At 40.6% G+C, this 68,527-nt stretch overlaps 2 protein-coding genes and 1 long non-coding RNA gene across 4 annotated transcripts; 2 read left to right on the forward strand and 1 right to left on the reverse strand.

Annotated features, from left to right (window-relative positions):
* The first annotated feature begins 5,712 nt into the window (after window positions 1–5,712).
* Window positions 5,713–21,486, forward strand: TMEM19 (transmembrane protein 19). 2 transcript variants are annotated; one of them, XM_065862686.2, is made up of 7 exons: window positions 5,713–6,076; window positions 6,341–6,491; window positions 13,665–13,778; window positions 14,854–14,991; window positions 15,319–15,573; window positions 16,629–16,838; window positions 19,700–21,486. In XM_065862686.2, the coding sequence occupies exons 1-7, from the start codon at window positions 6,020–6,022 to the stop codon at window positions 19,861–19,863; spliced, it is 1,089 nt and encodes a 362-aa protein (XP_065718758.1). In that variant the 5' UTR covers window positions 5,713–6,019; the 3' UTR covers window positions 19,864–21,486. The 2 variants fall into 2 exon arrangements, with proteins under 2 accessions (XP_065718758.1, XP_065718757.1); XM_065862685.2 differs by lacking the exon at window positions 5,713–6,076 and having other exon boundaries at window positions 6,083–6,491.
* LOC139825636 (uncharacterized) lies at window positions 17,574–32,559 on the reverse strand. Its single transcript, XR_011735832.1, has 4 exons — window positions 32,511–32,559; window positions 31,418–31,491; window positions 28,217–28,323; window positions 17,574–17,857 (listed from the first exon to the last, which is right to left on the reverse strand). It is a non-coding gene; the product is annotated as an uncharacterized lncRNA (long non-coding RNA).
* Window positions 32,560–41,393: 8,834 nt separating this feature from the next.
* On the forward strand, window positions 41,394–56,718 carry RAB21 (RAB21, member RAS oncogene family). The gene is made up of 7 exons (XM_065844408.2): window positions 41,394–41,828; window positions 49,053–49,112; window positions 49,297–49,404; window positions 50,927–50,990; window positions 51,840–51,894; window positions 52,326–52,414; window positions 53,313–56,718. The coding sequence occupies exons 1-7, from the start codon at window positions 41,682–41,684 to the stop codon at window positions 53,450–53,452; spliced, it is 663 nt and encodes a 220-aa protein (XP_065700480.1). The 5' UTR covers window positions 41,394–41,681; the 3' UTR covers window positions 53,453–56,718.
* Window positions 56,719–68,527: the final 11,809 nt, after the last annotated feature.

The following is a 68,527-nucleotide window of genomic DNA, read 5'->3' on the forward strand; positions in this document are numbered from 1 at the left end:
TGCCCACAGTGGACTTGTCTATGCAAAGCTGGTTAGCTACTGGTGAGTAGGAGCTGGGGATTACCAGACTCCACAAGGTAGTGAGTACTCTTTTCAACACAAGTATGGATTCCAAAATTTGTGCAAGAATGGTAAAGGAATGAAGCCAGCTCAGAGACACCTTCAAATGGTGCCCCTCCACATCTGAAAATTTGACACGCATTGTTGATTACCCCATGTGTTATGATTATGCAGTTCCAGAAGCCTGAGGTCACCTCCCATCCCTTTGAACTTCCAGTCAACCATGGACAAAGCAGCTGGAGCAGCAGGGTCTTCAGAAGCACTTTCTTCCACTGCTTCCTCAGTGAAAAAGACATGCTGGAGGACTGGAGGCCACTTTATTCATGGCATCTATCTTCCTAGCGTTGCTGCTGCAGGTGCTGGATGAAGGCTCTTCTTCTTCCCCACATCTTCCTTGCAGTGTGTGTTGCTCAAACCTGGACAGAGGAGGTAGATCAGACAGCACAAGCCCTTGTGTCACTTGGAAATGGTACAAATAATAACACTTAGAGGGCTTTCAAATGCAATTTCTTATACTAATGATAATAATATGGGCACTGGTATGTTAATGCTGCTGTCATGAATTAAATGAAGAGGTTGGTGTTTCCAGAGGGACACACAGAAAGCTTTGTATCTTCCTTTCAGATAATTTTGAGTGCAATAGAGATGTGCAGCACTCAGCCAGATTCTGTCTCATCCAAAATAAACTCCCTGGGCCAAATATACTGGAGGTATCAAAAGCCAGAACACCCACTACCTTCACTATATTGATCCTTTCATATTTCACAGAATTATTTGCTACAGTAGATAAATCCAAAGTAAAGATATAGTTTAAAAGTAGGTTATGTGTAATAAATTATTCCACCACTAGAAAAAGACAAAGCAGTTGGATATTTACTTTACCTTCTAGCATTTGTTGCTTTATAGCCCACAATCCAAATCCTGCTATAAATGGTTTTCCTATAGTGTTGATCACTGACATTTTTGAATGCCTCAAAAATGGTAGGAGTTCACCTGTATAGCAGCTCCCATGGTAAGAACATTAGTTTTTGCAGTTTGGTTAGTATTTTCACAGGTGACTACTAATTTTGGGTGCTCTACTTGAGAAAGGTATTTACCTGCACTGTTACGCTTTTCCTGCTGTTTTCTGTAGACTATCTAATGATACAATCACCATATAATTTTACAGTCTTACTGTTATTTCTACAGGTGTGAATATTATTCAAGGACCTTGCAAGTAGCTATACTTAGAACAATGTTAATGATGTTTCCAGGTTTTTATTCTTGTATATTTAATAGTATTTTTTCTTCAAACAGTTTTTGGTTATTGAAAAGACAAGTTTAACAAGGAAGATGCTTATATTATTATTTGAGTTTCAAGCTACATTATTCATAATGCATTCTATCAAGTACAAAGCCTATGAAGGCAACTGAAAAAGCACCAATATTCCCTTAAGTAAACACATGTATAGATATAAATTCTTGTGGAGTGCAACAAGAAAAGTAGAGCATAAAAGTTTGTGTCCAAGTATGGTATTTTCTCCTGTAATAACTAAGTAAAAGAAAATAAAAATCAAGATCATCATAGGATTTTTCTTCTTTCATTGCCATATTAGGTATAAGAAAAACAAAACTTGTCTCCAAACATAATTTAAATAATGTGATCCATTCAGCTTTTCAAAAACAATGGCCAGCTCCTTTTATCTTTCTTCTTGCCTCTACTGTAAGCAATATTTTTTATCTTGTAAAAAAGACTACTAAGAGAGGTGAAATGGATTATTCCATGGTCAGATCAGCATTTCCTATTAATGTTTTACCGCTAAGAAAAACGAATAGCATAACAAAAACAGATCCCTTACAAAGATAAATGTTTTAAGCAGTGAAGAGAAATGGGGAGTACTACCTCAGAGCAAAATAGAACAGAAAGTCTACTTGTAAGATCTTCATGAAAAATTTGAAATTTTACGCTGCATTATGACAAACCAACTAAAATATAATACATTCCTAGGAAAAGAATAAATGTAAAAGTGATTAGGATGCCGTGTACAGCAACATGCATAATCTTCAGTTTGTCATGCTGCCTTTACATTCTTGTCTCCTATTAAATCATATCTATTTTTACTTCTAGACTCTGCACTGGTTGTGTTTTGCATCCTATAGATCTAGGTGAAAGGTAAGAAGAAACTCTTCTAAATATTGGGCGGAATATAATTCTAACATTTTTTTTTAGATTTAAACTTCTCAGATTTTTATTATTTCAAGTACCTATTTTTATAGGAAAGTACGGAGAAAAACTTTCAGGTCTATTTGTCTTAAGCAACTGTTACTTGCCATTTTTTTTAATTATCAAGCTTATCAATACTATCAATTATAAGTGTGCATAAAGAATGTGTTTCTTTGTAAGCAAAAATTGTTTATGAAATGTATGTATTGAAGGTATTAAATATACATAATATTCTTCTTACTGATTCAAGATGGCATTTTTAGTATGTGAATTCTAATTTCACAATATTGTAAACATCTAGATGGCCATTTAGATTTTTTTTCAAACTTTTGCCCACATTAAAAGTACTTGGTTTTTGTTCGGTTGGTTTTTTATTGCATGACCTAGTAAAAACAAAGAGCAACACTTAGAAAATAAGACTTTAAACATCGTTTTTGGGTCAATGGCAGCAACTGCTGTAGACCCATAACTTTAAAAAATGTGGCTGCTTCTTTTAGTTTCTAAATATAGAAAGAAGACAAACTGCAGGTTCCTTTCTTTTACATGTCCCAATTTGCTTGTAACATTTAATGTCTACCAAGCAACTCCAGGAAAATACATGGGTTTCATATAATCAACAACACTGAAAGCGGAATATACAAAACCACATTTAACGGAAGTCTCAGGCCTGAAAGAGGAGGAAAAGCCAAAATTATCCATGGAGTGGTTGTTAAAGACTTCATGACTAGAAGCACCTGTCTCACACCAGGCGTTGAGAACAGTAGTCTCTTTCTCATGTAAATTGCAACAGCAGCAGCATCTGTTGCTTTAAACCAAGACACAAGATCTGTGACTAAGCCAGTGCAATAGTCTGCCACATCTCTCTAAATCAACCCAAGTGCTACTTAACAGAGGTATGGGATCTGTGAAGGAAGCTGAAGGGTCCTTTAGAGCTCCACAAACCTGCCCCCTCTTCACACCAGCTTGTGTGTTACCATTAATCACAGTCCCACTGTTGTACAGTCCCACAGGTATCAGCCAGGGCTGTATGATTCCTGCAGGAACCTTTGTTTCTCCACCAGAAATTCCAGTATCAGTCCGTTACAGTTGGGGAGGAAGGGAAGTAAGTAATAAATCAAATAAAGCAATTTATTACAGTTAAGCATGTATTTGAATGAATAATTTTATGGTTACAGCTAAGCAAGCAGCTAGTTGTTCAGCCATGAGTCTAAGTACAGCTGATCTTGTTCTGGTTGAAACATTCAGCTACTTAAATTTTGGCAGGAGCATCTAAGCAATGTTGTATTGGTGTTATCCTTCAAAAGGTGTCCTGTTCTTACAAAGCTGCCTATCTACTGAGCGCCTGATTTTTAGATTTCAAATCCAGACCTCAGGTGGAGGTTTAATGAAAATTTGAGAGGTGAGAAGTAAGGCCAGATATATCCAAGTCAGTCCTGCTACATTAATGTTTTGGGGGTCTCTAGTTCAGAGAAAATTTGGGTGTTCCCACTCTTTATTATCAATACATATAGCAGAAAATAAGATAAAGCCTGTCCAACCTTGTATAAGGCACCTGGTCCAAGTTTTTCATCTAACTGCCTTGAGCCAATACATTGTAAACACCCAAGTGTTAACTTTAACCTCTGGAATAGGCCGACTGTCTTCAGCTAAAACCAACTATATGTAATTCTTTGCAGAGTATGTTCCCTAGTTTAGACAACATCTGAAAAAGAAACCCTGAGTGATAAGTGAATATTTCTTTCAGAACAACATGAAAATATAACTAAGTTATTGTTGCAAAAGAATCCACAACCTGGACTGCATACACACCCTGTTAGAAATTTATGCCAGATACAGAATGAAAAACAACAAAACATGCCTCAAAGATGAATCAGGAGCTAATAAGACAAAATGAGTCTTAAATTCAGTAGGGACATCATCAACTCTTACATCAAATTAACTAGAAATTTGAGGCTTAAAACTACTCCTGTTCCTCAAAGTATCACAAGAGCCTATAACTAAATGTGCCACTTGTATGTCAAAGATCTTTTCATTGACTTTTTCCTGTTACTCTGTCTCTCACTGAATACTTAAGATTCTATTCTGCTGCTGCTTCAGGTGCATGTAAACAAGCACCTGAGGTTATTGATGTTCATGAGGCCACTCACCTGTATCAGTGCTTGTAAACTTTAAGGTTCTTGGTTTACCTTCACTGAAGAAATGTTGAGTACATAAATGCTACTTCAAAATTATCTTCTGTGATGCCTGCAGTCTTGTTTATTTCATGGGCAGCTTCCTCAAAATGAAGAGAGGGGTCCTGAGAAGTTGTGGAGCTTCATGTCATTCTGTGCTTTGTTCACAAAGGCTCTGATGCATGGAAGTGGGAATCATGGAGTCCCAGTAACTCGTGTTAGTATCTTTATTTATAGTGGAGTGTTTGGGGAGTAATTCTGGCATGGCCACAGAAAAGCTACCAGGCAGGTGTGGCTCGTTTTCATCCCAGGTTAACTTTGGAAAAATGTTTCAAGTCTCTTTCTTCTTGTGTTAATGAACTTCACAATGTTCCATCACATTTCCATCCAAGTACTCATCAGTATCAAGTGATCTCATCATTTTGACAGTGGTGTCATTCCTGTTTTCATTTCACAAACAGGCAGATTTGATTTATGTTTAACCAGTGTTTATTCCTTTGGCATGTACGTGAATTGCTCCTATCTGAGCCCACCATGTAAAGTACTGAACGCTCTGTCAGACAGGCCAGACATTGGCCCAGCAGTAGGGAGATGTCTGGTTCAGGGATGGCTTCTTATCACAGAGGAGCCACACTTCGGGCTTTGAAGATGATGAGGGGCCTAGAGCACCTTTCTTATGAGGAGAGGCTGAGAGTGCTGGGTCTGTTCAGCCTGGAGAAGTGAAGGCTGAGAGGGGGTCTCATCAATGTTTATAAATATCTCAAGGTTGGGTGTCAAGAGGATGGGACCAGACTCCTTTCAGTGGTGCCCAGTGATAGGGTGAGGGGAAACAGCCACAGACTGAAGCACAGGAGGTTCTATCTGAATAAGAGGAGAAACTTTTTTACTTTGAGGGTGCCAGAGCCCTGGAACAGGCTGCCCAGAGAGGCTGTGGAGTCTCCTCTGAGTTGGACTGTATGATCTCCAGAGGTCCCTTCCAACCCCAACCATTCTGTGATTCTGTGTGATTCTATGGGCCTTTGAGCAGGACAGACCCTGGTCGCGCTGAGCACTATGCCCAGGGAGCCCAGCCGAGGCTGGGAAGAGCTCCGGGCAGGGGAATGCAGCCCGAGCTCTGTACCGGGGCTGTGGAGGGCGATGCGCTTGCACGCCCACCTGTCAGCCCGGCCGGCCCTGCGGCGGGCGGCCTGCGGGGACAGGCCGGGTAAGAGGGCTGGGGGCGCAGGGCCCTGTCTGCCAGGGAGACCGGGTGTCTCCTTTCAGCGGCAGCGGAGCAGCCGCAGAGGCAGAGGACGGGGGACCACGCGCTGTGGCGGCGGACTGCTGCCGGGAAGGCGACAGCGCCTGGCGGAGGGACCCGTGCCAGGACCAGAAGGGGAAGAGTCTCCGCTGAGGGGAAAAATGCGCGGGCAGCGAAAGGGACGGGCTACAGGAGCGTCGCTGGGGAGGGGAGGGCAGGGCACAGCACAGCGCAGATGCGGCCGCAGTGAGACCAAGTCCGGCCCAGAGCACGCTGCGGGCCGCTACCTCTCTTCCCCTCCCGCCAGCAGAGCTGCAGGCCGCAGCAGGCGACGGCTTGGCGAGCATGCGCGGAGCGGCGGCGGGGCGGGATGGTGCCGGCGCTGGTGGGACGGTGGAGCAGGTCGGTGTCGGAGCCCGACGGTGCAAGGGGTGGGAGGCAGGGCAGGCCGGCTCCGAGCGGGCCGGGGGTGGCCGCAGCTGCCTCCCCATGAGCGCCTTGTTCCGGCCTCGCAGCGCCCCGAGGTGCCGGGGACGAGAGACGGCCGCGGAAGCGCTGCGGACCGGGCTGGGCCGCGGCTCGGGCCGGGCGGGAGGAAGAGAAGGAGACGGAGGAGGAGGAGGTAGCGGTGTCGGTGATGCGCTGCGCGTTGTGCTTCCCCGCCAGGTGTTGTCCCTCTGGCTTCCTGTGTTCTATGAGCCGGAGGATTTCTTCAGAGACTACCTCAAGATGATGGCAAATATTGTCGTTCTGAACTTGATCATTTGTATTTCTCTGGCTTTCTGGATCGTGTCCATAACTGCAAGTACGTACTACGGTGAGTCCAAAGGCCGGGGCTGGGGAGAGGTGAGCTGCTCATTGCCTTCCAGCCACGGTGAGCTGGAGATAGAGAACTGGAAGAGGGGTGTACATAGCGCCTACCAACCTCAGAAGAGCTGGAAACCTGACAGCAGCTGAGAATGGTTTAGAAGGTGTTAACAGCTACTGTGCCCTTCTGTGCAGCTCTGCCCAGCAATGCCGTTGAATTTAAAATGTTCTTATCCTTTGTGATTTATCTCCCTAAAAGAAAGCAAATAAGATAAAATGAAAAAGAGCGAGCTGTTAGAGGTCTTCCTCTATTAGGGAAAATAGTGACAGCATGGAGATGTGCACTGGCCTTCAAAACAGTTTTAGGAATGCACATGCAAGCTCTGAACAGAGCATGTGGGAATTCCCTGGTCAAGGTAGAGAGAAATACATGCGTAGAGTCTCTGGCATGAGTGTACGTAGTCAGCTGTGTTTTGTTCAGGCAAGTCAGGCTGTGGGTTAGTTGTGTGTAGTTGCAGGGACACTAGTACTTTCTGTGGTCTGGCATTTCAGATCTAGAACTGTTTTTACAGCAATGTGCACAAGTGGCAGTACTGCCTTCAGCATCAGTTCAAGCCTACAAGCATTTAACCACTTTCCCAGGACAGGTAAAGACCTGTCCTTAAGACCTGAGCCAGCTTCATGTAGGAAGAGCTCTGGCATCATTGCAGTGTTGCTTGAAGTGCCTGGGGATGCATTATGAACACATCCAAGTGCCTAGTGTTACCTTGGATCTAGAATAAATAGTGTAAGCTGACTTTTGCAGTGGGAATTGGATACCTCTGATCAGTGTTTTTCAGTGCTTTAAATTTTATTAGACTTGATACATCATTACACCTGTGTTATCTGGACACTACTAATTTGGTTTGCGGTGAGGTGCCAGACATGTAGAAGGTATGCATAAGCAGGCTTCACAAACAGGTTTTGTTAGTGTCATTTAGAGCTAGCCAGGTTGGATTTAAACACACTTTCATTTGTGCTTGTCTGCTCTCTATAGGTATAGCTCTCTGAGTTTTGCCTCTAATTAGGGTATTCTGGTCCTTGCTTTAGAATGATTTAGAATTGACAGTGTAGAGTGGAGAGGCCCGATACGAGGTCAATCAGGATAGGGACTGAGACAAAGGAGGAGATTGCAGACAAATCCTCCGTTTTTGTGGAAAATTACTATGGAACAAGAAGGACATACAACTTTTGTTTGTTTGCCTGAGACTGCGGACAGACCTTGGCTTGAGAAGGTGAATGAAGCATATAATAGGAGTGGGTTTAATAAAGTGGAAGAGAGAACTTAAATAATTTTAGTCTGTAAAAGCAAGGAAATTCAGTCCTTGACCATAAATATAAAAATACAACAAACATGCCTTTGTGAATTTATAGTTGATAGGTCATAGTAATGCTTAAGCACCAAACAGTGACCAAAATTTTGATAAAATGGAAGTATTAAAGAATCCATAATAAACAACAGTGTGTTCTTAGTCTTAACTACTTATATTTAGTAGTAATTGACTTCTGATACTTCTTTTTTTTACACCCCCAAGAGAATAAAAAAATGTCAGTTTAAAAATGACCTTAAAAAGATGAAAATTCTGTTTGTGGTTAGAAATACCACACTACAGCCCAGGAGATCTCCTCATAAATGGCTGGTGGTCCTTTCCAGTTTTTGAGTCAACCCTTGGCTACAAAACTCACCTGCACACCATTTACAGCAGTGGGGCTTTTCAGTACACAGAAAAGAAGTTTTCATTTTGCGAATCTTTGTGCTTGCAATGGCAAGTGTTTTACTGTGAAATATGTTTGTCCTACTTTGCATCAGGGAGCCTGGATATCTGCAAAGCTTTAGGTACTGCTGACACAAAGGTCTTGTTGGAAACTGGCATGTTTAGCTTTCCAGCAAGAGAAGCTGCTGTGCTTGTGTGAAATCTTTCTTCTGTGAGATAAAGACCCACTTTAATGTCAGACTTGTGGTGTCTTACATTTGTATAGCAGGTGTGATAAATAACTTCTCATGATTTGGGGGTTTTTATTAGCTCAAAAGCTACCTTAATGATGAACTTTAAATTTTAAAAGCTTTTGGGTCTTTTAAACAAAAACTATCACTTGAAATCTTGCTGAGATGATCATCAGCTGAAACTGTATTTTTGGAAGTCATACATCAAGTTTCAATGGATTGAAAGGGCTGATGTTTCAGAAAGTGGTCACACCACTTTCACATGGTCAACTGGCTTTGTTGTTTTTCTGGTAGTGAAATTTTGTCAGAGTAAGTAGTGTAGCTCAGGATATAATCAATAGCTTTCTCCTCTCTCTGATTGCAGAGATGGAAGACACTTAAACTGTAGTATTAAAGAACAGTTTCTTCTCAGACTTTTAAATTCCGGTATTCTTTAAGATGTACTTTTGGCATCTTTTGCGATGAAATTTGTGTCTTCCAATTTAAAGTCAAAATGAGGTAATAGAATATAAAGGTTGTAAGAATCTTATTGTTAAGGCAGTAATTTATCAAGTCAGGTAATAGCATACCTTTTAACTGGACAAAAACAACTCCTTTAGTAACTTCTTTTGTTTTAGTAAATGTTCTGGAATTTTAGAAGGACACAAATATGTTCAGGACAATGTTGATAAATCGTCTCCTTAGAATGAAGTTGCTGTGGACACTAGTGCTTCATGGAATGGTGTGGAATTTTGACAGCTGAGTGACTTATTGTTTTCCTGTTCTGCAAGCTTGTTTGAATCCAGATCATAGTGACTTGAATGACTAAGCAAAGCGAATAAACTGGAAACTCAGGAAAAAGCTTTTTAGAAGGCACTGTAGATATTCTGATGAGGAAATATCTTGATTTTTTTTTGTTTGTAGAAGTAAATCTTTTGTAGTTTTGAAAAACCAGCATTTTTTTGTTTGGGAGTAGTTCAAATGGTCTATCTTGGCAGTTTAAGAATTATCAGTGAAGGATATAATGAAAAGCAATCTTTTTCTCTAAAAAGTTTTGGGTTTGACTAATTTCCAGTTAAATACTTCAAAACATTCTAAGTTGGGTTGATTTTCTGTGTAACAAGGAGGATAACAGATAAGCCATTTTTGCATAGATGTTAATACTAGACCTGAAATGACTTATTTCTCTTTAGTTCCCAAAAAGCAGTATGCTTTCCAAATACAGAAGCTTTGATTATGTAGAATTGGTTTTATATGACAGCAAGAAATTGATAGATTTAAACCATGCAGTGTATTGCAGTTGTTAACTTTGTGAGAAAATGAATAAGCTACAATCAAATATTTGAATAACTGTAACACAGGAAGCTCAGTTTTATTAAAATATGCTAACTAGTAAACAAAATGTAGAGGAAGATCAGAGATATCTTGTTAATTTTGCCACCCCCAAATTCACATATACTGTTCACTTAGGAAATACATAAAGCTAAAATCTATAGTCATGTGAAAACACAAGGCAAGACTTGAGTTTTGGCAATTTTGTTGTAGCTGCTGTCAGAGAACAAAAATCAGTGGAAAGGATTCCCCTACTATGTGGGGCACAGGAACTCATAGAAACAGAAGCGTGTCTCCTAGCTTAAACAGGTCTTCAGTCTATGCTGAATATACCATGCCACAAAGACAGTAATTTCTCAGGCAGACATGTTGTGCAAGTGAGAAGAAATAATCTTGTCACTGAATCTGGTTGCACTTGTTCTAGATAAAGTTGAGAAAAAATAACAGGGAAGACAGTGCAAGGTAGAAGTGGAAAACAATTAGTCTAGAGAATCCTCAGAGAATTAAAGGTTTCTGAGAGTAAATGTGTATTACAAGACATGAAATCATTGGATGCAGCTTGCTTTTCATAGAATTGTGGACTATAATAGTTTGGGTTGGAAGAGACTTTAAAGATCATCTAGTTCCAACCTCCCTCCTATGTGCAGGGACACCTTCCACTAGACCAGGTTGCTGAGAGCCCCATTCAGCCTGGCCTTGAATGCTTCCAGGGATGGGGCATCCACAGATTCTCTGGGCAACCTGTTCCAGTGCCTCACAGCCCTCATGGTGAAGAGTATCTTTCTTGTATCTAATCTAAATCTACTTTCTTTCAGTTACCACTAGTCCTATCACTATGTGTCCTTGTAAAAGTCCCTTTCCAGCTGTCTTGTAGGTCCCTTTTAGGTACTGGAAGGCTGCTATAAGGTCTCCCCAGAGCCTTCTCCAGGCTGAACAGCCCCAGTGTCTCAGCCTGTCTGCACAGGAGAGGTGCTCCAGCCCTTTGATCGTCCTTGTGGCCTCCTCTGGACTCACTCTAGCAGGTCCATGTCCCTCTTATGTTGGAGGCCCCAGAGCTGGATGCAGCGCTGCAGGTGGGGTCTCACCAGAGCAGATGGGCAGGATCACCTCCCTTGACCTGCTGGTCACAATCGTTTTGATCCAGCCTGGGATATAAGTCTCTGGAGTGCTCCAAACCAAAGAGTGTAGTTAGCTGTCTTATAGTGCTGCCAGGTTGGGAAGAGACTGTACATGCGTGCATGTGCAGTGGAGAGAGACTACACAAAACGAAGAATAAGAAGTCTGATGTGATTCTCAGCTAGGCGAGATTTTCTGTAGAAATAGACAGGACAAGGTAAACTGCATTAGGTAATTTCAGGCTTGCTTGTGGATAAATATTCAGGTGGAAACCAGACTATATAACACCTGACTTGTATGTCAGGTAGCTGCTTTTCCTTAAATATAAGATTTATGGTGTGTATTGTTCTTTGTTTAAAATTATGATTCAAGGAGTGAAATGGCTTGCTGAAGTAAGCTCAGTTTTTAAGTGTTCCTAGTTTCCTATGAATGTTTCTAGGACTACACCTTTTGGTGAAAAAATTCAGTATTAATAGTCATAAGAACATCCACTGTAAAGGTAATGGATATGTTGTCAGGTCCTGAGGAATGTAAATTCTGCTTGTTGAGGAGTTATGCTCCTATGGTGGAGAGAGATCCCTTTTTCCATGGATAAAGGGATCAGATAGTAATTCAAGAGGAACAGAGCAACAGGGCAAATATATATGTTTTATACCAGAGCTGTCTATAATTCATGTACTGCGTGGCTGAACAGGTCAGTAGCTTGGTTTGGTAGAGTCAGGTAATCAGGGGAGGAGAGTTACATCATCCAGTGCACTTAATATATTCACATCTCTTTTGGAAATCAGATGCCTTTCACTCTGTCAAAAATCAATAGACTGATAGAAGTTGTAAAATCCTGGTGTCTCTTTGCTATGAGTACTGCATGTACTTGCAGTCATCCCATTTTAAAATGCCCATAGCAGAATTAGAAAGGAACAGTGAAGACAGCAAGGATGATCAGAGCAGGTCACAGCATCCATTTGAAGAGGACTTAAATAGGTAAAAATATTTCACCATAAAAAGGGGAGGTCTATATAGGTCACGAATGGCAGGAAGAATGTGAATAGGAAATCACTATTCAGTCATAAAAATCTAGCAGTTGTCCGATGAAACTTGGGGCAGCAGGATCTTTGTTGTTCAGTTTTTTGAAAGACCTTTTCCAGTGTGTCTAAAACTAAAATTGAGTTCTGTGGGTGGCTGTGGAGATGAAAATTGTAACTGTTTTTAAAAATAGATTGGACAAATACATGGGGCATTTTAGAAAAGCCAACAAAAAAGTTCCCAATAAAGCAGGGAAGATCTGTCTGTAGCTGTTCCTTATACTCCTTCCTTGCACATGTGCAGCTCGCCACTGCCAGGTGGGATTCTGAGTTGGGCATGTGTTTGGCTTGAGCCAGTTTGGAAGTTCTCGTATTTTCAACCAAGTGTAGTGTGGAAACAACCAGAACATACTGGATACCAACAAAAGAGGAATATTTCTTTTTTAAAACTGTAAAGGAAGGCCAAGCATCTAAATTTCCTTTCTTGTATCAGTGTAAATTATCAGTGATACTGTGATTAAACTGATGATTTGTTCACAGACCAGCCGACAGACAGGATCAGTGTACGAAATAAATGTGCATATGAACTGCAAGACTTCCTGCTAGTTTTATTAGATGACATCAAGCACCACTGTAGCTCAACTAAGCACTTAAATATATTACAGAATATACAAGTTTTCCAAACTAGAGTAAAAAGGATATGGTAGTAATGTTAAAGGTTTAGAAATATAGCCATAAGCTAACTTACATGCTTGCTGGTGTCTTCTCTCCATATAGACATGAAACTATTTCTAATGTATTCTGTCAGACAAGGATCAGCAGTCTTTCTGTTAGCATAGTGTAAAATTCTAATTGGTGGCATAGACAAGTAAGTGACAACATTAGGCACATCCTAGAAATAATTCAGAATACACAGATCATGAAAAATGTAGCCTGGTTTTCACAGTCAAAATATACCAAGCTAAAAAATTACTTTTCCTAAAAACACTGGTATTTGGAAAGTCTTGAAAAACAAGGTAAAGCTTCCAATATGTTGTTACAATTTTCCTTCCATTACAATGCTAAAAAGCGTTAGTGACCATAGACAGTGGTGTTCATTCTCTTTATTGCTGCCATATTTTCCGATACTTCATGAAAGAATCATAATAATTATTAAAAAAATCAAATTATTTGTTGTAGTTACCAGATAATCAGTCATAACATGATCTACCAGGGAAGCTGTTGCACTAATTTATTTACTTAAAGTTGCTTTGCCACCTCTGTACATGTTTTGTTAACTGAAATTTTAGTTTGAATCTTATTCAGGTATGAAACTGAATTGTACATAGCCCACTGTGGATGTATGGGCTGGGGTTTTTTCCCAAAATCTGAACTATCTTTTATATCCAAATCAGGTTTCAGCTGCTTTTAACATTTTGAATATTAATCTTTGAAGTTTATAAATCACTTTTAGAATGGAAAATATCACAATGTTTATTTCTTGACACATTTGCTATTTCTTTGTAATTAATTTTAGTTCATTTAATGTATTTTCTTTATTCTTTGAAAGGCTGAATAGAAAAATTTAGTAGATAATTGCAGATATTTTGGTCTTCCATTCATAAGAATATATTTATTCGAAAGGGTAAAACGTTTAATCTGTATTAAGATCAGATTTTAAATATATACTAGAAGATAATTGCTTTTAAGATATAAAGGCATTAAAAAGACTGATAAGGATCACCTGTAACCATTTTATTTGATTTATCAGGTACTTCACAACCCGTTTCTCCATGGCGCTTGCTTTTTTCAGTCTTGGTTCCACTAGTGATTGCTACACAGGGTTTTAAGAAGAAGAGTCTAGATCACAGTGGTGCACTGGGAGGTATGTTTTTTTCTGAGACTATTCATTTAATAAACTAAGGTCCTTTTTATGGTACGTAATATTATTTTAAGACTTTCCTGCCTCGTTCTATTGTAGTAAAAGTATAAGTGGAAGCATATATACCTTGAATTAATAGATTTTTTGTTCTCATGCCTGAGTCAAGTTAATTTTTGCTGCTGTTTGTAATTAATTTGATTAATATTGTCAATAGATTTATATAAATCTATAAGAACATTTTAAACTTCAGAACAGCATGCAGTTAAATCGCATGTTTTTGTTTAGCATGTAGGTGGATTCACAGAGACGTAATTAAGTGGTAGAGTTAGTTGTAAAGAAATACCATAAAACTGAGCCATGTCAGCAGCCTACCTGCCCAGTAGCAGACCAGTAAAGATAACACGGTTCTCCTTTCTGTAATATGTGCAGCTTCAGGCATTTTTTTGCCTCCCCAAAATAAGAAGAAAATTAAATTTGTGCAAGTCACTATTTCAACAGAGTTTTTCTTGACCACATGAGAAAAACTCCAACATAGTGTACACAGTCTTTGTTGGAATCTGATGCAAGATTTCCACATGAGGAAACTTACCCTTGTCTGAATTGATGGTCAATGGAAAGAAATGGGACCTCAAATCCTTTTCTTCTATGTCACCCATTTTGCAAATCTTGTAAAAATTGTAAATCATATTCTTCAGGTAGGGCACTTAAATTTCAATTAGATATCCTTTGGCTTTTTTTTTTTTTTTTGCTTAGTCTTCTATTTTTGCAGAGTATTACTGGTTTGTGGCAGGAGAAGGGCTTAAAAATCACAGACTTTAGCAGCAGCAGCAGTAAAATTAGCAATTTAACAATAAAATTTAAGAGAAAATTATAAAGGTAACTGATTTTTTTTTCAATCAAGATGTCACTGGAATTCTCATACAGGTACTAGGTGCTTCAGTAATTCTTTTATTGCCTGGTTGTCTTAGGTTTAGCATGAAGACACTCTTCATATTCAAGAGATTCAAAATACTTAACTACTTTGCAAAGCAGACATTGTTATATGAAGGAACTTCATATGCTTTTTTTTTCTTCATAGGATTGGTAGTTGGATTTATCCTTACAGTTGCAAATTACAGTTTCTTCACTTCTTTGCTTGTATTTTTTGTTACTTCTTCAAAACTTACTAAATGGAAAAAAGATATAAAGAAGCAAATAGATTCAGAATACAAAGAAGGTAAGCAATAACTTTTTAATTCTTTCAGATCCCTTGTGGAGAACAAAAGCTGCATGTTCCTCTTGCTTTCAAAGGGTCAGATGAGATACAACATCCAGAGTAGGGAACACTCTTGTCATGTCTCCCCCTCACCCTTATCCCTATGAACTTTAGCAAGAGGCTTTACTTTTGCTTCTGTTCTATTGAATAAATTGCTATCTAGTTTCAGATTTGAAAGTGTCTTTTGAAATTTAGCTTTATATTTGTGTATTTTCCTTTTGTCTCATGCTGTTGCCTGTCAAATTGTTTTGCTTGAAAATACTAAAATTTAGTTCTTTGTCATTTCAGGTGGACAGAGGAACTGGGTGCAAGTAATCTCTAATGGTGGTGTTCCTACTGAGCTGGCTCTCTTATATATGATAGAAAATGGACCTGGTGAAATTCCAATAGACTTTTCAAAGGAGTACACGGCATCGTGGATGTGCTTATCCCTTTTGGGAGCTTTGGCGTGCTCTGCTGGTGACACATGGGCTTCAGAGATTGGTAGTGTTATGAGTAAAAGCAAGCCAAGGTTGATAACAACCTGGAAAAAGGTTCCAGTAGGTGAGGTGTTACCTGTTCTGCAGGTTCTTGTCTTAATGTTTTGCTGATCTGTTTTGAATTACTCATCCAACGTGAGAAGCTAAAAATAATCCCAGAAAAACATCAGAAATCTGGGATTCAAAAATACTAGCATTTTGAAATGGAATTTACTCAGTTGTGTTCCTGGTGCATCTTGTTGGTGAAATGCACCAATGTAGCATCCAGGGAGCTAAAATCTTCCATAGTGAGTGCTGTCACTTGTCATCTCTGGTACTGTTTAAAGTGTTTATATTGTCAATAATATAAAGAATACAAGTTATCATCTGAAGTTTTCAGACATTAAGATTTTAATCAGTAGAAGAATATACATATGTTCAATACAGACACTACAGAAAATTCACTTCTTAACCAAATCTCTCATTTCCTTTACTATCTTACCAAGGGTGGGTAAAGCGAACCTTCAATCTGTGGAACCTTGTCTGCACAGTGGATGATACTGCTACCTTAAAGCAGCATGTCTTTTTTGAGTTTTGCTGACATCTGAGTTTTAGGTCTTGTGGGATAGGATTTAAATGCATGGGCATTTTTTTTCTATACATATTCTTTAGATTTTTAGTCAGTGAGTTGTCAAACATCTTCCTTTCTATGGATTTTGTCACTTTCTAAAAATTTGCTCGTGAAATGTATCTTGATGTACTTTTTTTCTGAAAGGGCATTATTTTAAATAACATGCATATCTGAAGCTTTATCTTTTTAAAGCAAATATATTTTTCTCCCCTCCGTCCCCTCCACACCAAACACAAATAACGAGTGACATTTCGAGGTGCGCTGCCTGGGTGTCTAGGTAACTCGCCTTAGAGAAATGAAAAGTAATAGTAATAGGCTGTAATAGTACAGCTTCAGCTTCTCAGCAGCATAATGGGAATTGTAAATAAAAGCTGTAGTAACAGAGCCTTGTGGATAGAAGAGGATCTTCCGATCACTATAAACAGTTTTAATTTCATATAAAATGATTGAGCAAATATAAGTCTTTAAGAAAAAAAAAAGTAAAATCAGCTTGGTTTTGTTTGTTTTAGGTACTAATGGAGCAATTACGTTAGTGGGCCTGGTCTCAAGTTTGCTTGGGGGCATGGCTGTAGGTATAGCCTACTTCATAACACAGCTCATTTTCGTGACTGATCTGGAAATATCTGCTCCACAATGGCCCGTTATTGTGTTTGGTGCAGCAGCTGGCTTACTGGGATCGATTGTTGATTCATATTTGGGAGCTACAATGCAATACAGCGGTAAGATTCTGCTCTTTATTTTTTTTTTTCCCCATTCTCCTAATGGAACCTAAAAATGGACTTGAATTTCAAGAAGGGTTGAGGACGTGACTTTTAAATGGAAAAATACAGAATTAGCAACACAAAGATCAAGCGGAGCCAAAGTGATGGACGTGATAATGAAAACAAGAGCGAGGGCAGTTGGTCCTTTTCCATATTTTGATTTGTTTATCTTATGTTACTGTCTTACTGATGACTGAAAGACACCAGAGATCTCCAACATGTTACCTTGGAAAAAGCAATTGCTGCCCTCTCCTTTTCTATATATCTAATTATGGTAACATCTTATAAGAGAAAATGTCAGCTTAATTTTATCCATTTACTCAGATTAAGTTTTAACTGTGGAAGCTCCATTTCTAACTCTGAAGACTTAACAATAGTCTCAGCTTTAAGAATTAAATAAAAAGAGCTCCAGGAAAGTGTGCACAGTACTTTATGTTCTGTTTTTTTCACTACTTAATAGAATACTGTTTCCTATAAATTAAACTTAGCACAAACTACCTGTGACTTAATAAATAAATGAATACAATCATGTCCATTTTTTAAAAAAGATTGTTGGCTGGCTGCTTCTAAACAATTTTATTATTTATTTACTTGTTGTCTTTAAAGATCATTGTCTGCTAATAAACACTACAGACAACCTTTAGGCTAAACTGTAAACTTACCCTATATTTAAAAATTGCTTAAGGACCATAACTGACACTATTCTGTTTAACAGCTGGTTTAGAGAGAGAACTCGAGTTTTCACGTGATGTTGTCAGTACACTTACTTGTTGGAAGTCAAGGTTTCAATGTGCAGATGAACTGCCTGAAAGGTAGAAGTCCTTTACAGCTACCATCACAGTGAAAACTGCAAACTGTTGTTGATGCTGTAGGTTTGGCTTTCCAGCAGTTTTTACGTACTATTCCTTATAGTTCCAGGCAAGTCCAAAATATAATGGAGTGTTTAACCATTTGAGGAATTTTTAGAAACAATATTTCTGTAGAAAAAAAGGAAACACTTACGCACTCAGAAAATGTTTCATTCTCCTAATGAGGGAGATGCATTAAGAGAATGTGGTAAACCTCACTAATGCATGCCTGCATTTATCAGCATCTATTTCTTCACTTCAGGTATTTTTCCATGCTCAGCAACTTACCTTGCTGGCTGCAGCAGGGCCAAGTATTCAAGTTCCACAATTTCTTTTACAATTTCATAAGCACTGCTGAAGTATGTATACTATATACACATATCTGCTATGGTATATGTATGCTGTGATATAGATGAATTAGTGCTGCTCGTTTGGGGCACACTGTTAGGTTTTGTGTCCCTCCTTACTTGAACCCACTTTTCCAATCCACTCCATGTGGTCTCATAAGAAATACTCCAATCTCCCTGCAGCGTATTGAAAACCAATAAATATGGCAGCAGCAATAAAGAATTGTCTTTTTTTGTAAACGTTATGCTACCACTGCTAATCCCTTCTACCAGTGCTTTTTCCAATTGGTAATGTTCCCAGATTGGGTTTGTGTAATAGTCTGTGGTACCTGCTATTTCTAAGAGAAGGTCCTTCCCTGCCCACATATTTATTAAGTAAAACTTTGTCTGAATAGCTGCACAGAATTAGGTTAAAATTTCCCTGTGTTATCAGTCTGAAGATTCTGTATTCTATTCTGTAAATAACAAAGCTAATGGAAGAACTTGCTGTTACTTTCCCACTTCTTTATTCTCTGAATCTATGCTTTATGTGCATATGTGTATATGCTTATAAAAATTTATTCTTAGTTTTTCTCTTAAGAAACTTAGGATTTTCTGAATCATGGCAAGTGTTAAGAGTTAAACTATCAAACTTTGAAGTTTGATTTTTCGGTAGCTCTTTTGCATTATGCAAAGCTAGGTTTAAATGTATGATTCAAAGATAACACTAATACTAGCTATATACCTGTCAAGCAGGTTTGTGGTGTGGGGTTTTGTTTGAGTTGTGTCTGAAGTGCTGAAAATTTTTTGTAATAAAGCAGCAGCTCAAAGTGAAATTTCCATGTTGTAGGTATTAGCAGATATTCAAATTTACAGAGAAAAAATAATGTTAATATAAAATGTACTGATTTGTTTTGGAACCTTTCTTCATGTCAACATTAAATGCGTGCATATGCATGTAGCATTATTCTTCGCCATAGTGTGAGTTGGCATTAAAATCAAGTGTTCTAAAATTCTATTATTTCATCAGCATATAAAATAATGCAGCTGGACAAAACATGGGATAATGGTGTTGTGTGCAGTAATACCTAATGATACACAGTGCTAAAGTATCAATAATAAAGAGGTAGAGCAATAAATGGCTTATGCACTAGGACAAAAATCCAGCTGCTGGTAGTATAAAACTGCTGTGTAAACAGAAGTAATAAATTCAGCCTCTGTGAGGAGCTTGTTTTCAGTCAGATCAAGTAATTATGTTATTTCCATAATTTTCTTTTGAAAACAAAAAGATCTTGACAGGAAATACATGTTCCTAATCAGTTGTTTCTGTTCTGTTCAAAATAGTGTCCTTTCCTTGAATGGCTCTCAGAATAGCTTTTTTCTCTTTTGGCTTAGCTTGTTTTGTTCCTTTCTTTGCTATCAAACTACATAAAGAGAGAGGCAGGCCTGATGGAAGTGTAACTTTTCAAAAGAAGTATCCCATTCTTTGAAGCTATCAGATTAAACTAACTGTGATTGAGTTTGGTCTGTTTGAGGTTTAACATCATAATGGTAAATGGAATTTAGGAAGTTCCCTACACTTAATTGCTAAGTTTCTTTTGAGCTTGGTTGGCTTTGTAAAAATGAAGTCTTTGTCTTTTCCCAGGTTTCGACGAGAATATTGGCATGGTTGTCAACCACCAAACGGAAGACTCCAAGCACATATCTGGAAAACCCATATTAGACAACAACGCAGTAAATCTTTTTTCTTCTATAATCGTAGCTTTGGTACTTCCGTGTACGGCGTTGTATTTCTGGCCCAGGCGTTGAAGTGGTTTAAGGTTTTCTGCATGTGATTCATTTATGTTCTGTCTTACTCAAAGACTCCAAAGAGTTGTCTTCAAACTCTCTTGAAGAGACGAATGTGGAACTTTCAGAGAGCCAAAGGACTTTCCATCTCAACTTAATAAGGCTGTAAGCTTCATACAGTGGTTGGCATCTCTCAGGGCAAGGAGGGGGTTTTGTCAGTATGCTCTTGTTGCTCTTTTAAATGGACATAGATCATCGCCAAGTGAGGTGGAGCACTTCATTTATCCTCATGGAGTGAAAGGGTTGGCGTCTGTGTTCTCTCCAGTCCCCAGCATCTGGAAGGGCAAGAGGCTGGAAATAGAAGTCTCATCTACATCCATCAGTGTAATGGTGCATTGTGGCTGCTGTCCAAGCCAGATGCAAAGTATACTGCCACTTTCTGTAGACAGTGGTAACATGGGTGAAATAGGTGAATTCTGGTATTTCCCGTAATGTACGGTACATAGGGTTGCATGGAAATATTTTGGGGAAAGAGGGAGAGAAGGGAGAAGCCTTGTTGCCTATTCGGTATCCTGATAGAATCTCCACTTCCTTGAGAACAGGGTTGGCAAAAGTGATGCCACTACATAATGTTTGAAAAAAAAAAAAGACTAAATTTAAAATAAAAACTCAGTAATTTTTCCAGTAAGAATAATAAATTTGGCTGTGCTTTTTCGACTTATTTATTTCCAGGGTAATCATATTTATGAAGATTGTCAATACTGTGGTACTTACTAAATTATCTAAAATTAGAGATTATAGTTGTGAATTCACGTTCATCTCTTTAGAAACAGACTATTTTTTCTGTAGGCATGGAATTGTTCCATCATGTTTAGTGTTCTGACCAAACTATACTCCTTGATTCTTTCTCAGCAATGGAGGTGTTTCCCATCTTGTTCAGGGTAGTTATCCAGAGATGATGGCCTCAGCCAAAGAAGCTACAGAGGTTATCCTCGCAGCGAATGGGAAAATCTCACTTATAAACCATTTCAAAATGGGAATTTAACTTCTTGTGCTCAGGCTCTTATGTTAGGTGATTCCATCTTCCATCATTAATTTATGAAAGAGCTGAAAGTAGTTCAGCCAGCACAGATTGTATTTAAACTTTAGAGATACCCTTATAGTAACCTGTCACTGTCAACAGGTAGGGCCCATACTGTTCACTTACAAAATTATTTTTATCTTTAGAGGTGAGTATTTTGTATTAAGCTTCTGATTTTTTGACAGATGTCTTGTTTGTGTTGCCTGTCTTAATTCACTTGTATTGTGTGTTATGTCATCTTTTATGAGAATATTAAAAAATTTAAGTACCTTCCATGTTGAGTTTACTCTCTTAAAATCTAGTCTATATAAATCTGGAATTTATCACTGGAACTAGTTCACTCTATTATCCAGTTATACAGATGAGATTTTAAACTAGTAAAAGCTTTCTGAAAAGAACAAAAGAACAAATTGTGCAGCTGCTGTATGTCTGTTCCTATGGAAAGGCGCAAAATTATAAAAGTAATATATCCATTTAAACTGTACCAATAAGCACTTGAGATTTTTATATGTTGTTTGGATTTATGCTGCTTCTAAATAAACACTGTACTAGTTGTCTTTTAAGATGTTACTAATATTGTTTTGATTTCTAGAATTAAGAAAGAGACAACTTTTGTAAGATATTTTTTTAAATTCATAGCAGTATGAAATGCCTTGATCTTTTATCATATGAATGAATGTGACCTGAATGAACTCCTGCAAGTCAGAATTTTTTATCTGTCATGTCTTAGTGATGACACTGAACTGCTTTTGAAATTCCCACTCATAAATCTCCAGGGTTTAGAAAGACCTAAATATTCTTGAACTCTAAAAAGGACAGCATTAATGCTGAAGGGGATATACCAGCTTTCTTGGGTATTAAGGACTAGATGATGTTGAGAAGACTGTTTTCTGCCAATGAAGGGCTGAAACATCTCAAAATACTGTTGGTGTTTTACAGATCCTGATTTTGGCACTGCATAAATGTGGGAATAGATAGATATTCCCATTAAAATCTGTTAGGAATTAACATCTTGGATTTGTAAGTAGAATTTGTTTCCCCTAACAGTGCTTTACTCCCCACTCAGCCTTTTTAAAAATTTCATTATCCAGCATCTTGAGTCAGCTGATCGGAGCCAGCGCAGCGAGAGCCAGAGCCGGCGAGGTTCAGTCGACTACGAGGTTTAGCCGAGATTAGAAAGCCCCGAGGGAAACGTACAGGGACAGCGTGACTCCCGGCGGTCCTCATCCCCCCGAAGCCCCGGTAGCCATTGCGAGAGAGCGGCTGACGTGGCGGGGGGCGTTCCCACGGTGACGGCGACCACACCTCCTCCCCTTGCCTTGAAAAAACCTTCGGGAGGGCAGCAACTAGGCTGCCCACCAGGTGCAGAGAGGAGCAACTAGCTAGCGCAGCGGGTGTGGCTGCTAGCGCAGCGGGGTGCAGAGAGCACTTGTTGTTTGTCATTCCCACCGACTTATTGCCAGCGTCCCAGACCGCTGATGACCATGGTCGCCTCCAGAAGGAGAGCATGTCTCAAAAAGACTGTGGCAACGCAGACTGAAGTTCTGTCCCAAACGGTGGCTGTTCAGGTCTCCGGCTGCAAGGAGTGCCAGAGCCTGCTGCTGCCGGAGGAGGGAGGCCAGCACTCTACTTGTGTGAGGTGTGAGCAGGTGCAAGATCTGCTCGACATGGTTGTGAAGCTTAAGGAGGAGGTTGAGACGCTGAGGTCCATCAGGGAGTGCGAAAGGGAGATCGACTGGTGGAGTAACACCCTTACGTGCCGGTCAGAAAGGCCCCAGGGAGGTACCCCCGAAAAGGAGATGGACCTCCTGCCCTCCCGGACAGAGGCGGAGGTCCTGAGACAGCCCCACCCTTGTCGCTGTCGGGCAGAGGTAAATGACCTAAAAGAAGATGAGGGTTGGAAGCTTATTCCAGTTCGGCATCACAGGCAGCCCCCCTCCCTGCCTGATTTGCCTCCCCAGGTGCCCCTCCATAATAGGTTTGAGGCCCTGGATCTTGAAGAAGAGGTAGGTGAGGAGGTGGTGCCAAGCCTGCCTACAAGATCACATAGGAAGAGGCGGTTGACTACACAACTGAAGACTACCTCTGATAAGAAAGATAGAAGGGTGATTGTAATAGGAAATTCCGTTCTGAAAGGAACAGAGGGCCCAATATGCAGGGTTGACCCTCATCTTAGGGAAGTCTGTAGTCTACCTGGAGCCCGGATCAAGGATATTGCTAGAGAGCTCCCCAGACTGGTGCACCCGACAGACTACTACCCGCTGCTGGTCTTCCAGACAGATGGGGAGGAAGTTGCTTCCCATAGTCTGAGGGGAAAGAAGAATGACTTCAAGGTCTTGGGAAGGATGGTGAAAGATTCAGGGCCTCAAGTGATCTTCTCTTCACTCCTTCCCTCTTCAAGTGACGATGTGGGGTGGAATGGGAAAATTCAATCTCTAAATGGTTGGCTCCAAGACTGGTGCTACAGGCAGGGCTTTGGTTTTTTTGATAATGGCTGGTTTTATAAGACTCCAGTCTGGACAGTGTTATGCAGGAAAGGCTTGTCTCGCAGAGGCAAAAGGATGCTGGGGCAGGAATTAGCTGGGCTCATTTGGAGAGCTTTAAACTAGGCTCGAAGGGGGATGGGGTTGTAGTTGGGCTTGCCCCAGTGGGGCAGCATTCTAAAACAGATGAGGACCGGGTGGCCTCCTGTGCCCCTAGGGAGAAATTGGTGTGCTCTGCTCGCTCCCTGAAATGCCTGTGCACCAATGCGCGCAGCATGGGGAATAAGCAGGAGGAGTTATAATCCTATGTTCGGTCGGGAGATTATGATCTGGTGGCAATTACAGAAACGTGGTGGGACAGTTCACATGACTGGAATGTGGTCATGGATGGCTATGCCCTTTTCAGGAAAGACAGGCCAGCCAGGCGTGGTGGTGGAGTTGCTCTCTATGTGAGAGAGCAACTGCAATGTACTAAATTCTGCCCAGGAGCGGATGAGGAACGAGTTGAGAGTGTATGGGTCAGGATCAAGGGGCAGGCTGGCAGGGGTGATACTGTTGTAGGTGTCTATTACAGGCCACCAGATCAGACTGAGGAAGTTGATGAGGCCTTCTATGCGCAGCTGAGAGTGGCCTCACAGTCACAGGCCCTGGTTGTTGTGGGTGATTTTAACTTCCCTGATGTTTGCTGGAAGGACCATTCAGCCAGCCAGCCACAGTCCAGGAGGTTCCTCCAGTGCATTGATGATAACTTCCTCATGCAGATGGTGGAGGAGCCGACTAGGAGAGGTGCACTGCTGGATCTCATCCTCACTAACAAAGAGGGTCTGGTCGAAGCAGTAAAGGTTGAGGGCTGCCTGGGTTGCAGTGACCACGAGATGGAGGAGTTCAGCATCTCGTGTGGCAGGAACAGAATAGCAAGTAGAATTGCAACCCTGGACTTTGGCAGGGCTAATTTCGGCCTTTTCAAGCAATTGCTGGGGGAAATCCCATGGGCAAGACTGCTTGAAGGAAAAGGGGCCCAAGAGAGCTGGATTGCATTCAGAGATTGCTTCTTCCATGCTCAGGATCAGAGCATCCCCACACGTAGGAAGTCGAGGAAGGGAGCCAGAAGGCCTGCGTGGTTGAATAGGGATCTGTTGGGTATGCTCAAGCAGAAGAGGCGAGTTTACAGGTCATGGAAGCAGGGACTGGCCACTTGGGAGGAATATAAGGCTGCTGTTAGAGGATGCAGGAAGGCAGCTACGGTAGCCAAGGCCTCCTTAGAATTACAGCTGGCGAGAGGGGTCAAGGACAGCAAGAAGAACTTTTTCAAATACATAGCAGATAAAACTAATACCAGAGGCAATGTAGGCCCACTGATGAATGAGGTGGGTGCGCTGGTGGCAGAAGACACAGAGAAGGCAGAATTGCTGAATGCCTTCTTTGTCTCTGTCTACTCCGCTGGAGGCTGTCCTGGGGAACCCTGTACCCCTGAGACCCCGGATGAAGCCAGGTTAATGGAGGAGTTTGCTTTAGTCGATGAGGACTGGGTTAGGGAACAATTAAGTAGTCTGGACGTCCATAAATCCATGGGTCCAGGTGGGATGCATCCGCGGGTGCTGAGGGAGCTGGCTGAAGTCATTGCTAGATCGCTATCCATCATTTTTGCCAAGTCTTGGGAAACGGGAGAGGTGCCCGAGGATTGGAGGAAAGCAAATGTCACTCCAGTCTTTAAAAAGGGCAGGAAGGAGGACCCGGGTAATTATAGACCGGTCAGCCTCACCTCTGTCCCTGGGAAAGTAATGGAACAGCTTATCCTTGGTGTCATCTCAAGGCACATCAGGGATAAGAGGGTCATTAGGGGCAGTCAGCATGGCTTTACCAAGGGTAAGTCATGCTTGACCAACCTCATAGCCTTTTATGAGAATGTAACAAGGTGGATGGATGATGGCAGAGCGGTGGATGTGGTCTACTTTGACTTCAGTAAAGCCTTTGACACAGTCCCTCACAGCATCCTCACAGCTAAATTGAGGAGGTGTGGTCTAGACAATAGAGTAGTGAGGTGGGTTGCAAACTGGCTTAAAGAGAGAAGCCAGAGAGTGGTGGTCAATGGTGCGGAGTCCAGTTGGAGGCCAGTATCTAGTGGAGTGCCTCAGGGGTCAGTACTGGGGCCAGTATTATTCAATATATTCATTAATGATTTAGACGAGGGAATTGAGTGTACTATCGGCAAGTTTGCTGATGACACTAAGCTGGGAGGAGTGGCTGACACGCCAGAAGGCTGTGCTGCCATCCAGCGGGACCTGGACAGGCTGGAGAGTTGGGCGGGGGATAACCTGATGGAATTTAACAAGGGAAAGTGTAGAGTCCTGCATCTGGGCAGGAACAATCCCAAGTTCCAGTATAGGTTGGGGCATGACCTATTAGAGAGCAGTGTAGGGGAAACGGACCTGGGGGTCCTGGTGGACAGCAGGATGACCATGAGCCAGCACTGTGCCCTTGTGGCCAGGAAGGCTAATGGCATCCTTGGGTGTATTACAAGGGGGGTGGTCAGTAGATCGGGAGAGGTCCTCCTTCCCCTCTACTCCGCCCTGGTGAGACCCCATCTGGAATATTGTGTCCAGTTCTGGGCCCCTCAGTTCAAGAAGGACAGGGAACTGCTGGAGAGGGTCCAGCGTAGGGCAACAAAGATGATTAAGGGAGTGGAGCATCTCCCTTATGAAGAAAGGCTGGGGGAGCTGGGGCTCTTTAGTTTGGAGAAGAGGAGACTGAGGGGTGACCTTATTAATGTTTATAAATATATAAAGGGTGAGTGCCACGAGGATGGAGTCAGGCTCTTCTCAGTGGCAAACAATGATAGGACAAGGGGCAATGGGATCAAGCTGGAACACAAGAGGTTCCACTTAAATTTGAGAAAGAACTTCTTCTCAGTGAGGGTGACAGAGCACTGGAACAGGCTGCCCAGGGAGGTTGTGGAGTCTCCTTCCCTGGAGACATTCAAAGCCCGCCTGGACACCTTCCTGTGCGACCTCACCTAGGTGTTCCTGCTCCAGCAGGGGGATTGGACTAGATGATCTTTTGAGGTCCCTTCCAATCCCAAACATACTGTGATACTGTGATCTTAAATTGCAGTAAGTAACTCTTCTTCAAGGTGAAGTTAACCTAGTTTACAGGAAGTTTATTAACTGAAAGCTTTGTAGCTACATTATATTCTCCACCTTTGGCTTTTGTCATAACTGGATAATAAGTCTCAATTTAAATATTGCTTCTGTTGGGGGGCGGGGTGCATCTCTCACAATTATGGGCCTGTTGTAATGCGTAAATTGGGGCAGGTACATGAATTGATTCAGACTATGTGGATCCCTGCAGTGCTCTCAAGCCTGCAGCCACCTTCAGTAAATATTAATGCAAGTTCCAAATGAAGATTAAATATGGGAATGTGGGAGTAAAACTCTCAGGCAAATGGCAACTTGTACTTGGATACTCCCAAATCTATAAAACCTGAGTCCAAGTAAAGAAATCTCACTGGGAGAGCATTTACTCCGTAGCTTTTCTACAACTTTCATCCCCCAGGAGAAAATGGGTCAATTTTAATATCTTGGTACTTCAACCATGACTAAATCATAGAATCATAGGACAGCCTGGGCTTGAAGCGAATTCAAAAGATCATTTGATCCAACCTTTTGCAGGACAGGAAGCCTAGATTAGACTGTCTAGCACCCTGTCCAGTTACATCTTGAAAACCTCCAGTGATGGGGACTCCACCATATCCCTAAATGTCAGTTTTCCTTGAAACACGGTAAGATGGATTAACAGGAAAGCAGAAGACCATGGTTATACAAGTTCTGGCTGGGAAACCAGCCATGTAACTGACCGTATGAAGTAGTAGTGTCATACGTGTTATCACTTTGAAAATATCTTTAGAATAAACATACCCTCCCTTAGCAGACCTTCTAGCAGGATTGTTTGCTCTGTGCTGCTCTGGATGCTGTCATCTTAGAGCTGGGGCAAGCACTGGTTCCTAATCAGTGGTAGATGAAAAGACTGGGTTGAGCTGAACTGTGGCGGAACCGGCTTGACCCATGTTGAGGGAAGAGGTTTTGGAAAGGGGAATCCCACCAATCCAGAAACAATTGCCCATTTTTGAGGACCTGTCTGGCTGGACTTGCAGAGCCACTTGTGAAGCCCTATGTAACTTGTTCGTGCCTGTCTTTCCTGGTGGCTGCTTTTTTTGTGGCTTTGTTCATGCAAGCGTAAAGCAGAATTAAACACTGCAATGTGATCACCACCCAAATTGGTCTTGGAGGTGGAAACCCACGTCACTATCAGGGATGACCGGAGTTTACAAAAAGTATTAATGCGTTCTGCAGGTAGAGGGTATGTCAGTGGAAAGCAAGAAAGCAGTAATAAAAGTCTTCAGGTGCTCATTTGTTAATATCCTCTAATAGTAACTAGTTTTGAAAGGACTTTGCAACTGCAGCCGTAGTTGCAAAACTGAGAAGGTAGAAGGACATCATATAAAATCAGGTCAGCCCTAAGAAATGACATTGTGCATGTAACGCAGAAGTAAACACCTGTGCACAAACTTCTTGGTACAGAGGCCAAGCTCAGCACCCCAAACTTGTGGCTCTGCAAACTGTGGATAATAAAATGTTTTTAATTCTCTCTTTCAATTAACCCAGCTAGAGCCTTCATACAACCTATTGGGTTCTCAACATGTTTGTTTGAATAAATGCATCAATCAACCTCTACCCTTAAAACCCAGCACAGCTATACATCTAAAAAAAGCATTAAATCCCCCCATGAAACAGCCCACATCACCACTACTTACTATTATTTGGCTGGTATCAATCTTGGAGGAAACAGCAGTGACTGTGCTCTGTTGTTTCTTGCTGAAGATGTCCTGCCGCAGTGCCTTCTGCAGAGTTAAGCGTAGTACTAGAAAAGCAATGACTTTAGTCATCCCGGTTTCTTTGTCACCACTACTCGTTATCCTGATATTTCGTTATTCCATTGGTTGACTACCTAAGTCCTGAAACCATTCCACTGTCGAAAGCTGCTGCAATCAAATGCTCTTCCAAAGCAACTGTAGTTTCAGTCTGCGTTCAGACTGCCAAGTGCCTCTGGTTATGCTGCTCCCAATATATATGCATCATCTTGTTGCATTAAGTGCCTCCTTCTAATATAATTTAAAATGAAAAAGTGAAAGGAGATGGTTCCTGATGCATTGGGATAAGAAGCATGAGTGTAATTCACTTCTGGATATCTGGAAGCCCTGTGTCCATTGGTAGGTGCCATAAGAAAATGAAGAAACGGGTGTCAGTATCTGACATTGCACTTAGTGATGTCTGTCCAAGAGGCTCTATAGTTGACAACCTGTGCAAAGCTATGCCAGAAAATTTAAAAAAAAAGACAAAAAATTGAAGCATAATTTAATTTATTGTACTTTAGAGTTTGAAGTGAAAGGAACAAAAATATTCTCACACTGGGTTGCTTAAAGATTTTTAATACACCACTTACATTCCGACAGATTTGGTTAGGAGTGGATTAACATACAATTCACTTGGGTTCAGAACTCACCTGAAATAAGAATGTAATCTAGATGTTGAGCTTAGATGGCTTTCCTCTTGTTACCTCTAGTGAAGCCAGTGTTTAACTATATGTTTTTGGTTTTCCACAATGGTAAACTGGCAATCTGCCTTTACTTATTCTTCCATGTGAGCAACTGTATTCATTCTTAAGGTATAACAAAGCCAAGAGGACAGAAGCAAGGATAAATCCATGTGTAGTTTTGAAAATACTTTGCCCAGTTTTTTCTTGTAAGAGTTTTTGCACTAGGATGCAAGCTCTAGCTTGATTACAACGTGCTGAAGTACATTAACTTATATTCTTAAATCGTACATAGGCAAACTGTTCTCCTGCCTCCCGCCCTCTGTGCAGGAACACAGGCCTTGCATCATGCCCAGCTTAAGTGAGCTTCTCAGAGCATTTTAGGAGAAAAAAATTCCAAATTCACAAAATACACAAGGGTTTAATTCAAATGTTCTCCAACCCCTGTCTAGTGACTTTTGCCACAAATTTCTTCTTTGTTAGAAAATTTCAGTATTTTCATAGTCAATGAGTTAAATTTTACTCCTGATATTTGGCACATTTAAAGTGAAAGAGATGTTGTATCCTTGATTTTTTACCTGAATTCTTGGCTATGTTTTCACTGTGACAGGGCAGTGTTGTTACCCTCTTATTTTCTTGAGAGTATTGAGAATACTGTTCATATCAAAAAAAGTAAACCTTCCATGTACCCACTTAATACTTATGCTAAAAACTAAATTACTGGTGGTACCAAACCATTATCTGCCACAGGAGAAAAGCGAGTGCTTAGGAATTTCCTAAGTGGTCAAACTGAGAAGGAGAAATGGACTAATGCAACAGCTTGTGTGATGTTAAGGAATGCAAATCAACAAATCATTTAATGGCAATCTGAATTCCAGCGGGCACGTGTTTATGCATTTGAGCATTGTCCTGAAGAATGAGAGGTGTTAACATTTAACCGCTGCTGACATTTGTACATAGTGTAACAGCAAAATTCTACTAGATTTAATAAGCACTGCTATGATAACTACTTTTCGACACCTCTGATTTTCAAAAATCAAAACTGTCAAGAGTGTTCTCTTGAGATCTAGCCATTTGCTGAACTTAAAATCCAACTTTTTAAAAAGCTTTTTTTAATAATGATTTGGTTTATATGCAAGTGGTAGAACATTTTAGATCAGTGTTTTTCTTCACACTGTTACCAGGAGAAAATGTTTAGGTTACGCATACTTTTTGTCCAAGAAGCAAACATAAAAAAATGTAAGGTGAAAAGCTTTTTTTTTTTAATTTAAAAGGAGTTAAAGTTATTGAAAATTACTGTTAAATCTCACTTAAATTCCCTTAACTGATGTCTGTGTACACTTGCATACAGCAGCTCTGCTTTGGTACTTAAGCTAGAAGGCAAAAGAAAAAGGATTGTGATAGTGATGTGATCAGTCTATGCCTGTGTTGTCACAGAACACCTGCATGTATGGCATTTTGGGGCTGTTGTCCCTAGTTCTTTGCAATTGTAATAATTTAAGTATTATTTTAATTATTAAATATCCTCTCCTGGTTGTTTTGTTTTTTTTTTTTTTTCCCTGCCATTATCTGAGGAATTCAGTTTTCTTCATTCCAGTTTCCTTTATCTCTTTCTCTGTTCTACCGCTCCAGCTCCCAGGCTGGAGTCCACAGCTCCTCTCTGATCCTCATGCATTAGAGTAACCATGGAACAGTGGCTCTTTTCACAGCAGCAGATACAAAGTTAGTGTTTACTCTTCAGTGCATGGCACAGAGCTGATCTGTTTTGTGCAATTATTTTTTCTTTGCTAGTGCAAATAGTCATATAAAAATACTGTTTGATGTCCTCTAGGGCCTATAATTTCTCTCTTCCCATCCAGGTTTAGGGAAAAGTAAAATGTAAACCAACAAAAGCTGACAGCTAGGGTTGAAAGCTGCAGAAAGCTGAGCTCCACTTCTGTACTAGGATGCAGAGGAGTGATAAGGTGCAAGAGTTAAAAGCAAAGTGACACCTTTAGATTTGAAGGCAAGCCTAAAAAAATATCAGCTCAGCATCTTCCCTCAGAATTGAAGCATCAGTCCTGTGTGAGACCATATCAGGACACAACAGGGACACATCCACACCAGGATTATTTTACATTTCTACCAAAGAGCACCCAGAATAGGCTGCTTCCATTGTATTTCAGATAGGAAAGCTGAAAAGCAGGAAAGTAAATTAGCTTCGTCAAACCATCTGCACTTTTATTGTTCTGTTTTCGGTAAAAAACGGTTTGCTTAGTAACTTTTGTAAAGACTCCTTGTAATGAGAGCACTTTTTATTTCTACTATGCCAGAGCAGTCTTAATTTGAAGTGTCACAGCCCGATCGAAGATTTCGGCAGGGCTATTTTCCTGTGCCCTGTCTTCAGCACAGGGTTTGTACAAATCTTTGCACAATTGATTACCTTGTTGTAGTTTTGCCAAGGTTGGTGGCATCAGACACTCCAGTGCAGCTCAAGTTCATCAGCATCTGACCCTGCTAAACAGAGAACAAAGAGATACTGGTCAGCACAATGTGCAAGCACACAATTTTATGCACAAGAGTATTTCCATCGAAGCATTAGTAATCGATGGCCATGCTAGAGTTGTTTAAAGTTAAGCAGACTCTGAACAGCCTCACTGAACTGCAGTCAGCATGCTCCTCTGCATTCACCGCTAACCGGTGGACCCTGGTCATGCAAATAAAGCTCATTAAGTGCATGCACAGCCGCAGGATTGAGTTAATCGGTTTTATATTTGATAAATTATGCTTAATCTTCAAACATAAAGTAACTAATTAAAAATTATTACATTATTACTGCCATCAGTTCAGATTGTCCCTACCCTGGTGCTTATTTTCAGCCCCAGAAAAAACAGTCTTCAGTAGTCTTCAAAGGAGGTTTTAAAGAAATCAATATGGGTAGGCTATTTAAAATTGCTGCACCCAGAAACCAGGTGAAGTAAAAATCTTTTAAGTTGTATAGTACTAAAGCAATCCAGGCTGAAAACAAACTGAAAATTCTCCAGGTGAAAGGGTCATTTAGAGAGTAGCTATAGTTACTCAGACAGAAAGCTGAAACCAGTATTATTTGCCTAAAAGATAAGGTCTATTTCAGATGAGAATTAGTCAGAGAGAAGTCATAATTAAATTAGACAGAAGGTGAGGCTAGTTAACGGCAACAATATGTTTTGGCTTGATGGTCTGTGAACTTTGCGAACTGACCACTTACACAAGCCTAGAAATGTATCTGAATAAGCAGTGACTCTCAAAACTGTGTGCCTAATTTGTGAGTGAAAACATTCTCATCAATATTGGTGGGAGTTATTGGTGCATAACGTAGCCATTTAACCACACACTAATCACATGGCAGACAATGACATTATGATGCAATTACAGAGTCTTATAGAAAGTCTCACCAACTAATTGAACAACAAAGGTTATCAATATTTCAGTTTTATATCCCACTGAAAACACTGGCACCCCCAGACACCAGAAAGTGCTTTTTTGTGTTATCTTACTTTAGCAAGAGATCTGTCCTCTCTGCAGCGTTGCTTCCTGAAGCCCAGGGATTTGGCGGATTTGGCCAGCACTGGGAGAGTTCTGTGGAGTGGTGTAGCTATGTTCCACCCACTTACACCGCGTGGGATCACATCACCACGCTGCAGCCAAGTAAATGTAACAATAAGCAGCAATCTAGGACTTATCCTTAACATTTGACAAGTCTCCTGTGGATTTTTTTATACAGCTATGCAAATGTACTGCCCTGCTACCTTAGCTCGTCCTGTCCTCTGTTTTGCATGAGAAAAAAAGCCAACAAAATATTTTACAAAGAACAAGAGTTATCAGCAGCCACCTGTTGACAGAAGCACAGTTTAATATCAAAGGAAGCATTTATTTGCCTTGAATTTGCCATTAGGTATGCATAGTTTCTTCATCTGCTAACAGCGTTATATTTAAAATTTATTCAGACACAAAAATAACTAAGCAGCCTTACGTGTTCAGACTCAAAACAACTTGCAGGCCTTTGATGATGCGCAGAACTGATTTCCTGATAAAAAACGCAGGATTACTTGTGGGACTATGGTGGGTCTGTGGATTCCCTGGTGGAGGGCATGGGAACAGAAATAAACCTTGAAGATATTAAGGCCTACCTGTGAGAAAGATGGGAGTAAAGGAGTATCATCTGGAGATATTAAGGTGTACCCATGAGAGAGAAGGGAGTAGAAGAATAACATTGATGATAGCAAAATTAGCCAATGAGATGTCACTGCTGTAACTTGTAAACAGTAGTGAAGCGACACATGAATTGGTAAAACTGTATAAAAATGCACTTGTGGCAATAAATGGATCTACTACTTTCATCCTGGAAGAACTTGGTCTATGTCATTTGTCTCAACTGGGACAATTAAATACAGTAGCATTTCTAAGTGATTTGCCTCAGCAAAGCTCTGCTATGGTATTAATGTTGCAATAACAGCTCTGGAAGAATTTAAGCCATATTTCCATTATTGCTACAGGTCTGTGTGCTTTGCACATTTAATTCTGCTTGCTGAGAAGACTGTCTGAATGCTTTACAGTAACTTCTGAGGTAGGACTGGGATAGCACATCTGGGTTGACTTCTACCACGCTGAACTGTGAGCACCACGGGGGCAATCTCACTCTGCCCTGTGAATTATTTGTTTCTATGAATTATTTGAACTCTTCCGATTGTTGCAAATAGGTTATGTTACCTTCCTGGGAGACTTTTGAGCTTTGTGGGCCAGGTTCCTTAGCCAGTGCCCTGGGAGTCCAGTGAGAAACATGAGGAGATGGGGCCAGAGGCAGGACTGGGGAGCAGGCCACAATATCTGTCCACAGATCATCAGACAGGACTGTAGACTGGTAAGGCAATCTACTCTCAGGTCTCAAGTCCATCCAGCAAGACCAATCGGTGAGGACAGCAGGGTACAGAGCAAGGTACAGGTACACCTACGGCATGGCTTGGACAAGGTCTGAGTGCTCATGCTGGGGCTGCGCTCCTGGGCCACGAGTAGAGGGTGTTGGGGGGGGGTTCTGGACGAGGCTGGTCAGGGCCATCAAGAAGGTCTGTTCATGCATGCGGAGCCCTTTTTTCACTCTTCCAGAGGGCAATTCAGATCGGAAGATTATCTTAGGTGTTGTGAATGGTCTTTTTCCATTACAAACTACCAGTGAAGCCTACAGGTCTCAGGTACAACAATCCCAGGTCATGCAGCACCTGAAGGCAGGAGCCTAAAGCTGGCTACCTGAATATACCTGTCCTTTACACACCCAGGCTGCAAACAGGCAGCAGAGAAATGCCCCTGTACAGAAGAGCACCGTATTCTCTTACATGGCGCAGCCTCCTATAACCAAGGGTTCTCTTGTATAATTTACACAGAGGGAGCAGGCAGAAGATGTAACCTGTTGCACTGGTATAACCTAGGGCAATTTGGTTGTACAGATGTGAGGACTCAGGTAAATGTGATATAGAATCAAGAGATCTTGGATGGTTCCTTGATGCTGAATTTATGCTGCCATTTATAGGAACAAGTCTGATACTGATGAAATCTATGAGGTTTTGCAGTGAAAGATCCTATGGGGTATAGTGCAAAGAGCAAAGGTTAGCACTGTCTTCTGTATGACTTGCATGCTGGGTTACTGCTGTCTGTTTCATTCATAAGAGTTCTGGTGATTTAAAAGTTTACAGCATTTTTCATTTCTTTCTCCTTGACTTTTCTGCACTGGAGGTTGTACTGTAGCTTCCTTTCACCATGCTTCAGTGATGTCTGCTCATTTTATCTGCTGGTGAAGTACATGTATTTTGCACAGATCAAAGATGACAAACAGTCAGGGAATGTCTAATTAAATGCATTACCTAAGAATCAGTCATCTTCTTTTCAATACTGACACCACAGGCACCCACACTGCTGCAGATGGGAGGTTGTGGGAACCATCCAAAGGGCCTCCCCTGAAGGACATTGTGTTTTACAGTGACAAAATGTCTGATGGCTGGATGTGCAAACCTGCCAAGGGGGATGGTTTTTACCGATTAACTAAGAAACCGCTTAATATAAATAATGGCTTTCCAAAGGAGCTCCCACTTGAAGAGCCATATGTTATTTGAATGACTATAACGAGCTTAATCTTACCCTTAATCTCACCTTTTGTATACACATATAAAATTATATAAACACACGTATCTCTCCATATATCCAGGCACACAGTGTACATACACCGCTGCGCTTGCTCTGCAGAGGCTGTCTGACCCATCACAGGCCCGCAGCCTCCTCTGGGGTACAATACAGCAGCAACTCAGTGCAGTGCTCTCACTCATGGGCAGGTGGAGGATTTTGGCCACAAACTCAGCAGTGTTGTCTCTTGTTACAATGTGGTTCTCAAAAACGTAATCCTAATCTCATCGGGCAACCTGGAACGCAGCAGGAATTCTCATCTCCTCACTTAGCAGAGGAGGTTTTGTTTTCTGCAGAACTGACGTGACAGGTATATACCCCCCAACATCCTGCTCTGGAGCATCAGCTGCTTCAGGCCTGGGGGCACGTGTCGTATTTACGCACTTTTCTAAACAGAAAATGAGACTGGTATTTCTACCACTACAACTCTCAACTTCTAACAACAGGAGGTTTTGCATTTTAAAAGAAAATGCTTAACTGGTCAAAGCAGTAAGATGATGATTTGGTTTATGCAATATCTTCTGACAGTAATATGCAGTTGCCTTGATAAAGTATACTTTTTCTTTTTTCCCCATTGTGTCCATGCGACTTTCTTGAAGCTGGGTTACTTAGTGTCATTAAAATAAAAACTGCCTTTAGATTAGAAATTTCTATGGGAAGAAATGATAAGGGGAAGGAATAGTCTAGCTGATTCTATTTTATTTGTTCAATCAGTAGAAATGAAAGCCCTTTCTTTAAGACTTCACCTGATAATCCTGGTGTCCAGTCACTTGCCCTTTATACAGTATCTTAAATTGAGCATGTAATTGTTATTATTTGTTTACTTGCTCATTGTCATTATCTGTACTGCAAAGCACTTTAATAAACACTTTGCAAAGAAATAATCTATGAAATTAAAGTATTTTAAGACTGGAGCAATAAGTTTCATATCAATGGTAGAAACTAAATGATATTAAAAATGGCTTATCCTTTTTTTTACTTTTTTTGAATATTGCTTTAGGATAAACTGCATCAATTTAAACCATACAATGTAGTTCTAGGATTGCTCCACTTAGTCCCACGTTTAGAATGCAAGTTTTCCTCCAAATTTTAGAAGTCTTAGGTGAATGCACTACATTTTAGTGAGATGTGATTCTCATTTGGGCCATTAATAATTCTGACTGGCTTTTTTTCAGCAATAAATATGATGAACACAATATTAAAAAAATAAATTACATTATCCAAAACTATTATAAAGCTTCAGAGCTGGCAGAGATGGTCAGTCTCCTGTGAACCGGGCCTGGTGACTGCCTGGAATATAATACAACCTATATCTGGCCAGTCATGCAATCAGACTCCCCATCAACCCTCATGCAAAGCTGCCAGAAGATGAGGAATCATTTGTTTCACTTTGTAGTTTGTGTTGTTTTTTAAACTTGTGTTTCGTTTTGAATCTGAATTTGTCTGGCTTTGGATTCCTGCTATGAGTTCTTTATTTGTGTCTGTCTGTGCTACAGCATTGGTAAGCTGACCAAAGTAAGCCCTTTACTGCTCTCTAGCCTATTTTTAAACTATGTACCACACTTCAATATCAGTTTTATCAATGCTATACACTGAGACAAAATAATATCTTCATTATTTCTTTATTGCATATCCAGGAATTACCTCAGTCTTTTTGCTGCAGTCATCTACTGAGATACTTGTTAGGTTTTGACTCTCACATTCTTTATGCTACCTAAGAGTTACCACTCTTATATCCTTTACAATGTTCCTACTTTTCAGGAGATGGCTTTTTGTATAGTTCTTCTTGGCTGCCTTATTCCTGTCACTGTTTATCACACTAACAGTGCCACATCACTTCAAGTTTGATTAGCACTGATTTTACATTTACTTTCCAGGCCATTTAGGAAACAAAAGGAGCCCCAAAGGAAACATCAGTTTTCAAAGACAATTGTCACACTGACAGCTACTTTGAACCGCTCATCCAGTTCTTGGTGCACTGAATCTGTGGTTTATGGCATTATAATTTTTTTTTCTGAATATTAACATATGTTGCTAAGTCAAACACCTTAAAAAATGAATACAACTATGTCATTTTCCTCTAACAGCGAATCCTGCAATCTCACCTCAGGTTTCTCCAACGAGACCTGTTTTTCCATTAGATTTTGTTGACTGGCACACATAGTATTAAAATGCTTCATTTAATTGTCAGACATTGTTTGGCATCATTACTTTTCTTCTTGTCATCATCTGCTCCTCCCCAAGCTGAAGGTGTGACTGCCCCGCTGAGTCCGTACCTGTACAGAAGGTTGTACAAGCCTACACACAACAGGCAATTATCATTACCAAAGAGTCGGTCTGTCAACAGGCTGGTTGCTGTTATGCCCACAACAATTTGGATGAAGATGCATAGTTGATCAAGTAAGTTTTCCATGATGCAAAGCAGACTGGTTTTGCTCAGAGAAGCTCATTCCTTTCCTCACCCATGCAATTACCATTGCTTACCTGCAGCCCAGTAGTACGGAAACAAGTCTGCTTTAGCATGTCCCTGAGGAACATCATTAGCACCCAAGCTACCTTCCATGTTCCTGTTCCCGCAATAGGACTGGCTAATTCACTGGCTAATCAGCCAGTAAGTACAATCCCTTTCTTGTATTATTACTGCTGGGACTGACCTGCAGTCAGCACTCTGCAAGATCTCAGAGGGGATCAGCTTGCACATTGTTCTCCCTCAGAGCAGATTTTGAGGGAACCTACGGTGCCACTGACTTCCCCATCTTCTGCTGCAAAATGGAGCAGAAAGTTACTCTGGTGGGAAGTTTCATCCTTTATACATCCCATGAAGTAAATATAGACCTGACCATGGCTGCGCTGGCCTTTTGTATTTGAAAACATTGGCATGATTGTTTAAACAAGGCTTGCCAAGGACTGAGATTAATCTAGGTAGTTTACAATTACATGGCTCCCATTTTCACTTTTTAAATTTTGACATAACCTTACCAGTTCTGCCTTCCTCCAGAATTTCCCTGGTCAGTGTGTGTTTAAAATGAGCACTTCTGCTTTTTTTTTTTTTTTTTTTTTCTGTAGTTCTTAACACTGTTATACCATATATCTAGTAAACAAGCTTTTGGGAGAGGGAGGTATTGGCTTTTGTAACTATGACATCTGAAAACCTATTAACTTTATAAGCAGTGGCTTTACCCTCTACTGTTTAGCAGCCCTGTTCACATTCTGCCTGTCATTATCTTAAATGACTACTAATTGCCTTCCACTTCCTCTGCCTTCGCTCTATTTTTTAAATCTTAACTTCTGTACCTACTCATCCAGGTAGGGCATTTAGCAAAAGTTACTTCTTCATCTTTCTTCTTAGCGGAGTCCCAATTATGATTTCCACTTTTCTTTGTAAGCAAAAGGTTTTCTTCCCGATTCTGTGATTCTATGATCAGGTCACAAGCTAGTACTATGATCAGAGGGCTGGAACACCTCTCCTGTGAGGCCAGGCTGAGAGAGTTGAGGTTGTTCAGCCTGGAAAAGAGGAGGGTCCAGGGAGAACTTAGTGCAGCCTTTCAGTACTTAAAGGGGGCTTTTAAGAAAGATAGGGACAGTGAAATGTGACACTTTAGGTGGCTCTGGCAGAACTTCCTGTTCTCAGCCAGACTGGCCTTTTAATTTCATTTAGCACTGGTAGCTGAAGTTTTGGAAGGTACAGGACTTCTCATATAAGAAAATCAGTAATCACAGGTTCCACATGAGTGGAAGGAAAACAGAAATGACGGAATACAACAGTTACTTGTAGCAGCCTACTGTGAGTGAGAAGATGCATCTTCTGACTGTACCACAGCAGAGGACCCTTGGAGAAATACGATCTGACAGAATTGACCTTCAGGCGGTGTCTTATGCTTTGCTGTGCCCTCTGTTAGAAGAACAATGCTCACAGTTGCACTGACGGGTGCTTTCAGTGCATGGATTTCTTACAGGGTGTCTCTCCTGTAGCTCTTTTCAAAGCTTTAGCTCTCATTCTCACTGGAAGATAGCCTATATTTACATCACAGTGTTCAGTATAATAATACATTTGAGTTAAGATTGATGTCAAATCACCCACACAGAAAATGCCCTTTTAACCAATAAAATATAGCTGATATCTACTCAAAGGAGAACTGAAAAGTACAAACTAGGTATATTCTTCAGTATAATCCTGTATATTTATAAAGAATGTACAAAGAACCTGCTTTTGCTGGAGACAGTAAAAAGCTACAAGAACATGAAGGTTTTTTGTGAACAGTTTTCATTACAGCCTTGCACACAGCTCTGTGTCTCAGCAGATGTGTTTGCTACCAGTTACCAGGAAATCCTCAGCCTGCTGGGCCTTGCAAGCAACTCATGCTTGTGAGCATCGATTTCCATTGTCTCTGGCAACCTTAATCTGATACCAGTCCTTCCTCCTCCTTCTATTCAGCCTGAAAGATTAATAACATGTCAGTCAGTTTTACTGCCTGTACACAGAAGCCGCGATTGACAGAAGCCAGCATCGCTTTCCAGCAAGACAGTATTTTTATAGTAATTTGCTGAAATCACTTATGTGCTAATAAAACTGGGAATTTATTTAAAGAAAAGATACTCCTGAAGATTGTGTCTGCATTGATTTTTTTACCTTGCCCTATTTCCTTTATTTACATCTGAAGATAATAGAAAGGTTTGTGTATTTACATCTGGAGATAATAAAAAGGTTTATTTATTTACATCTGGAGAAAATAAAAACAAATCTATTTTGCATGTGAACATAATGCTGTTCAGCAATCAGGCTTCTTGCTCCAGGAAATTTGATTTTTGTTCTCCTGGATGCATTATGTTCTTTCTTCTATTCTTTCTCACACAACAGATCATTAATATTATCTGACACAGAAAAAGGAAATTGCACTATCATGTCTTTTCATAAGCATTCTTTCTCTTACCACTAAATGATCACTAGAGAGAACTTACGCTGCAGTAGTTTGGATTGGTTTGTGAGGATTGCTTTCAAGTAAGGAATGATATCCACTTTTACAAGGCAGTTATCTAGTTCTTGAGTGCATGAAACACTACCAGACCCCTACAATCAAGCAACTCAACAGACTTTTCAGCAGGCCCTGTTACAATAGGACTAGGGGCAATAGTTTTAAACTAAAGGATGGGAGATTCAGGCTACACGAGGAAGAAATTGTTTACACTGAGGGTGGTGAAACACTGGCCCAGGTTGCCCAGAGAGGTGGTAGATGCCCCATCCCTGGAGACGTTCAAGGCCGGGCTGGACAGGGCTCTGAGCAACCTGATCTAGGTGATGATGTCCCTCCTCATTGCAGGGGGTTAGACTAGATGAGCTTTGAAGGTCCCTTCCAATCCAAACTATTTTATGATTCTAAGAACATATTTCTTGTGCCTTTTTCATCAGCTGCTCCTACATATATTTTAAAGCATTATGGACTGGTTATTTTGCAAACATTTCAAGACTCATATAACATAATTCACACATGCAGGACCACTAAAGTTGGAACAAAACCAGTGCTTGTGATGTTTATAATCTGTTCCTTGGAGGCTTTACCCTGTTACAAGGAGATGCTTGGTAGACAGATTTGCTGCATTTGGAAACCTTAATATGACATTTAAATGCAAATTAATAGTCACTTATAAACCTTGCCTGGATTCCCATCTCTAACGACGGTCTATAGCTCGAGCCTGGAGCATCACCCCTCACCGCTCCCCCCATCACGCCTTTTGGGGACCGACCCGCGGAGGAGCTCCCTCCGTCCCACCCCAGGGCGGACCCCTCTAAGCCGCTGCCTTCGCCCCAGCCACCACTCCGGCTGCCCTTTACGGGCAATGGAAAAATCCAGCCGCTGCCGGGAAGTGACTCACGGGGCCGGGCTGCCCCTCAGCCAGGAACCGCCGCCTGTCGGGCCGGGCCGGGCCCGGGCCACCAGCGGGCACGTCGGGCACGTAGCATCGAACCAAACGCAACCGAAGCCAAAAACGCCGGACTCAGCCTAACCCGAACCGCTCCAACACCACCCCGCCTCGCCAGGCCCGGAGGAGGTGCCTGAGGAGACGGTGCCACCGCCACTACCCCCAGCCCGCCCGCCACGACCCCGCCCCCGCCCCGCCTTCTCCCTCCCCTCCGCCACTCGTGGGTGGGGCGCCTCGTCTCCCTCGCGTCCGCCCCTCCCATTGGCGGCGCGGGGGTGCGCGCGTGACCGAGCGGCGCGTGACGTAGGAGGAAGAAGACGCCATTAGGGGGAGCGGGGCCGTCGGTTACGGTGAACGTTCTGGTTCTCGGTGACTCTCCCCCCTTCTCCGGCCGTATCGCCGGGGCTGCGGCGGCACCACCTTCTCCTCTCCTTCCCGGCCCCACGAGATACCTCTTTCGGTCCCCAGCGGGTCTCCGTCCCGGTGGGTGGAGGTGGCGGCTGCGCCCCGCGGCCTCAGTGCGGACCGTTGATGTGAGGAGGCGGCCCGACTCGGTTCGGTTCGGCGGCGGGGCGCGGATGGCGGCGGGGACCGGCGCAGCGGCCGGGGGCCGCAGCTTCTCCTTCAAGGTGGTGCTGCTCGGGGAGGGCTGCGTGGGGAAGACCTCCCTGGTGCTGCGCTACTGCGAGAACAAGTTCAACGACAAGCACATCACCACCCTGCAGGTGCGGGCCGCGCCGAGGGCGGGGTGGGGAGCCCTTGCCTGGAGCTACCGGGCAAGAGCGAGGTGTAGGGGTTGCGGGGTTCCCTTGCGCACTGCCTGGGGTTGCTGGCCGGTGGCAGCCTGCCCCTCCGTTGCTGTGTGCCGCTTGCTGGCCTGCGCCTTCTGCCCCGGTGCTCGGGGGAGTGTTACTCCCTAAAGCAGCACTGAGGTTTCGATGCTTGCCGTCTTGTTTATCGCTTAACGGTGGCCGGAGTGACCACTGCCTCTCTTTAAATGGTGGCTGTCCCCTGCCGAGTTTGCTGGAAGCTAATTTTCTGGTTCTTTTTGCGCCTCAGGCTTAAGCTTTCGGTGCTTACAAGGGCTCGTTTCTACTCTGAATATTAACTGTCTGTTTTTTCCTGTTATATGTATCAACGTCTTCGTTTTAATCTTGGGATCTAGAAGCATGATTTGAAAGTAATGTTATTGTAGTCGTTGGTTGTGGACTGATGACTAAGTGTTTCATAGGTGGTGCATTTCTGTTAATTACAGTCTTCCTCATGTTCTCAAACCCTAACGCTTGAACTACCTAAATAGTACTGTTTAAAGAGAACAGATTTCACCAAATGGCTTATGAGGTTAAGGCTTATGATTTAATAACAGAGAAGATTCTTAAGGCTTACTTGCTTGTTATGTTATCTCCCTGAATTTTGGCCCAATTCTCAGTAATACTGTCTGCTAACTTATAAAGAACTAAAAAGTGATGTTCCGCATATGAATGTGTGACAGGGTGTCTGCCTGAATGTTTTTTTCATTACCTGCTAGCACTGAGTGGCATGTGTACCATGGTACAAAATGAAATGCTTATATTGTATGTGATCTCAGAAAACATGTTTTAAATGTAGTGTTGTGGGTTATATTTTAAGACATTGGGAATATCTCTGCTTGCTTAACCTTTTTATTTGCAGTTACACCAGTTGCACAGCATCTTTCTTGACAGTTGTGAGGATGTATATGAGAGTGTGGTTTTAGCATGGTAATGTATACTGCTCTCAGTACATTCTTTTTCTTCGTAAATAAAGAAACAAACCCTGCCACCGTGTGGGCTGCTAGTGGGTTTTGAATGAATTTTGAAGGTCTGTGAACTATGAAATAAATAGTAGGTGATGCCAAAGAAGAACCTCATGGTAGTGGTGCACTATTCCTGCATGCTCAGGGGAAAATTCTTGTGGGCTGTGTATCTTGGAAGTATTTAATAGTGAAGCTTTCCCTTAAAACTGAAGAAACATGAGAGATGCACTAGAAACAATACAGTGAATGTTTCATAAGCAGATACTGTTGCTCCATTTTTACTATGAACTGCTAAACAGAGGATGTTTTAAACTTAATTACCCTGTGTTCATATTCTGGTCTTGGATGGGTCTCTTGGTAGGTTTACTGGATACGATGTGGTATTTATAGCAAGGTGATTGCAACTCTGATTGCTATAGAGGTAATTGATATTTGTTATGCTACAGGAAAGACTAGTAGCTTGTAGGTGTTAGAGCTGCAGTTGTAACTTTCATCTGAAGTGTAGCATTGAGCAAACAATGATTTGAAGTGCATCAAAATCATCATGTGTAGCTGAATTCTGATATCCCATGTAGAAAGTGGAGCTGAGTAGTTTATCATGTGATGCAACTCGCTGCTGTGGTTTGTTTTTTGTTGTTAATCATATTCTTTAAAGCTCTAGTGTAAAACCTAAAATCAGAAGCAAAAAGCAAGTTGGAATACGGACTTGCATCACAGATGTCATAAAAGGGACCTTTAAGTGGCTCCAAAATGTAGACAGTAAAATGTCTCTAGATACCATGGCTTAAGAGCTGTTGGTTTTGAGTGTCTGGAGGGAGCATGTGTGTGTGTGTGCTTGTAGAGGAGTGGAAGCACGTGCTTATACCTAATATTGAGATTTTGTTTCTTCACTGTAATTAGGTTTCTTGTTGCTGCCTGTATCTTTTAAGCATCTGCACTGTTTCTCAACTCACTTGCTTTTCTTTTCTGAGCTTCCTTAGCCACATATACATCTTATTGATTGTAAAATACAATGTCAATTGCTGTTGAATCTTACTGTACATCATGTGTACTTGTGAAGTATTATGTTTATTATTCTTGCTTTCCTACATTTTAGAGTTCTAGAAGGAAATTTTAGTAAGTTCTTCCACTAGTAAGTTAAGTCATCCCTTAAAATAAGGAGAAACTAGGATATCTGATTAAGCAATGAAGTAACCTTTTTTTTTTTAAGGTTATGGGCTTTATCTGATAAGGTGGCTTTGTCTCTGGCATCAGCTCAAAGTATTGCAGCAGCTTAGTTTTGTTCCAGTAAAGCCAAAATTAGATAAATACTTGGTTTCTGATTCAGTAAAGGAGCCATGGTGATGCACTGTATGAAAAGATCACTAGATACTGAGACAAGAGGCTCCCCATCCACAGTAATCTATCTCTGACTTAAAAGAAAAAAAGTACTGCGTGGTGCTTTATTCCAGTATAATTGCAACAAGAAGGGTGATGAGAGCATAGCCTACTGGAAGCTTTATTTAGTGATGTTGGCTGATGCTTCCTGCAGTGTGAGCCCAGTGATAGAGGAAGAGTGCAGGAAGCCTTTAAAATGGCCAGTGTGAATCTTCTATGTGTATCTGTGCTTCTCTATCTGAATTCTAACACTTAAGTATTATTCTGTTGTGAAGTTAACCTGTGCACACCCAAACAGAAGAGTTTCTTTTGTGCTAGTAACAGAAAGTTTTTAGTGAAAGGGAGCTGGTTTTCTTCTATTCTGACTCCAACCCACCTTACCTAAATGCTAGCTAGAGGGAAATGATGAACTGGAACTTCCTTTGAAGGTTAGGAGGCTGCTGGGATGTGTTGCTGTAGTTATGTTAGCTTCAAGTCATGTACCCAAGATGTTGATGACCTGCAAATTGAAATTAAGGTAGCTATAGATTCACATAAGAAAACATTTATCTAGAAGAATGAGAAAAAGTTGATACAGGAAAGGCAGGGTTTTTGCAGGCAGTGGACGCTATCCATGCCCTGTTGTCAGACCTGGTAGGACAGTTAAAATCGGTTCCCATTGTTTGAAATATTGAGGTAAGTGTTCTTGATAAAATGATTCTAGGCTATAAATTGATATCAAGTGAACTGTGCTGCAATTACTCCAGTAATAAAATTACTGTCAAACTATTTTTTTAATTCAGGTAGACACTTTCTGTTAATGACTCAAGATAAAGACAAGTCTTGTGTACCAAGTTCTCAAGCATGGGGAGGACTGTGAAATGTACAGATCCTGATTGTTTTGGTGGATATCTCGTGGGGGGGGGGGGGGGGGGAGAGACGATGCAAGCAGATCCAGTGCTATATGCAGTGTTCATATACATGGCTTGCCTCTGTTGGTGAAGTAGTCTAGGGGCAGGTGACATACACCTGCTTTTATTCAGTGACTTTCAAGAGATTATTTTTTGACTGGTCTTCCTTGTGTTTGACTTAGACCCCTTTATCAGCTCTTAACAGGGCCTGATGGACATGTGAAACTGAGCTCTTAGAAGATGGAAAATTTTTTTCTTTTAATTCTACAGGCATATAGAGAGCATGGGATTTTGTATCTTATCACATTATCCTTTTAAGTGTATAAGTATTCTTCAGACCAGTCATAAGACAGTAGAGTCAAAATACCAAAATTAATAACTTCGTTCAAGAACCTATTTTTAAGATTATTTTTCTCTAGCTGTGGTCATATATGTTTGTGGGTTTTTGGAAGTGCTAGTTAAAAACAAATTCCCGTAGTGATAAAAATAATATGGAAACAGTTGTGAATTGAGTCACAAATCAGACTTAAGTCTGTAGTACTCAATTTGGTAAATCCTTGGGAGACTAAGAAAAATGTTAAATTCCCTTCTATATGTAATTACATAATGCTGTCTAGACTGTAGCGACTTCCAAGGCTTTGACATTCTCGGCAGCTGACTTTTTTCCTAAACTATCTCAGAACAGTACTTAAGGTAGTTCTTTCTACGTTGGGTTCCCCCAAAATTTTGAAAAAAGGTGTGGTCTTGCTGATCATCTCATTTTTTTTTGCTCTCTAACCTCAGAATGTGTGAAGAGTAGTAACCATGCTCTTCTGTGAGTCAAATGGAACTTGGAGGGGGTGGGGTGTTAAAGAAGATACTGGCTGGTTTGCCTTTGGCATGTTTGCCTCTGTGGCTGTAAAATACACTCTACTGGTGGTTAATATGCCAAACTTACCCATACCTATTAACTCAAGAACAGAGCCTGCTAACAGTGTTCTTGAAGTATATGAACACAAAGAAGTAGAATGGAGCATTTAATCTTCAGTACAGTATTGACTGTTTCTTGCAGCATGTTCACAAAGCCTTCTGCTCATGACTATGTCAAATGCCAGGTTCCAGTCTTGTTATCAGGCAAGCTTTTTGCATAAACTTGCTTGTAATCAAGATATCTGATATAGAATATTGTTTTTTGTTTGTGTTTGGTGTTTTGTTTTGTTTTTTTGCTAGTGGCCAAAGTCTTTAGGTAGACTGAAGCTTAATTTGTACAAATTGATCAGGGTTTAATGCAGAGGGCAAGTATAGTTGGCAGTCTCCTGTGGATTATTTTTTAAAATTTTTTTTTTTTAGGAGACACTAGAAAGTCTTTCTTGAATGTATGGGCATGTAGAAAAGGTAATACTCTGTTTTTAGTGCTAAAAGACCATATTGCAATCAAAAGCTGTAGAGACCTGAAGGACTGGTGATGCTTAAGTGAAACTTTTCCATGGTGATAAGCATACTTTAATATTTGATAGATAGCACAACTACATTTACTATTATTTGGGCCAGTGTCTAAAGCCATGATGACATAACTTTATGGATATTGACTTCTGTGTGTTTTTTAAGTATAAATCCAGTTTCTGTGAAGGATTCTTTTGGTACAGATACTTATGTGAAATTCATATCAACTGAGCAGATTTGATTGTCAGTGATGTGACAAAGTAAATGGTGCTCAGAAGAGTGCTTTCTTTGAGATTTACAATAGCATATCAAGTACTGTAGTATAGCAAATCATTAAAATATTGTCAGGCAAGCTTGATTCATTCTGCCTAACCATAGCTTCTCTTAATATGGTGAATTAAAACTTCTGAAGTCACTGCCAAGATTTTGCCTTTTACACTGGTGTAGTAGAACAAATGATGATATGAAGACTAGACACTGATCAGATAATTGTTAGGGACAGCTAGCTGGCTGCTTTCTGCAGAGTTTTTGATAAAGAATTGAAGTTTTCCTGATGTTGAAGATTTGCTACTCTTCTGTTAAGCGGTTAGTTACAAGTAGGCTAAAGTATTAAATAGTTTTAATGTGCTATCTGGAACTTTTTCTGAAGTTCACTTATGCCACCTCACTGTAGACTGGAAGGTTAAAGCTTTATGTTGAATATAGTGGACATAATGATTTGAAAGTTTCTGGGTGTTTTTCTTTCTTCTGGTTTGTCTTTTCTCCATCATAGTGGTGTCAAACTCATTTTTACCAGGGCTCACATCAGCCTCGTGGTTGCCTTCAAAGGGCTGAATGTAATTTTAGGACCGCATAAATGTAGGAGTAGTTACATTTATACGGTCCTAAAATTACATTCAGCCCTTTGAAGGCAACCACGAGGCTGATGTGGCCCCTGGTGAAAAGGAGTTTGACACCCTTGCTCTATCTGTCTATCGGACTTTGTAGAAAGCTTTTGGGGAGGGTACAATTTACTTCAAAAGACAAAAGTCTATTGTATCATCTCTCTGTAGGTCATACAAATGACAGAGCTGATGTTAGGGAAGTAGCTGAAGAGCGGGAGCTGCTCTAGCAGTTGAGTGTTGGATAAGTTTAGTACAGGCAGCACTCCAGAGAGGCACTTTCACAGCAGTTTAGGTTGATGTAAACTGAACTGCCATGGTCATCCATGTGTGTACCAGTTGATTGTGTAGCTAAGCAGCAAGCTGGTTCAAGCAAGTGATCTGTCCCATGACACTTCCCACATACACATGACTTGTGCAATGCCTGGTCCATGCTAGTACAGGGAGCTCATGTTGAGCTGCTACAGTCCAGCTTAAAGTAATCTAGAATGAATGTCTCACAAGACACCACCACTGAGTACTTGTTTGTATCCAAATACAAGTTGAGGTGAAGCTGAAAGGAAGACTGAGTATAGGATAAGACAAAAGACAAAAGTTAACCCTGGGCAACTGAATTGTCTGGTGTTAACCTGTTACTTTTAGTTTTCAGAGCAGAGGGAGCAGGTTTCTAATGGATCAGCTCCTTCACACCATGTTCTAGCCTATTAAACTTGTATTAAATTATACCTGGGTTTAGCCACTGAATTATACCCTTGGTAACAGAGATGATGTTTGAAAATGTGGATCATGCAGGCTTGGAGAAGAACAAACATACTCTTGAGTTACTGAAATTAGACTGACCTTGCAGTATGTTCTTGTCCTGTAAAATGTTTTCAGAAGATAACGTATTAGAATTCTTAGAGCGACTTGTATGCTTATTCTGAGCCTTTCTTATACTGCCACTTGCTTTCCTTTTGTATGTTAGCTGAGAAGCATATCGCTGATCTTTTAGGACCAGTGTCTGAGGAAAGAAAAACGAAGGAGAAACAAACAAATCACCACTGCTCTGAAAAAGGCCCCCCAAAACAGAGGGAGAGAATTGTGGGCTCACCTCGTGTGGGGGAAAGAAGAAAAAGATACACACAAGTAGATTTCCAGAATACTAGTGTTCTGAGATTTTTAATGGTAAACTCAGACTATTTTGTTCTTGTAACTCACTAATAGTGAACTGCTTTGCCTAATTCCTGCAAATTAAAAATCCTGTTTTTCTGGTTCCTACCCAAACTTCATGTGCTCATGTGAAATGCTTTAAGTTCAGCTTGGATTTACCAGTGTTGTGAATTCAGACTCTTGCCACACAATTCTCTTATCCTTTCTAAATAATTCATATCAACAGCAAAAAAATGTAGTAAATGATTGGCTTAAGCCAAATTTATTTAGAATAGACTCCTGGCAAAGCGTAGTGAAATGACCAACTGGTTTAGTGTTGACTCAGCCTTCTGGCTTAGAGTATTTTGATCCAGAAATCTGTTTTTTATTGGTTCAGATGGCTTTATTAGTAAATTAATCTGAAGTCAAATAAGACATTTGTGTGTAAAACTTAACCCTGATCTGTTTTTTTTCCAGGCATCTTTTCTTACAAAGAAGCTAAATATTGGTGGGAAAAGAGTAAACCTTGCAATATGGGTAAGTTTACTTTCCTGATTTCCTTCCCCTAGCTAATTAGAATATTTTCCTGAGAAATTATGTAGGTTTACTAGAACCCAAATATTAGAGACTTCTTAATAAAGTAAAATTTCAAAGTATTTGGAGTTTCTTGAAGTGTTATTTGTTTTGTCTTAACTGCTAACAAGTGTATTTTTAAACGCAGGATACAGCTGGTCAAGAAAGATTTCATGCATTGGGGCCCATCTACTATAGGGATTCTAATGGCGCTATCCTAGTATATGATATAACAGATGAAGACTCTTTTCAAAAGGTACTGGGCAGATTTTTATCTCTGAGGTGTAAACTGATTGAAATATAACTTGTGATATGAGCATGTGAATGGGAATCTTCTGTTTCCAGCAATAGCAATATATATTACATCTGCAAATTTGGACCATGTAATGGAAGCATACGCCTTATTAGTATTCTTTTGAAGGCTGACTTCTTCAGTCTACTAAAGTTCTAGCAGGGTTATTCAAAGAACACCAGATAAATTAGTTACCTGTGACAGACTATAAACATAAACCAGTACTGTTGTGATAACATGCAGTATTGATATCTACTATATAAACCAAATTACTAAAATATTTAGTGGCATAGTGGCATGGCCTTTTACATATCTGAGAACTCTGTAATACAAGATAATGGAAACATAACTTTCTCAGTGATAATAGATGTTTGGACTTCAAATCCTCATCAAAACATATTTGGTTAATGATTTTTATAGCAGTATTGCTTGATCAGTCTGGGCAGGTGAGGTTTTTTTTTTTTTTCAACCCTGTGTCAAATCAGTGCTATCACTCTATAATATGTTCCAGCTGAAAACTAATGACACTCTTTACTAAGTGATTAGTTTGTCTCCAATTAGCTTGTCACAAAACCAGTAGCACTTATGTGTAGAGGAGTAAGAAAAGGAATAAGAAATTGTGGTTATATGGGCAAGGCTTGGGTTAGCAGTGATAGAAGTAGTATAAGGGTACAGTTCTACAACAGCTTGTGTAATTTAAGTAGTCTGATGTGGGGCAAGTAGAGCACTTGTGCTAGCAGTTAAACTCTTGTCCCTTATCTGCAGAATTGTGCTGACTTGTGAGTACTACTTCAACTTGTACTTTTTCATGTTGAACCCTACTTAGTAAAATTCTGTGATATGAAAACAATTTCTCAGAAAAAAGAGGGAACGTTAATTTGCATAAGTTTTTGTATAACTACATCTGTATCATGTATGCTAACTATTTTTGGGTTCTTGAAGTGGTTGCCTCTCTTCCCAACTTAAATTCCCTTAAAACAGCACTCCCTAAGTCAGTGCAGTGATCATACAACTTGAAAGCATGATAATAAATACCATCAGCTGACTCAACATTCTTGTCCCATCTGTTCTCTAAGGAAACAAACATCTGTTATAAACTAACCTGCACAACTCAGTTCAGGTACTTCTACCTTTAAAGTACTATTTGTGATCTATCAGTAAGTGTTGATAAGAGATTACATACCTGACCTAAAATGGCCAGTGCAGTGAACTTGTTCTTTGGAGTGGGGCTAACATGAGTGTGGCAAGTTACTTCTAGAGTAACTTAATTTTATCTTAGTCATTTGCTCTTAATTTCAGTGGCAAACTAAAACCTGCTGAACAAGAGCCATGCGTAGCTGTCTAAAGAATATTTTGTCCATCTGTGTTGCTCTGAACATGTTTATTTCAGGTTCAGCATAAACAATGAGGAAAATGGGTCAGTTCTGCAATACCTGAGCTAGTAATGTAGCGAGTGAAAATAAACTTACCTCTGTTCTTTTTGCAGGTAAAAAACTGGGTTAAGGAATTAAGAAAAATGTTGGGAAATGAAATCTGTTTATGTATAGTAGGTAAGTATTTTTTTTAACATGGGATTCTAATGACTGAATCAGATATTTCTTTTGATTAGTAGCATCTTTCAAACAACTGCTTTGACAGCTTGTACATGGGAAGGGTTAATGTTTATGTTAACTTGATACTTAAAGTTCTCTTGGAGCTACAAGTTTCAGAAGATCACATTGATGAAAATAAGAGTTTCTTGGAAAAACAAGGTGTTTAATGAAACCGTGTCAGAAGTGCATGGTACAGACACCTGCAGATTGTAGTTTAACAAAGAGTAAATGTACAATGTACAAAATGTAAACCTCGAATGTGTATTATCCCTTCTTGCAAGTACTCAGATGTCATGTTTTTTACTGTTCTTAGTGGCATAAACTAGGTGCTTGTCTCTTTACATAACCAAGTGCTTGGGGGTGGAGTGAGTCTTAAAGCTTGGATATTTCAATGCAAACAGAAACCAACATAAATACTGGGTTTAGATTTAAAATCAGATCTTGTGATTAAAACTCTTTCAGGAAGGTAGGTGTATGCATATTCTACAAAAACTACCTCTGCAGCACAGATAAACTGCCTAGTAAATTAAAAAGAAAAGCAGAAGGCTGAATCAGTGGCTTATATGGAGGTATTTAGCTATCCTAATCACTCTACAGAAGTAGGACTTCGTCTTCAGTGCCTGTAAAAATTTGAGTGAAAGGGGATTCTTAAATCATATTGTTGTGTTCCAAATTTAGAACTGTGTAAGAGTCGGTCTTCACTGGCACAGCTTGTAAGAAAATGATGGGGTACAATGATTACATGACTGCTTTCTTTTGGGTAATTTTGGAGTACTAAGACTTGAAAGATTAACTTGTTTCCAACAGGTAACAAAATAGACTTGGAAAAAGAGAGACATGTTTCAGTGCAAGAAGCAGAAACGTAAGTCACACCAATTATTAATAGAAAGTCATTGCAGAATTATGCTGGAGTAACAAACCTGTGATGCTGTTAATGACTGGCAGGCATAAACCAGCAGTGCCCAGCTGGTTGTTGTGTTAAGTGTTCTGCTGGTATCTGAGTCCCAAAATGTCCTTCCTGACCAAAATGTAACTTGAGAGTTGTACATGATTAAAGTCATCATTTGCACTTTAAATGCATTACTAGACACAAAATTTTAATATTTCATCTAGTGTTTTTCATGAGAATCTTGGCAGTTTTAACCAGGTAATTCCCTCTTTACATTAAATCAACATGTGTAGATTAACTGAACTCGGCATAAAACCTCTTGATCATCTTTCTGCTTCATATGAAGTGGCTTAGAAAGATTGAGTCCTTCAGTACAATGAAGTTCTGTATCTGTATTCCTACAGGTATGCTGAATCTGTTGGAGCAAAACATTATCATACTTCAGCTAAACAGAACAAAGGAATTGAAGAACTGTTTCTTGACCTTTGTAAAAGTAGGTATTATCTAGTTTGTTGGTAAAGAGGTCACTCACAAAATGCTCAAGGCTTCAAAGGGCTTAAAATCGTATGGAAAAACCTTCATGCGAGCTATTAAGAACAACTGACTTTATCTGAGCGTACTTGAAGCCACCTATATACTGTAACAGCTATGGAAGCTTTATGTGTGGATGCTTACAATATTGTGAATTCAGGCTGTACTTCAAAAGTGTCTTTCTGTCACTTTGGAGTACTGACTGCTGTTTCACTCAGCATGTGTAAATAGTAACTTCAGAGTTCATGTGACTGGTCTGACTGTTGCCTGCTTCATGCCCTTTGTTTCACCGTCTTTCAAAATTCTTCTCAAATTATGTCAACTGCAAATCATAAACTCAGAGCTGTAATGTTGCAAATTTTACCCAGCAGTCTAAGCAAATGGTAAAGATCACAGAATGTAGGATTAAAAACATTGTAACACAGGGAAGATGTCTCATTCTATGTGCTCTTGTGATACAAGAATTTAAGCAAAACCTCCTATATGTCTGAACAGTACGCTGAGGATTTTTTGGGGGGGAGGGTAGTGGGGTGGTATATGTGTGGTATGTGGTGGTTTTTCCTTTTTTTTCTTTAAGATGATTTTGATACTGGTGGGTAATTCTAGTTTTTGAAGTCACTGTCTCAAACACATCTGACCATCTAAGGTCTCATTTAGTTATCAGGGGCTACTGAATGCTTTGTGCCTTAGAAAGAAGACTTAACTTGCAGCTATGCTATGTGATACCTGAGTACTTACTTCTGCATAATAAAGAGGAGAACCAGTCTTGCTGAATTTTGTGGATATAATTCAAATAGATTAAGTTCTCAGTTGTGTAAAAATGCAGTGGAATGTCATCTAATACATTTCTTCCTTTACAGGAATGATAGAAACTGCTCAAGTGGATGAAAGAGCAAGAGGCAATGGTTCCAGTCAGTCAGGAACAGCAAGGCGAGGTGTACAGATCATTGATGATGAGCCACAAGTACAGAGCAGTGGAGGGTGCTGTTCTTCTGGATAATTATAAGACTGTGCATCACTGCCCTCTCAATATGAAGACTGCCATATTCCAAGTCACACATTCTTTACCAATGGAGTAATAGAATTAACAGTATTTAAAAATAATCACATGTAACACTGCAGAGACCTTAAGTGCTAAACTAGTGGCGTCTGTGACCAGAGAATTGGCATTTTCTACAGTGGTTAACAAAGCAATTACCAATGGCCTTTTTACGTATTTTTCTTTAATGAGGAGTAATATGCATGTAGAAAAGACCTACTTAAAGGCTTCATTTATATTCTTTTAAATCAGATCATTATTTAATAACTTATACACATTGTTGTTGGAATGGTATATGTTTTTGCAGCTCTTTGTATTTTGTGGTAGATTGAATTGTATCACTTCTAAAATGCAAATTGATTTTTTTTTTAATTAGCAGATATCTGAAGTAATATTTTTGCAGGGCCTCTACAAGCCTATAACTGTCAACTACTTTGATATATTCTGTTCATCCTGTATGCCAAGCTGGTAAAATATGTTGTAAATTACATATTAAATATTTTATCTGCTTTTACAATTGCAGGTGAAGAAATATGTACATCAGTCTTGTCAGTGATTGTAAAGTGAATAAGTCAGTGGAAGATGCAAGCTTTTCATGTGTACTGTTGAATTGCTCATTCTATACCCCCTACCTGAAAACAGCTTTTTTTTTTTTTGTATGTTCATAGCTACAGCACTTTTTTTAAGCCTTTTCTGGCAAACAGCAATGTTTAGAGTACACCTTTAGTTGGAAGGGAAGGCTTCCTTAGGCTGCTGTTTAACATTGAGGTGTTTGACTCCCGGCTGAAACAGTTGGCGCATGCATATATCTTGCCTCTGCAGTTACTTTGGCCTCTCAGGATATCCCCAGAAAGTCAAAGCAACGTTAGCTCTCATCTTTCTGGTAGCCAGTAAACCAGATGCATGGGAAACTCTTAAGCTGCATTAATACATTTGTGTCCCAAGGCATAATTTTTTTTCCCCTGTATCACAGGTTTTGAGTGAACAAATGAATTGGCTTTAGCTAGAACTGCTTCTGATTTGGCGTGATTAAGTAGAAGATATGAAACTTCATAGATGTAATTGTAACTTTAAGGATACTAGACAGAACTGAATTTACTCCTGACTTGCTCTTTCTCTTGTAAAGTGTATTGAAGCCCACTCAAGTTTGGGGAGGAGGGTTTTCAGAAACCAAGTGTATAAACTACTATCACAAAGGAACACAAATGGTGGTAGCTGAAACTTCAGAATGTTTTGTGCTCTGACTTTTTTTTTACTTAAGTTGTCATGCTTGGAAAATCAGTAAAGGTGATGTCTATGACAAAATAGAATATTCCTTGGCCTTCCTTTTTCTGAAGGGTGGAATTAGCATCGCATATGAATGCATTGAGTGGTGTGGGTACGTTCTGGTGCACAAAAGGAAGAGTAGTAACTAATCAATCTGATGCATATAAGAAATGTGCTGTCTGAAATAATAGATGGCTTTGATACAGACTGGTCCTAGTGTACTTTCTCCCTTTCTGCCTGAACTGTGGTGTAGATACTTTCTATTAAGCTACCATTGCCATGTTCTTCTGACATGGTTGTATGCATGATGGACAATGGTGATCTGTTCATGCTAGTGAAGATAAAGTTTGACTCCACAGAGCATTGGTGTGAATCTGAAGTCCATGATGATATGTGTGAATATGTAGAAACACCATTAACATTCTTGTATTTTGTCTAACCTAACAGTGAGCCTTGTTCCAAAGTTGAAAAGCAGGTTAGTTTGATCTAAAACTAGTACCTTCCAATCCATACAGTTAGATGAAATTCAATCTTGTAAGTGATACCATATTGATCTGAGGAGTGAAATTGACAAGACTATGTTCAAGACTGGAATCACCTTGTAATAGGAGGTCCAGGCTTTTTGATTCAAATTTCCTTTTTTACGGACATGGAAAAAAACCAACCAAACAAAAGTGCAACCAAAAAACCCCCACAAAACTAAAAAAAGCTCAGTTTTGATTAGTGGAACTTCCTTAACAACTAGACTTCATAAGCAGATGTCATGAGAGCATACCTATACTAGAGGATATGTATTCTCTCCAGAGCAGAGCTTCTGCCACTTCATTGAAGTGGACAGATGCAATTCTGATCTGGGAATTAATTACCCAAGATATGTTGTGTTTGAGTACTTTGAAATAGAGGCAGTGTGTATGATATATCTTTCTGCCTGCAGCTAGAGAGATTTTCTTTATTGTATTCTGTGGTAGGGGTGTTCTGTGTGATTTCTGTCAATTACAAAACTAACAAGGCAATGTTGAAACTCTTAATTATCTTACAAAACTAAAACTACTAGTACTGAAAATTAATGTGAGGGTAAGGAAGCTGACAATTTTGTAGGATTGAAAAAGGTTCTGGTTGCTATTAGCAAAATACTTTTAAAAATAAGTTACCAGAAATTATTTTTCTTAAGGAAGCTACAGCATGAAAAATACTTGTTGGAAACCTTCCTGTCTAAGCTGCAGTTTGGTTGGACTCTGTTTATGGAACTTAAAACCTGTGCTTAGCATGGTATCATATTACCTTACAGAAGTAGTATAGTTTTATGAAGACAGGGAAGTTGTCTTCCAAGACAAAAACATTATGAATTGTGTAGACTGATTAACATAAGACTTCAGTTATTCATTGTTAGCAGACAAAATGTAACAGTTCCAGGAAAAAGCATCTTTATTGAAGATATCTAGAGTGTTCTTTGTATTAAATGTATAGGAAAGCACAGAGAGCATATATTTCTAGATTTGAGCAGGTTCTTACTCAAGTAACCTGGTATTACTACTGTATGGTTTTCAAGAGTGTTGCATTTGCTGGAATCTGTCTAGATTGCCTGGTTTGTGTGTCTTCAGGAAAAGTGTTTTTCTTACTGCTAACTTCCATTGCTGAAAACAAGCTATTTTTCATTCTTCTGAGAAGAGTGCAAGAGAACAACTAGGTCTGTCTTTAGAAAGTACCTCTATTGTGGGATAGATAATACCAGGCAGACATCTACTATAGCATGAAGTAAACACCAAGCACACTTCCTCAGAGTAAATCTTGACAAACATTAAGTTAGACCTTTTTTATTACAGTATATGATTACAAATGCCTTTCTAAAACAACTTTAAGTATTTACTCACAGTCTTGATGCTGCTGCTATGAGTACTTGAGCTACCTATGTAACTTTATCACTTACTGAAATAAAATCCAACAAACCAAAGTCCAAAAACTTTAATGCAGCAGTGTGTATCTCTTATTAGCAGTTCTTGTGTTGCACTTAGGCTGTAGTTCAAAAGTTATGAGAGACCGGATAGACAGATTCAGATGAAGAAACTCAAATGAATTCAGATGTGTAGTACTTGAAGTTGTGTGTAACTAGCTGTAAAGGTTGGGGACAGTTACTTGGATTTGCAGTGAACTCACATAGGGTATCAAAATCGGGACATCCAATGTCCAGATGAACAGCATTGGCTTGTCTCTTGAGTGTTGCCTTGAGTACACTCTCTTCTTCAATGTTCACATATTGTGGACAGGTGTTCTTGCTTACTACCACTTGAAAAACTGTCCCTTAGCCCTTTTTATCCTGCCACTTTTGTTGTTCTGGGTGTTTAACTTGTTTTCTTCAAGCCTACAGCTCTTGAAGAAAACTAGTAGTTCAATTCCTACTTTAGATCCAAGCCAGATGAAAAAAGCTTTGCATAAAGGTATGAAGTCACAGGAAGTGATCAGAGCTCAAATGAAGTTCTCCAAAAGTGTTTGATCTTGTCAGAAAAAAAGTTTGAAGAAGGTGAGAGGCATGGGAGTCCTGCTTGAGGATAAAGGGAGGTTAGGAATCTCCACAACCTGAAAGCAGTTAAGCGGTATGAATGATAGAGTATGGGAATAAGAGAGTTGGAGCCAGCCACCCCTGTTATTTTTCTTTTTGTGGAAGGAAAAGAGAAAGTAGAAAGAAAAAGGCAAGAAGGAAAAACCGAAGGTGCTGGTAGTGGTCTGCTGAGTGAGGTGCCGTTTCTTGGTGGAGTTGCTAGCATGGCTTCTCAGCAATGGTAGTTGCCCCATTCAAGGCTTTTCTAAGATTACTTCCTAGGTGATTTTTCATTCTTTGAAATACCATTACTGCTTCACTAAAGAGAATACAACTAACCTTGAATGGGCTTTCAGAAACAATACTAACATACTTAATTTTACTAGAATATGCTAATTTATGAGCTGTTTATGGTTAACTGACTTTGTTAAGTCTAAATTTGCTCAGAGTACAGGCTTTATTTTCCTGGTAAGTCAGGAAATGTCTTTCAGTGAGAACTTTTGCTGCAGTTGTGGTAAGGACTTGCAGATGAAGACAGAGATCCTTGGCACCAGTTGCTGCACAAGTTCAGCAAAGACAGCCTCAAAACTCGCTCTCTTTGTGCTGGGAACTGTTGCTCATGCTACTTAGGGCATTCTGCTCCACACCAGGATTTTTCCTCTGTGACCAGCCTGTGCATCTTGGTGATGTAGCCTTGTACTGAATCTAGGCTTTTTCTGTCAAATAATACTGAAGTATAATTTTCCTTTGTGTATTTTTGGAGCTGTCATTGGCCACTGTATCAAGCAGAATGAGATGGAGAAGCAGATTTTCAGAGTTGTGGAGAATCTGGAATGTTTCTTGAGTTAACTTGGAAAGTGAGAATCTATGAAATGGTCACCATTATGACAAAGGTATTATTTTGTCCAAGATAACTGAAAATATTTTAGCTTGGCAAAAGTTTTACTAATCTGATTAAAATTCTAAATTGCTCTACTGGCAAAATGAGAATTTATTTCAAGCTGATCTTTTTTTTGATTCTAGATTTTTTTTTTTTTTCCAAGGCTTAAGTTTACCAAACTTGGTCAAAACCTTCAATTGATTAGCATATTCTGCAGCCCTAAAACAATGTCTGTAACTGTAGGGAGGAACTGTGTACTCATATATATTCTACTGGACAGTTTGAAGCTTTGCTTGTATTTATTCAATATCAGGATGTTGATAGACTGCAGAAATAATTGTTTTCATCTATTCCCACTGCTTTGCGCACTCATGCAAGCGGCATGACCTGATGCAGCTGCAGAGCGAATGTGAAGAGAGGGCTTCAGACCCTCTCCTTGCTTGTTGGCTGCACTGATCCTTCTTCTTTATGAATTACTACAGGAAACTTCCATGCCAGAGATCCCCCGGACAAGAAAGGAAACACATGTGTTCTCTGCTTGCTTCTCTAGTTTTTCTAGACAGCGTTAGGCACTACAGCAGTAATACCCAGTTCCTCAGTTAGAGAATATAGTTTGTTTTTTTTTTCTGAAGAGAAGCTTTTCTTCTTGACAAATCAGTTTTTGCAGTCTATCTAGTCCTACTGATCTTTTACAAGGGATTCTAATGCTTCATTGTAGGTCTCCCAGAAGCAATGCAATTTGAAAGTATGACAACAGAGCATGATGACTAATAGTATTCCAACAGTCTTCCCCAGCAATTGGTCATATCCTGCCTCCAAACCAGTGAAGAGAGACTATGGTAAGCTTAATGAGTCCTTGCTACCTCTGGTACCTGACTCCTGATTCTTGGATAGTGGAAGTCACATAGAAGAAATCCAGGTTGAAAGGACTGGAGAGAGCAAGGACTACTTTCTCATCTGTTGCCAAGTAGTTGATATGTGTGACAGACCCAAACTGATATACTAGATCTCTTTTGAGCTGTTGAGACTGTTAAATTGCAGCCCCTTGACTTTAAGTTTACTATCACTTCCTTCTGAAAGGTCAACAAATTTAGGACTCACAGTGGAAGAGAAAAAGTAGTTTCTCTTTTTTAGAACAGGAAACTTAAGAAACTGCCTAATCAGGCTTTTCATAGTGGAAAGAGAAGAGGAAAGAACTTGATACCTAAATCTTTAAGAGCTGTCAGTGCTATTTGATCATACAGGCATTATAATGACTGTGTTACTGGATTTTTCTCATCAGATAAGCTCATTGAGCTTATCAGGCTCAATTGAATAGAATACTTTTCTATGAACCCAGGGAAAATGTTAGCAGGGCAAAACCCAACACTGCAAAGGACACAACTTTTTTAATATGAGGTAAGTTGACATTGTCAAATGTTGTAGGAATATTCTATTTGTGAATAAAAGAAATTTCGGAGGAAAAAAGTACCTAGCAGAGGCTTTACAAACCTTAACTCTCCCAGTGCATTGCTGCAGCTGGAGTTCTTAAATACATTTTGGAGTATTTTACATACTAGTGCAATTGCATGAAGATATTTCTATAATGAATTGATTTCAAATGATCCATCAATGAGAGAAACAAGGACTTCTATAGCATGGCTGCTATTTTATCAATGCCTAATATTAAAAGTGCAAATGCATGTTGGTGGAAGTGGATCAACTGCAAGCAGTAAATATGTGTACTGAAAATGAATGCAAGAAAACAGAGCTGGAAATTCTTGTTACTGTCATATCTGAAAATTATCTCTTATATTTCAGTAAGTCACAGAATTTGAAACTTGATGAACAGTCAGTAATAAAGTGGTCCTGAAAATTACTAGAGGTTGGGGGCAGTGGCCTGGCTTACAAAGAGATTTGGAAAAAACTGGGACTGCAGGTTTTTATGTTAAAAATACAGTGACAAATTTCTGAACCCATCTGAGTATGATATGATGAAAGATGGCTTTAGGATGCCAAAGCAGGCTCAGTGAGGCTGCTCTACATTACGCTAGTATATACCCCAGAAACTGTAGTGTGAGCCTGGATCCCTCAAAATGCAGTTTTGATTCTCAAAACCAGCCTTTGGCAGCCCAGAACAGTTCATGAGGAAGAAGTATTTGTTGTTGAACCACATTTGCCAGCGTAATGACAGCCCCAGGCATGCTGCCTGTGTGCTAATGCAGCAGCAAAAACAAGTCAAGTGTGGAACCAAGGCTCAGGACTGGGATTTTTCCACCAATTATGTGTTTGTATCCTACCAATATCCTGCCTCTACAATGAATGTTTGTGCACACTTCCTTAGTGAAAATTGCTGCTCAGCTGTGCTGATGCTGTGGATTTGAACTGGATGGACATTGTGAGTGAAAGCAGCAAGCAACAGGAAAAACAGGGCAAGATAAGGTGAGTTTGCACAAGTTCCTGCTTTGGCTGTTCTTAGCCCTTTCACTTGCACTTTTAAAAGGTGAGTAGCTATATCTACTATATTTGTGGCAGAAAAATTTTCTATTTTGTGAGATGTCTTTTTTTTTTGTGAAGAAACTGAAATCTTAAGAGCTTTTTAGGGTAAGTGTAGTTACTTCACAGATCTGTCAGCATTTCATTAAAGAGGCTATAATAAGTGGTGAAGAGCAAGCGTGCTGCCTGTAGTTACACCCTGCAATCAGAGTCCTACAGTGAATGTTTCAAATAGCAAGAATCAGCAGAGTATCCAATGCACCTCTGATTGCCAGTCTACTCTCCCCTTGTTCTGTGACATAGAGTAATTGCAAAACAATCCTCAATGCTAAGATGTGCCCATACTGGTTAGATGAGTTGGTTTGAGGTTTAAAATGACACTAAATTGTACTTTGGTGCATTCAAGGAATCTTTAACTATCAGTATGTGCATACTGCAATGTTTGGCACCATGGGACACTGATTCTTTTTCAGGGATTTAGGGCTTTCAGCCTGGGAAATGATCTCTGAAGTGGATTATCATGGCAAGCTAAGAGAAAGAAGTACTGTGTTAGTAGAACAGACCCATCCTTAGCATTGCTTTTTCAACGGCCGGGATGAAATACAGTATTGACTATCCCCACCCTAAAACAATTGTTCTGTTAGTTTCCTGCACTTTCCAGGAAAAGTTGTAATGCACATGTACAAGCGATGGGGTTCCTACTATTTATCTTTGCTTTCTGCATTCCTAGTCCTGGCAATACTAGTTGGTGCCGACTACCAAGCAACAGATCAGTTTCTGTTTAGTCATCACTCTTGGGTAACTTCCAACTTGTCTCTGTGGAGCCTGATGCAATCATGAATCTCTCCTTGCATGACAAATGCAGAGCATTTCACATTGGTATCTGCTCTGCTTCTTTTATGTTAAAAAAAAAATTTCGTGTCCCACTGAGAGAACAAAACTATTGTAAACTTGTGATCAGTTGTACCAACTGTTATGTTTTCTTACGACAAATCTTGTATGTTTTGGGTTGTTTCATATTCTGGAATTCTATTAATCCTTGATATGCACAGATAAAAAACTATCAGGGTCACAAACAAGAACTCACAACTGTGGTTGTGGATGTACAAAATGTGACATAGTGCAAATACTTGAAGAAAGCTTATAATCCAGTATACTGCCTTCATGTCTTGTTACATCTCCATGCCTTCACACTCTAAATACAAATAAATACTGGTGAGGAAAGGGATTTCCTTCCTTTTAGTTTCAGTCTAGGCGTACTTAATTTATTTGTTCCTAACCTCGTGGCAGAACGCAGCCAAGTGTGGAACATTACTATACTTGTATGCTGTATCTATTTTTGCATGTTAAGTGGGTTCTTTTAGTGTTTTCTTAGAGGAACAGGTTTAAAAGGCTATAATAACTTCATATCTCAGTTTCCACATTGAGGTAGAGACAATAAGTAGAAAAGATCCTAATTTGTCCCAGAGGCTACACTTTTACTGGCAAATAAATTAGGCCAGGGTGCATAAGGAGCTCTGGCATTGAGAGCAAATAGTGCAGCACAGCTTTCATCCATGTGGCTGAATCCTCTTCTGCCCTTTAAATCATATCTACATGCTGCCTGCTTGGAGTGGTTGTGCTGTTCCCCACACTGTGTCTAGATATTAGTCTATGAGAAACATAAACAGTGCAAGCCATAGTTATACAAAAGAGCACAGCAATGGCTGAACAGCAAGGGCTGACTGTAGGTCAGTACCCCAGGCTTAGGTTAACTGAGTGGATGTAGCCAGAGCCTGATCACTCTCCTGCCCTCCTAATTGTGGAGTAGGACAGCAGCATTCTCTTTTTCTTACCTTTTCCCCTTGTATGTGGAAAACAAGACCATGTGCCAGCTAAACCCTGGGATATCTCCTTTATTGTCTGTAATATAATATTACCTCTTAGAATATGATGAACTCAAGATAAGCCTGGTCTGCAGCTCCCTCCTGGGTGTCTGTCTGCACCCAGAGACCAGGACAGCACCCCCTTCACTGTCTCTCCATGATCTGTGACAAACTGGAGTAGTCTGGAAAAATTGTGGGTTGCATCTGTCGCAGCAAGGCTTGGAATATATCCTTGGAATATATTTCCTCTTAGCAGAAGATCAAAGGGAAGGATATTTTTGGCACCATTTATCTTTGTTTTTCTGCTGTGGGGATTTTTGTTTATACAAATTAAGCCTGTGATGGAAGGACTTGACAGAATCTGCACTTGTCTTGTGCGAGTGGGGTTTTCATGTGGTTGAGCATGTGGGCAGCTGACATTTCTGAATACAGGAATGAATCTTGGAGCTCTGCTGAAATAGCTGTGTGAACAACAATAGCAGCTGCAGCTCTTGGCATAGCAATAATAGCTTCACTTGCAGCTGTGACAGCAACAGAAACCACAGGAAAGCCAGGAACACTTTCTGGCTTCACACTTGGTACTGGCTGGGGTGCTGTGGCTACCTTCATGTGACAGAAAATCTCTTATTAGAGCAGATGGCTCAGAGAAGAGTGGGCCAGCAAGGTGAAGATCCCCTCCTTGTTAGATTCCCATCCGTGTAGTGTACCAAGGCTTAGACTTTGGTGTAGAGCTACAGAATGCCCTGTTATTTTCTTAATTAGCTTATGGAAAAGGGAGAGGAACCTGGTAGCATTGTGTCAGCCTACAGACCTTGGTGTTGTGAATCATTCAGGTTTGCAAACTGAAATAATGTAAGGCACCATGACAGGCTGGGGACCGACTGGCTGGAAAGCAGCTTTGCAGAGAAGGACCTGAGTGTCACGGTGCACAGTAAGTGCGCTATAAGCCAGCAAAGAAGGCCAATGGCATTGTGGGTTGCATCAAGAAGAGCATTGCCAGCAGGATGAGGGAGATGATTCTTGCCCTCAGCCCCGGTGAAAGGCTTCTGGAGTGTTGGGTCTGGTGCTGGGCTCCTCAGTACAACAAACATGGGCATCCTGGAGTGAGACCTGTGAAGTGCTATCAAAGACGGTTAGGAGACTGGACCATTTGTCACATGAAGAAAGGCTGACGGAACTGGGACCGTTTGGTCTTGAGAAGGCTGAGATCTTGCTAATGTTTAAAAATACACAATGAAAGGCAGTAAAGAAGGCAGAGCTGGACTCTTGGTGGTGTTCAGTTGTCCTGGTTTTGTTAAAAACAAGATCAGTTCCTCTTTTAGTGAATTTTCCTTTCAGTTAGGTTCTTCTAAGTAACTGCACTTTTCTGAATTTGGCTGCATGTTTTTTCAGACAAGAGCTGCTAATGGTAGCAATGGTAGGCAGAAGAGACACAGGTTTAGACTTATTGCTATGGCAGCCAAGGTTACTGATAAATTTTGCATGTCCCATAAGTGAGAGGGGCCTATTTGCATGGAGGGGCGAACAGAACAGGTGACTAAAACTGACAAACTAAGTATCCTATCCCATCCATGTCATACACTCTATAGAAGTGGGAGATCATGAGGGTTTCACTCTCTTCGAACATGGCCAGCATCTGGGGAGGACCCTGCCTGTTGTGCCTGCCATCCAAGGCCTGGTTCCAGATCCTGCATCCCTGAATCCAGTTCCAGTTTGCTGCAGAGTCCAGCCCAGGACTTCTGGGTGCCTGCCCTGCAGTCACTGAAGCAATCGGGTAGCGCTGTACTACCCTGGGAAATTCAAGATTGGTTTTGTATATTTTGTATTATCTTCTCTATTTTATTAGTAGCATTAGTAAAGCATTTTAAACTTTTTCCAACTTGCAAGTCTCTCTCCCTTTTCCTCCTATTTATTCCCTTTCCTTAGTGGGGAGGGTGGGGGGTTAACAGAGAGCATCTGCCACAGTTTGTCACCCTGCAGTAAACAGTGACACCAGTGAAAGGACAAGACAAAATGGACACAAATTGAAATACAAGAAATTCCATTCAAGCATGAGAAAAATCCTTTTCACTCCAAGGGTGGCCAAACACTGGAACAGCTTGACTGAGGATATTGCGGTGTCTCTATCCTTGGAGATACTCAAAACCCAACTGGACCAAGCCCTGAGCAATCTGCTCTGCAATCTGATCTGCAATCTGCTCTGGGAAAGATGGTTGGACTTAAATGATCTCTAAAGATCTCTGCCAACCTTGACCTTTCAGTGACGCTGTGATATTGCAACCTCATAGCAAAGAGTCATTTTCCTCTCCATCTTGCATTTCCATCATGGTTATGCAATAATAGTTTGCAAAAGAACAAGGGAGAAGGGTCCAAGACGGGTATCTGGTAGATTACGCAATTACCTAGAAAGTAGTTATGTATCTCATGGAGTAAATTGGTCTGTGGGACTGAGGTCTATGAAATGCTCCTACTTCTTAACAGTGAGGCAAGTGGTGACTGGGGTGCTGAGAGCAGCGTGATAGGACGGAGACCCAGGAAGAGTCCTGTGGGACCTGCTGATCATTCACCAAAGAAACTTAGAGCAGAAACTCCTTTCCTATGTCTGGTGGAAGGACAAAGGAGCTTCATTGAATCCATTTCCATCAAAAGAAAGTCTCAACGCCAAGCCTGAGAAGTGTCTCAAGCTTGGCTTTAAAGACTTCTCTGGGAAACAAAAAGAACAACCCTGGCTGTTGTGTGAGAACTATCCCTTCCAACTCAGGACATTCTATGATTCTAAGATTTTTCAACCATCCTCAGTGGAGAAAATGGAAAACACTTTTCTTGCTTGGAGCAGGATTTGTGTAAGCTTGTCATAATGAGCGTATCTCTAACCCCTGTGCCTTAGTTTTGGTCCCTCTTTAGATCCTCCAGCTGAGAATCAGGCTTCTCAGCTGACTGCAGGGCACCTCTGCAGTTGTGTTCCTCTGTCTGCCAAGAGGTCATACACTCTGTCACAGAGGAAAAGTGACCCTGAGCAATCTGATGCAACTACTAAATTAGTCCTGCTTCGAACAGCTGATGTAAAAAAATTCCTTCCAACCTACATTATTTTATGATCATGTGAAAAATATTCAGTCCCACTGACAATCAAAGAATTGGTAAGAAACAACAAATGGAAGCAGACAGAACAGACAAAGAAACAAAAAGACAACGTGGTGGTCAGCACCATCACAGGTGGTTTTAGTTCATCAGCCATCTACTTGATAACAGTTTTTGTGGTACATTTTCCAGCAAATGGGAGGAAAAGGTTTAAAGAAAGATAATGAGACAGCTTTGTGCTCTTCCAATGGAGTTTTTTGACCTGCAGGAAGGTCAGCTTGAGGAAAAAGCCTTCCACACAACTTCTTGCTTGAAAATTTTACGAATAATAGGCAGAGTCTAGTGCTGAGTTGACCTGATGTGGAAGCTGGCCCTTTGGCAGTGAGTGGGAGATAACCTTCCTCAAAATGAGGAAGGGCATTTTATGTTGAGTCCCAGAGAAGGGTGAGAGTTGCTAAACAGACAGGAGGAGCTAGATGAGAGGATTGAAGTTATATTGGCTAGATGAATGACCTTTGCAAAAGCATTCTGCAGGAGTCCAAATGGATTAGAATGGTGTTGGTCACTGTCGGGAAACAGAATGTTACAAGAAAAAAATGTTTAGCTCTGTGGATACACAGGAAAAGCTATGCTTTGGAGCTGTTGTCTGGAAGAGAGCTAGCTATGTGAAAGAGATAATTCAGAGAGATATCTAAGACTAAGGCATCAATCAAGCTGTCAGGCCTTGAAGACAGATGGGTATTGATATTGAAGAGAGAACGATGGGTGCCAAGAGAGTCTGGAGGAAGGTAAAACCATCTTGACTGTTAGCTGCCTGCAGAAGATAAGATTTTAATTTGGATCAGGTTTAATGGCTGCAGTAGAAATAAAACAGTGAGTCATGAGATAAATATTTATTGACACAATTACCTACAAAGAGAGGGAGTCTTTAATTGAATATGCTAATGATCAAGTCCAAGAAACAGAACTAGAAGATGGGCAGTCACACTGGTGAAGAGAGCAGACTTCAAGCAGTCCGTTGTAGATTGCGATAAAGCTTAATAAAGCTGAGATGGGAATCTTAATTCTGAGCTTCTCCTAGGAATGAAACTTTGAAATAAACCTTGACAAAGCAGTTTCGGTCAAGCGCCAGGATGAGAGTATGCAATGGAGCCAAGCAAAGAAGTCTCCAGTGTTCATTGCAGACTTCAGGGAGCTGAGAGGCAAAAAGGAAATTGAGAGAGGAATGGGATTACACATGGGTGTGTAACTAATGTATGATTACATTGCAAAGAGAAAGAAATAAAGGAAAGTGGTAAGAAAGGGAAAGGATGAACATGAACACGTGAGACCAAGCGAGATGAAACCGGTGCAGGCGTGGAAGAAGGCAAATGACAATTTCACCTCTCAAAGCAATTAATTTACAGTGATGCATTTTTAATGTGCAGCCTTCTTCCTTGTATTCACCTTAACAGTCACTTGTACTCTTACTAAATTCAGAGAAAGGGACCACCATAGCTATGACATCCATTTTTGCTATGCCCATACAGATTTCCAGACCCAGATAATGCTACCGTGGACTTGTCTTTTAACTACAGTTCTATTTTCTCATTTTTATGCACATGCACATATAGAGTCACAGCAGGCTCTCACAATTTTTAAGCAAATCAGTATTTGTTTTGAGACTAGCAAATCTGTTTTTCCATGGTAAAAAGTACAGTACGGGTGTTAATCTAGTCAAAAAAGTATTAAATTTAATAGAATCATAGAATAGTTTGAGTTGGAAGGGACATTCAAAGGTCATCTAGTCCAACCCCCCTACCATGAGCAGGGACATCTTCAACTACATCAGGTTGCTCAGAGCCCTGTCCAGCCCGGCCTTGAATGTCTCCAGGGATGGGGCATCTGCCACCTCTCTGGGCAACCTGGGCCAGTGTTTCACCATCCTCAGTGTAAAACATTTCTTCCTCATGTCTGGCCTGAATCTTCCCTGTTTTGGTTTAAAACCATTACCCCTTCTTCTGTTGCAACAGGCCCTGCTAAAAAGTACATCCTCATCTTTCTCATAGGCCCTGTAAGGCCACAATAAGGTCTCCCCAGAGCCTTCTCTTCTCCAGGCTGAACAACCCCAGCTCTCTGAGCCTGTCCTCACAGCAGAGCTGTTCCAGCCCTTTGATCATTTCTGTGGCCTCCTCTGGCCCCTCTCCAGCAGGTCCATGTCTTTCTTGTGCTGAGGGCTTCAGAGCTGGATGCAGGACTCCAGGTGGGGTCTCACCAGAGCAGAGGGGCAGAATCACCTCCCTTGACCTGCTGGCTACGCTGCTTTGATCCAGCCCAATTTGAGAAGTCAGAAACAAATTATGATATTTTCTGACAACGAAGACTTAATCAGTCTTGCTCCTTCAGCACAGTAAATTACTTCCCTGTGAGCACCTCATTCATCTGAACTAAACAATATCTGAGGATATGTTATTTGATTGAAATATTTTATGATAAGGTGTTGGACTATAACAAATGTCTTAAAGATAATCTCAGCAGGGTCAAATGTTGCAGGCATTAAGTGAAACCTATTTCACACAGAATCACAGAATGTTAGGGATTGGAAGGGACCTCAAAAGATCATCTAGTCCAATCTCTCCACCAGAGCAGGAACACTCAGATGAGGTTACACAGGAATGTGTCCAGGTGGGTTTTGAATGTCTCCAGAGAAGGAGACTCCACAACCTACCTGGGCAACCTGTTCCAGTGCTCTGTCACCCTCACTGAGAAGTTTCTTCTCATATTTAAGTGGAACCTCCTGTGTTCCAGTTTATACCCATTGCCCCTTGTCCTATCATTGGTTGTCACTAAGAAGAGTCTGGCTCCATCCTCATGACACTCACCCTTTATATATTTGTAACGATTAATGAGGTCACCCCACAGTCTTCTCCCTCAGCCTTTCCTCATAAGGGAGA

This window comes from Patagioenas fasciata, chromosome 1 (genome assembly GCF_037038585.1).
Source record: "Patagioenas fasciata isolate bPatFas1 chromosome 1, bPatFas1.hap1, whole genome shotgun sequence".
NCBI classification, from domain to species: Eukaryota; Metazoa; Chordata; class Aves; order Columbiformes; family Columbidae; genus Patagioenas; species Patagioenas fasciata.

Bases quoted from the DNA above. Each gene is read 5' to 3' on its own strand.
- TMEM19 (XM_065862685.2), top strand. From the start codon at position 6,164: ATGAGCGCCTTGTTCCGGCCTCGCAGCGCCCCGAGGTGCCGGGGACGA. The intron at 13,779-14,853 runs GTATGTTTTTTT...TTTTCTTCATAG, and splicing joins TCACAGTGGTGCACTGGGAG to GATTGGTAGTTGGATTTATC. The intron at 15,574-16,628 runs GTGAGGTGTTAC...TGTTTGTTTTAG, and splicing joins CTGGAAAAAGGTTCCAGTAG to GTACTAATGGAGCAATTACG.
- RAB21 (XM_065844408.2), top strand. From the start codon at position 41,682: ATGGCGGCGGGGACCGGCGCAGCGGCCGGGGGCCGCAGCTTCTCCTTC. The intron at 41,829-49,052 runs GTGCGGGCCGCG...TTTTTTTTCCAG, and splicing joins AGCACATCACCACCCTGCAG to GCATCTTTTCTTACAAAGAA. The intron at 52,415-53,312 runs GTAGGTATTATC...CTTCCTTTACAG, and splicing joins GTTTCTTGACCTTTGTAAAA to GAATGATAGAAACTGCTCAA.